The sequence below is a fragment of the Podarcis erhardii genome (genome assembly GCF_964252035.2).
Source record: "Podarcis erhardii genome assembly, chromosome: 3".
Classification (NCBI taxonomy): domain Eukaryota; kingdom Metazoa; phylum Chordata; class Lepidosauria; order Squamata; family Lacertidae; genus Podarcis; species Podarcis erhardii.
Genome location: NC_138507.1, coordinates 118226143 through 118297172, shown reverse-complemented (window position 1 = coordinate 118297172; position 71030 = coordinate 118226143). Strand labels below are relative to the sequence as shown.

The 71030-nt window shown below is 45.9% G+C and overlaps 1 protein-coding gene and 2 long non-coding RNA genes across 3 annotated transcripts; 1 reads left to right on the top strand and 2 right to left on the bottom strand.

Moving 5' to 3' along the window:
• Positions 1–52214: 52214 nt before the first annotated feature.
• LOC309338693 (beta-defensin 1-like) lies at positions 52215–55546 on the bottom strand. Its single transcript, XM_081856001.1, has 3 exons — positions 55421–55546; positions 53700–53790; positions 52215–52471 (listed from the first exon to the last, which is right to left on the bottom strand). Exons 1-3 carry the CDS (start codon positions 55538–55540, stop codon positions 52326–52328), a joined length of 357 nt encoding a protein of 118 aa, XP_081712127.1. The 5' UTR covers positions 55541–55546; the 3' UTR covers positions 52215–52325.
• A 3072-nt stretch (positions 55547–58618) lies between these two features.
• Positions 58619–59208, top strand: LOC309338318. The gene is made up of 2 exons (XR_014154870.1): positions 58619–58824; positions 59074–59208. It is a non-coding gene; the product is annotated as an uncharacterized lncRNA (long non-coding RNA).
• Positions 59209–61133: 1925 nt separating this feature from the next.
• Positions 61134–67890, bottom strand: LOC309337547. Its single transcript, XR_014154407.1, has 2 exons — positions 67648–67890; positions 61134–61583 (listed from the first exon to the last, which is right to left on the bottom strand). It is a non-coding gene; the product is annotated as an uncharacterized lncRNA (long non-coding RNA).
• Between the last annotated feature and the right edge of the window lie 3140 nt (positions 67891–71030).

Sequence of the window (71030 nt, the reverse complement as noted above, 5' to 3'; positions counted from 1 at the left end):
AATGGCTACTAACCATCATGGTTATGCTCTGCATCCACAGTGGTGGATTCTGAATCCCAGTTGCTGCAAACCACAGGAGGGGAGAGGGCACCTGTCCTGTGTTCGAATCCTGATTTCTGGTCTCCCACTGGGGCCTCTTGTTGGCCGTTGTGAGAATAGGAGGCTGGACAAGATGGGCCATTGGGCCTGATCCACCAGGCTCTTCTTAAGTCCTTAAGCAATTGTGAAGACGGCTATCTTTTGTGTTCAAACATTTTGAGCATGTTAGATTTCTGATTCTGCCTCTCCCAAGTAAAATTTCAGAAAAATGACCTAGAAAAGAAGTGTTATTAATTTATTTATTGACCTGCCCTTCATCACAAGGTCCCAGACTGAGTCACAGCAGTGCAAAAACACAAGATTATAATCAGTTTAAACAACAGACAATCAAGAGGACAAGGTGGTTCTTAAAGACCCTTGTCTCTGGTGTCAAAGGTCAGGGCAAAGAGGTGTATTGTCAGCATATGATGTAAGCCATAAATGAAGATGCCAGACCGTGTGTGTGTGTGTGTGTGTGTGTGTGTAGCTTAGGAACTGTTACAGAGAATGTCTTTCCCCAGACTGACATATCTCTCCCCCTTCTGAATGTCCAACATGGTGGAACTGAAAATAATGCTTCAGAGCACGTGCAGAGTGCTTTCCCCCATCACATGGCACAGGTTTTGCAGAGAGGATCAGTTCTGAGCAAAGATACCTTTGAGCGTCCACAAAGTGCAATCCTTTTCTTTGGTAGCATGAAAAGAAGGGAAATGGCTAAAACAGGACCCTCGGAGATTTTTTAGTCAGACCAGTAATATTGTGGGCAATTGGCTTGAACAAAATGGATTGCCATAAACACTCCTCTGTTCTCCAAACCCCAGCGGAGATTGAGGCTGGATTAGTGTGATTAAAATGAGAAGGTATAGACCACATTACAGTTGGTACCTGAATAGGATTTACACCTGTCTACTCAGAAGTAAGAGGGACGCGGGTGGTGCTGTGGGTTAAACCACAGAGCCTAGGACTTGCCAATCAGAAGGTCGGTGGTTCGAATCCCTGTGATGGGGTGAGCTCCCGTTGCTCGGTCCCTGCTCCTGCCAACCTAGCAGTTCGAAAGCACGTCAAAGTGCAAGTAGATAAATAGGTACTGCTCCGGCGGGAAGGTAAATGGTGCTTCTGTGTGCTGCTCTGGTTCGCCAGAAGCGGCTTAGTCATGCTGGCCACATGACCACATGTGGACAAACGCCGGCTCCCTTGGCCAATAAAGCGAGATGAGCGCCGCAACCCCAGAGTCGGCCATGACTGGAACTAATGGTCAGGGGCCCCTTTACCTTTAACTTTCTCATAGAGGAGTTGCTCCACTGCTCACCCTCCCTCGCAGCCGCACAGTAAGCATTTAACCTGAGATGTTTGAAAGAAAAGCAGGAACAACCCTAAAAGTGCTGTTAACGTAGACATATTTATTGGAACACTTGTTAAAAAATAATTTGAAGACAATAGCATTCATTTCCCTTGCAGTTTAAATTTAAGAGTTTACGCCCTGGCTATGCTCAGACTCTTTGAAAGCAACATGTGAGTCAGATGTCTTTGAAGTGCAACGAAGTGAGTAACATGTTGATTGTAGCTTTTGTCAGCTCAAAATGACTGTGAGGAAAGAAAGCGTAATGGGACTACATTGAAGAAAAGAAGTGCAATGTGAAAATACTCCTTCAAGAGCCAACTTGATATTCAATCCGTATTGTATTGTCTTCACTCATTTTCCATTTTTGAACGGTCTCTGTTAAACTGCAAGGAGGGGCTGGATTTCTGAAGCCACAGCTCACATTGCTAGGTTTCTGTGACATCACAGCAGCTCAGCCAATAGCTAGGGAAGGCACAAAGGTAGCTTTTGGGCTGTGCTTTTATGTTCAGGGTTTTAGAGAAAAGTTTTGGCATGTTTGCAAAAGTTAGGTGATGGGGGGAAGATTCAGGACAGAAAAGGAACAGAAAAGAAGACAGTAAGCATGTGAGCTCATGAGAGGAAAAATGGAAATTCCTATCAGGACAAAGCCTTCACGAAGCCAAGCAAACTGTCAAAAGTTAGCGTGCAGGCTTCTCCAGAACTCTGTATTAGGATTTCCAATGAACACAGCAATTACAGTGTGAAGTGGACTTGGGGAAAATGATGTAGAAACAATGCAGAAATGGAATAATTTCTTCACAGAATGTGTAGTTAATGGGATTTTCCGCTGCAACATTAATAGCAGCAGCAACACCAACAGTTTACTAATCTCGCCTTCTATATGATTGTCGCAAGGCAATACGCAATAAAAATGGTTGAAAACGCAAAAATAATTTAAAAGCGATATTTTTAAATATTCTTTTATCTCTCTCCCTATCATTCAGTTGTCAGCATGTTGAGTAGGAATGTGTTGATGTAGTGATACTGTTGTATAACGTTTTAAATGCTGAACTTGTCTTTGCAATGCAATAATAAAAATTACTCGAACTTTCAGTAGCCCTGGTTCCCAACTCCTGCTGTTAAGTCAAAAGCCGTCATACACCCAGTAGATCGCTACAGTCTGCAAGAGAGTTTCTCCTGCAAGTTCTAAGGAACCGCTCAGAGATCAAGTATTTTTCCAAAGACCTGAACCAAAGGATAAATGACGACATAAAGAACAGCCTGAAAGCTACCTTTGTGCCCTCCCTAGCTATTGGCTGAGCTTCTGTGATGTCACAGAAACCTATACAGTGGTACCTCGGTTTAAGAACAGACCGGTTTAATTATGATTTGGTTTACAAACTCCTCAAAACCGGAAATAGTGTCTTGATTTGAGAACTTTGCCTTGGTCTAAGAACAGAATCCGAATAGTGGCAGGGCACCGGCAGCAGGAGTCCTCATTAGGGAAAGCGTGCCTCAGTTTAAGAATGGTTTTGGTTTAAGAACAGACTTCTGGAACAGATTAAGTTCATAAACCGAGGTACCACTGTACATTTAAAGCAGATGGAGTCCTCCCAAGAATCCTGGGAACTGTGGTTTGTTAAGAGTGGCGTGTGAGGGGGTAAACGACAATTCCCATAATTCTTTGAAGGAAGCCATGTGATTTAATGGTATCGTGTGCAACCTATAGAAATGGGTTATATAATCATTAGAGTTTGAGCTTAATATCCATGCATTTTAATCTGACGTTAAGATGCCCCTCCCCCCTTTTGGTAAGAAATGAGCGTTTTAAGGAATGCCATAAACTGAACTGAACTAAATTTGTCCAGTTAGCCGAATTCCATCTGCTCTTGACAGGAAGCAGCTCTTACAAGTTCTTCCCCAGCCTCAGTTCTTGAAATCCAGGGACTGAATTTAGGACCACGTCAATGCAAAGCAAAACCCTGAGTGGGGAATCTTCTTCTTTCTGAGGGCCATGTTAGCTTCTGGGGGCCGCATTCCAATGTGGATGGGCCAAAGGCAAAAACAGGGCAGAGCAATGAGTGAAAATTTTATTTGTGTGCGGTTTGTTAGTTTCTGCGTACATCTGCACTGGCTCGGTCATGTCTGCAGAATGGAAGGTGGCAGGTTCCCCTTCTTCTCTTCTTCTGTGATCGCTCGTAGCTGAGTAAGATTGTCTTCCATAAACATGGTTCTAACAATGAGTCCGTAAGTGACTGTGGAGGCCAATTCTGGATCCACACGTCCTTCCACAGTGGGGACATTGGTTTCTGGGTGGGAGTTGATAACAGTGTGGATTTGCCAAGCGTGCCTTCCTCTTAGCACATTTCTCCCTTGCGTCCTGAGTTTGAGCGTCTTCAAAGACCATGACACCTTTGGTAAAGGCTGTTCTCCAACTGGAGCGCTCGCAGGCCAGTGTTTCCCAGTTGTCAGTGTTTATACTACATTTTTTTAGATTTGCCTTGAGACAGTCTTTAAGCCTCTTTTGTTGACCACCAGCATTACGCTTTCCATTTTTAAGTTCAGAATAGAGGAGTTGCTTTGGAAGACGATCATCAGGCATCCGCACAACATGACCAGTCCAACGAAGATGATGTTCAACACTGATGATCCATGCTTCTTCCAGTACACTGATATTAGTTTGCCTGTCTTCCCAAGTGATGTGTAAGATTTTTCGGAGACACCGTTGATGGAATCTTTCGAGGTGTTGGAGATGGCGTTTATAAGTGGTCCATGTTTCACAAGCATATAGTAAGGTTGGTAGTACAATAGCTTTGTAAACAAGCATTTTGGTTTGTCTGCGAATGTCAAACACTCTTTACTTCAGTCAGGAGAAAGCCGCACTCGCAGAGCTCAGGTGATGCTGGATTTCGGCATCAGTGTTCGCCCTTGTGGAAAGATAACTGCCTAGGTAGGAGAAGTGATTGACATTTTCCAATGTTACACCACTGAGTTGGATTTGTGGTGCTGCAGACAGATCGTGAAGCTGAGGCTCCAAGACTTTGGCCACCTCATGAGAAGAGAAGACTCCCTGGAAAAGACCCTGATGTTGGGAAAGATGGAGGGCACAAGGAGAAGGGGACGACAGAGGACAAGATGGTGGGACAGTGTTCTTGAAGCTACCAGCATGAGTTTGACCAAACTGTGGGAGGCAGTGGAAGACAGGAGTGCCTGGCGTGCTCTGGTCCAGGGGGTCACAAAGAGTCGGACACGACTAAACGACTAAACAACAACAACAACAAGAGGGGATCCCCAAGGCTGTGCTCTACAGGGAGCTGGATTATGGCACCCAGCCAGTTGGCAGACCAACTCTGTTACAAAGATGTCTGCAAACATGTCACGAAGGCTGGCAACATCAGCCCCGCTGTGTGGGAATGACTTTCAGGCGACCACAGTGCCTGGAGACAGACAGGTCATGTATCCACAGCAGTGACGAGAGGAGGAATGACCGCTGGGAGGCGAACAGAGAGAAGAAACTCTGTGGTGCATCTGCCTTCCTGTGCCCCAGCTGCAACAAAACATGTCTCTCTTGCATCGGTCTAACTCTCCAATGGTTTGACTTCACCCCCAAAAGCAGACTCCTTCCTTGTCTCCCGAGAGAGATGGATGCTAACCGTGCACTCACAAACACACTGAAGAGTCTCCTCTAGCACCAGAATTCAAAAGCATCTATTCTTTGGCGATCAGCCTTCTTTAGGGTCCAGCTCTCACTTCCATACATCACTACTGGGAAAACCATAGCTTTTACTATACGGACCTTTGTTGGCAAGGTGATGTCTCTGCTTTTTAAGATGCTGTCTAGGTTTGTCTTTTACTACATCTCCATCCCATCTTTCCTCTAAGAAGCGCAAGATGACATAGACTGTTCTGCTCCCTATTTTATCCTCACAACAACCCTGATAGGTAGGATTGCCAGAGACCGGCCTGAGGTCACCAAGTGAGCTTCATTCATTGTAGTGGCTGTGGAAACACAGCCAGATGGGCAGGGTATAAATAATAAATTATTATTATTATAGTCTGGGGATTTGAACCCGTGTCTCCCAGGTCCTAGTCCAGGACTCTAACCTCTACACCACACTAGTCCACATTTCCATCTTGTCTCTCCGTGTTCATCTGTCTATATTTGCTAAACTGGTAAAGAGAGGGATCCTCCATCCTCTATTGAAATGGAAAAGAGAGAATTCTAATGCTCAACTGCCCTGGGCTATGGCAATACTCTTGGGCATACAATGCGGCAATACTTGGCTACTTATTAAACTATCAATGCCAAACAGTCCTGGGGAGTTTTATTGTCAACTAGCACCAAGCACGCCCATCCAGAGACTTTATTTTTATCCCTTTTCCAGATAAACCGGGGGGGGGGGAGTATTCAGGCAGAAGCACTGAAGGTCAGTATTTTCCAAGAGATATTCCGGGGCCCTGTGGGATATTTCTGTTTGGGGAATGAAAGTGGCAGTACAGTGGTCTGTTACCCCAGGGCAACAAAGCTGCTAAAAGCAACCCCCAGCGGTTAGGATATGTCCTAGGGAAATGTCCTGAGATGTGTAAAATCAACCGGTGATTAATGACAAGACTATGAGGAAGCAAATGAAGATGAATGCAGGGCTCATTGCCATATAGCTTTGTGGTTCCCTCACTGCAAGAAGTGAGGTTACAGGGAACCAGGCAGAGGGCCCTCTCAGTAGTGGTGCCCGCCTTGCAGAACGCCCTCCCACCAGATGTCAAGGAGATAAAGAACTGTCCAACTTTTAGAAGAAATCTAAAGGCAGCCCTGTATTGGAAAGTTTTTAATGTTTGTTGTGTTTTTATATGTGTTGGAAGCCTCCCAAAGTGGCTGGGGCAACCCAGCCAGATGAGGAGGGTACTATTATTGGGGGACAGGGGGCGGGCTGGTGTGGAGGACTCCCTGGTCCTGAATGGGGGAACTGTGCCCCTGAAGGACCAGGTGCGCAGCCTGGGAGTCATTTTGGACTCACAGCTGTCCATGGAGGCGCAGGTTAATTCTGTGTCCAGGGCAGCTGTCTACCAGCTCCATCTGGTATGCAGGATGAGACCCTCCCTGTCTGCAGACTGTCTCGCCAGAGTGGTGCATGCTCTAGTTATCTCCTGCTCAGTGGCGTAGCGTGGGTTGTCAGCACCCGGGGCAAGGCAAGTAATTTGCGCCCCCTAACCCGCACGCCTGGCACCCCCCCCTCCACAATGGGCGGCGACCCGGTGGCTCGGATCAGATTCGCACAGCAGTCAGAGAGAGTGAGTGAGCCAGGTAGGGGCAGAGAGCTGCGAGTGTGAGTGCGAGCGCCCCCCAGATGTTGCGCCCGGTGCGGCCGGCCCCCCCTGCACCCCCACGCTACGCCACTGCTCCTGCTTGGACTACTGCAATGCGCTCTACGTGGGGCTACCTTTGAAAGTGACCCGGAAATTACAACTAATCCAGAATGCGGCAGCCAGACTGGTGACTGGGAGCGGCCACCGAGACCACATAACGCCGGTCTTGAAAGACCTACATTGGCTCCCAGGACGTTTCCGAGCACAATTCAAAGGGTTGGTGCTGACCTTTAAAGCCCTAAACGGCCTCGGCCCAGTATACCTGAAGGAGCGTCTCCACCCCCATCATTCTTCTGGCAGTTCCCTCCCTGTGAGAAGCCAAGTTTCAGGGAACCAAGCAGAGGGCCTTCTCGGTGGTGGCACCTGCCCTGTGGAACGCCCTCCTATCAGATGTCAAAGAGAAAAACAACTACCTGACATTTAGAAGACATCTGAAGGCAGCCCTGATTAGGGACGTTTTTAATGTGTGCCATTTTAATGTATTTTTAATCTTTGTTGGAAGCCGCCCAGAGTGGCTGGGGAAACCCAGCCAGATGGGCGGGGTACAAAGAATAAATTATTATTATTATTACTCAAAAAAGACTTAGGGACATAAGAAGAGTTTGCAGGATCAGGCCCTGGCACCTGCAATCCAGCATCCTGTTCTCACAGTGGCCAACCCGAACCTGAACGGGAAACTGGAAAGCAGGATTCGAGCACAAGAGCAACTCGCCCCGCCTGTGGTTTCTAGCAAGTGGTATTCAGAATCAAATGTCATTTTCAAATGTCATGACCGCATCCTGCACCTGTGAGTTCCACAGAAGAGCTTCCGTCTGTCTGTCCTGAATCGATCACTGTTTAGCTTCAGTAGATGGCCCTGAGTGACGGCTAGATTGTAGCTTAACAATATTGTAGCATAAGTTAAAAAAAAAACAGCTCTGTGACGCTTGGTAGAGTTTGCCTCCTAAGCCTCCTTTCTCTTCCCCCCCTATTTTGCTTGCGCGTTCCTTAAAACTGCAAAGTCACTGTTAACAGCTAAGAATTCTTCTTCTTCTTCTTCTGCCACAACCATAATTAAAAGCTGCAAACATGACTCCCACTTGTGACTGAGATGACAGTCAGGAAATGTCACTAAAGTGTGTATTTAACCAAAGGACACGCAAGCTAAGAATCAAAACTGCAGAGCAATCAGTGAAGGACATTTTTTAAAAAAACATATCTTTATTTATTTATTATTTATTTTTATTGCTTGTCCTCCTAAGATAGAAAGCAGACAGTCCCAGTGTCCTTATTTTCCAGGGACAGTCTTGGATTTTTAGAAGCCAAGCTGGTTTCTGATTTGATGCCAGAATGTCCCGTTTTTTCCTTAGGATGTCCCTATTTTCAGCGGAAGGTATGGAGTTATGTGACCCCCGAGCCAAGGAGATTAAGTAACTATACAACTTTTAGAAGACATCTGAAGGCAGCCCTGTTTAAAAGGTAAAGAGACCCCTGACCGTTAGGTCCAGTTGTGGCCGACTCTGGGGTTGCGGCACTCATCTCGCTTTACTGGCCAAAGGAGCTGGCGTTTGTCCGCAGACAGTTTTTCCGGGTCATGTGGCCAGCATGACTAAGCCGCTTCTGGCAAACCAGAACAGCACACAGAAACGCTGTTTACCTTCCCGCCGGAGCGGTACCTATTTATCTACTTGCACTTTGTGCTTTCGAACTGCTAGGTTGTCAGGAGAAGGGACCAAGCAACGGGAACTCACCCCGTTGCAGGGATTCGAACTGCCGACCTTCTGGTCAGAAAGCCCTAGGCTCTGTGGTTTAACCCATAGCGCCACCCGCATCCTGTTTAGGGAAGGTTTTTTTTATATAATCCATGTTCTATTATGGTTTTATATTTGTTTGAAGCTGCCCAGAGGCAAACCAGTCAGATGAGTGGGATATAGATAATAAAATTATTTTATTACAGTATTATTTCTTTATTTATTTAATAGGACGTCCCTATTTTCATCAGAGAAATGTTGGAGGGTATGTTAAAGGCTTAAGAAGTCGCCCAACTCCTTAGCCAAAGGCCACCACAAATCATCATATAAAGGTCACAGAAAGGGGTTGGACTTGTCTCCTGTTTGCACTCACTGATTGCCTTTTTAATGGCCGGTCTGAGCCATCCTTTTGAAATGGCAAATACCTTGACTCCAGAATCCATTGCCACAGACCTCTTTCATCCCTGCAACTATTTCTGCTCTTTTGGCAAGTCTGCTGGGATAGTTATCACTACTTGTTAAACCAGTTTCACAGAGGGGAGACTCAGGAAGAATTTCCAGCTCTGTGATAGAGGCATCACCAGTTTGCTTTCTCTACTATTTCAGCTCAGGTTTTACTGGTAGCAGTGATAAGTCAGCAAGAAATTGGTGAATTCATTGAGAAAAACAGGGTTAAGTCAAAGCATTCCCTGAAATAGGTGCATCTGGCAAATAGAAGGGGAAGAAATGGAGGCAGTGAGAGATTTTACTTTCTTGGGTTCCATGATCACTGCAGATGGTGACATCAGTCAGAGAATTAAAAGACGCCTGCTTCTTGGGAGAAAGGAGATGGCAAACCTAGACAGCATCTTAAAAAGCAGAGACATCACCTTGCCAACAAAAGTCCGTATAGTTAAAGCTATGGTTTTCCCAGGAGTGATGTATGGAAGTGAGAGCTGGACCATAAAGAAGGCTGATCGCTGAAGAATGGATGCAGGAGGCAGTGGAAGACAGGAGTGCCTGGCGTGCTCTGGTCCATGGGGTCACGAAAAGTCAGACACGACTAAATGACTAAACAACAACAAATAAATAAATGAAATGAAAGGAATCTCTGTTTGATCCTTGGAGACTCTCCCACCCCAGCCCTGCTTTGAACTCTCCTTATTCTTGCCTTGCTAGGATGACCAAACTGCGGGAGGCAGTGGAAGACAGGAGTGCCTGACGTGCTCTGGTCCAGGGGGTCACGAAGAGGCGGACACGACTGAACAACTAAACAACAACAGCCAAGTTGTGTTGCAAAGGCCGTTTGCAGAAGGGCTCCTATAGTTTTCCTTGGAGTTACTTGTATGTGTAAATGCACGTATTCCCTTGCATTTAATATCAATCATTTCAATAACCAAGCTGCTACTAAGGACTTGTCCACCCTTACTTTTTGCCCTGCTCTTTCGTCCCCACGAAAACCCGCTCTATAAAGCTAAATAGGAGAAAATGGCAATCTGCAGAAAGCCTGTATAGACATTTGCTCCCGTTGAGTTTTACATGTACTAGCAGTACATGTGAAAAGGATCTAGGGGTCTTGGTGGACCACAAGCTTAACATGACCCAACTGTGTGATGCAGCAGCAAAAAGAGCTAACGCTGTTCTAGGCTGAATCAACAGAACTCTATTGTCCAGATCAAGGGAAGTAATAGGACCACTCTATTCTGCCTTGGTCAGACCCCACCTGGAATACTGTGTCCAATTCTGGACACCACAATTTAAGAAGGACGTTGACAAGCTGGAAGGTGTGCAGAGGAGGGCAGCTAGGATGATCAAGGGTCTAGAAGCCAAGACTTATGAGGAACGGTTGAAGGAGCTGAGGATGTTTAGCCTGGAAAAGAGAAGGCTCAGAGGAGATATGAGAGCCATCTTCAAATATCTTAAGCGCTGTCATATGGAAGAGGGAGCAATCTTGTTTTCTCCTGCTCCGGAGGGTAGGACTCGAACCCATGGCTTCAAGTTACAAGAAAGAAGATTCCAACTAAACATCAGGAAGAACATTCTGAGGGTAAGAGCTGTTGAACAGTGGAATGGGCTTCCTCGGGATGTCTCTCCTTCCTTGGAGGTTTTTAGGCAGAGATTGGATGGCTATCTGCCAGGGTCCTGCATCGCAGCGGGTTAGACTAGATGACTCTTGGGGTCCCAATTCCACGCTTCTGTGATTCTAGAGCAGGTTTTTGAGGGGAAAGCTCCGGAGCAAAACGTTTGGACATGGAGATTAAATCATGGGGCGTGTCTAGAAAGAGCAGAGGAACGTTAAGTGTTGAATAAGCCCTAAGTTTTGTTTACTGATTCTGAGTCCTAAGAAGCATTTGTAGCCTTGACATTTTAAACTCGCCTCGCTTCCTACCTTTCTGCAAAGAAGGCAATTTTTCATTCTTCCTGGGGAGGAACTCTGTGTGCCTTCAAAGCTTGCACACACACACATATGGAAGTGGGATTTGGCGTTGAAAAATATAACCAGGCACCCATTTTTGGGCACTGAGGAAGTCACTGTTTTCTCTTGAATTAATTTGCAGCGCCATCTAGCGGCCAACATTGGAATTCGATAACTGTGATTCCATTTTCTCTCCATCCGACAGTTTTCTTAAAGGTTAAACCATCAAAGATAAAGGGTGGATGGAGACCCCTGACCATTAGGTCCAGTCGTGACCGACTCTGGGGTTGTGGCGCTCATCTCGCTTTATTGGCCAAGGGAGCCGATGTACAGCATGACTAAGCTGCTTCTGGCGAACCAGAGCAGCGCACGGAAACGCCGTTTACCTTCCTGCTGGAGCGGTCCCTATTTATCTACTTGCATTTTGATGTGCTTTTGAACTGCTAGGCTGGCAGGAGCAGGGACCGAGCAACGGGAGCTCACCCCGTCGCGGTGATTCGAACTGCCGACCTTCTGATCGGCAAGTCCTAGGCTCTGTGGTTTAACCCACACGTCCCTTAATTAGGCAAACCCAAATGTCCTAAAAATACTGAGCAACCTTTTAACTGTAAGGAGCACAAGGTGGCATGCACAGTTCTCCCACTGCTCATTTTATCCCTGCAACGACTCACACAATTTTATTTAATTTTACTTATTAGAGTTATATATTGCCCTTCATTATGAGATCTCAGGTCACGGAGTGAAATATAGGATAAAAACGTTAAAAAAGGAAAACAAAGCAGCAAGAACAATAACCACCACCCCTCGCACAGACACTTTTAAAAGGCTGTAGTTCTCGAAGCAACCAGCATGAGTCTGACCAAACTGGGGGAGGCAGTGGAAGACAGGAGTGCCTGGCGTGCTCTGGTCCAGGGGGTCACGAAGAGTCGGACACGACTAAACGACTAAACAACAAAAGAATATTAATCATCCAAAGATGAATGCCATATAGATAGTTAAAAGCCAAAGGCCTGATGAAAATGAATGTTCTCGCCTGGCACCTAAATAAATGTAATGATGGCGCCGTCTAGGGGGCCACCACTGAAAAGACCTAGATAACCAGCCCAATACTATCATGAGCAGAAACAATCCTGAATGCAGAGCAAAAGGACATTTGGAGGGACCCACGAAACATCCCATAACTTCTGTTCGAAGTCCTCTGGATTCAGTCCCCTTTCCTTGCCCTGGGTACCTGCAGACAAATACAACCAGCTCAGCATAATCTGGTCAGAAAAAAATACCAGGACAAGCTGAGAAATAATTTAAAAAGGACCTCCGTGAAGCCCAGAGACGAACAAACAGACACTAACCCCCTCTAACCTCTCCCAAAGAGCATTGTTTGTCTCCTCCTGTTACTTATCTCCCCTCTATATTTTTATGCGCTGTTTGCGGGGCTATTCCCAGCTTCCAAATCCTTTGACCTCATCTGTTTGGCTTTCCAGGGCTGTGTCCGTGGCCAATGGCCAACAGGATGTGGCCGAAGGAATCCCTGGAAATCTGTCCTCAGACTGCCTGTCTGTGGCTGTGTCAGAGAGCTCATTCATCCCTGGAGGAAATGTGTCGAGAAAGAGGGAGCCATTGGGAGCCCCACGTGCATGAACAGAAGGGTGCCCGTTTAAGGAGGAAAACAGGAAAGTGGAAGGAGATAAGGAAACAAGGGCCCGGAAGGGAAGGTTGACAAACGAAGGGGACAACCCAAAATTGCTGCTTTTTGCAGAACGTGGTGCACTGAGCCGAGATCAAGTTGGATGTTTGAGCCATCTTCTCCCAAAGTAATGGGAGCCCAGGCTTCGCAATCGACTAGGACAATTTCGCAAGCGCTCTGTTCTGCAGGCTAATATCGTTAATTCGCATCGCAGGTGCGGGAACTTAGGCTGAGAAATCAGGAAGTCATAGAATTGTAAAGTTGGAAGGGAACCTGAAGGTCACTGGTACTTAATTTATTGCAGAACTAGACACAACAGCAGCCCCTAGGTTGTAAACTGCCTTGAGCATTTCAGAAGGAGAGAATATATGTTTTACATCTTGTTTTTTAATTTTTAAAATACATTTGATTTTTATTCTTTTTTTGCTTTTAAATTGTTTTAAACTTTATAACACTCTTATCAAACAGTTTTTTTCCTGTTTTTAACATTGCAAACCACTTTGATGTCTTTCTTTTGTGATTGAGTGGCTAATAATAATAATAATAATAATAATAATAATAATACATTTATTATTTATACCCCACCCATCTGGCTGGGTTTCCCCAGCCACTCTGGGTGGCTCCTAACAGAATATTAAAACAGGATAAAACATCAAACATGAACAACTTCCCTAAACAGGGTTGCTGTCAGATGTCTACTAAAAGTCAGATCTGGTGGTACCTCGGGTTACATACACTTCAATTTACATACGCTTCAGGTTACAGACTCCGCTAACCCAGAAATATTACCTAGGGTTAGGAACCTTGCTTCAGGATGAGAACAGAAATCGTGCAGTGGCGGTGCAGTGGCAGCAGGAGGCCTCATTAGCTAAAGTGGTGCTTCAGGTTAAGAACAGTTTCAGGTTAAGAACAGAATGAATTAAGTTCTTAACCCGGATTAAGTTCCAGAACGAATTAAGTTCTTAACCCGAGGTACCACTGTAGTTGTTTATTTCCTTGACATCTGGTGGGAGGGCGTTCCACAGGGCGGGTGCTACCACCGAGAAGGCCCTCTCCCTGGTTCCTTGTAACCTTGCTTCTTGCAGGGAGGGAACCGCCAGAAGGCCCTCGGCGCTGGACCTCAGTTAAGCATTTAAGTCAGTAAATAAAGAGCACAACAAATTTAATTGACTCAAAAGCTGCATGATAAATGGAAGAAAATACAGTATCTTTAAGCCACTAGCACCCCAACTTTCCCCCTTTCCTTTTTTTGAATAAGAGACTCTGAACGGGTTCCTGCAGCATCAGCGGTGGTCCTGATGGCTGGTCCCTTTGGCCTAGCTCTGGGGGCCTCTCCCTGCCCCCCCCGAACATCCTAGCCATGCCAAAAAGAGACCGTGGGAGTTTGGTTGCTGTTTCCCCCTCCTTATCTCTACTTAAGTGCAACTTTTTGCCGATCCTGCTCGACTCAGTGGCCGAGGTGCGACCTACGGGGTCAAACCCGTCTCCAGAGATTCGGCCCTATCTCCCTGGCCCTCCAGGATGCTGGCAGCAATCCCAGTTTTCTGACGACAGAGAGCTCTTCCCCCTCCCCTAGTCTTTCCCCACTCCCAGTCTCGTCCTCGGTGTCTGGCGCAGGTTCAGGAGAAGGCTCCGCTCCTAGCCGACCGAAATAGTAAACCTGATAGCTAAAGTGCCCCAAACAGAAAGCACAGATAACTTTCCATTCAGAAACACCTCCTCTGCCTCCCACCTTCCCATCCCCACCTCTTGGGGACCACGCAGGGCCATCCATCAAATTCACAATCCCTTGGAACCAGGAATGGTGATCGTGGTGGGGCCTGAAGGAAGGAAGGGGGGGGGTCGAGAAGCTCCCTTACGAGGAAAGGTTACAGCATTTGGAAGTGTCTACTTTTAGAGAAGGGACGCGGGTGGCGCTGTGGGTTAAACCACAGAGCCTAGGACTTGCCGATCAGAAGGTTGGCAGTTCGAATTCCCGTGACGGGGTGAGCTCCCATTGCTCAGTCCCTGCTCCTGCCAACCTAGCAGTTCGAAAGCACATCAAAGTGCAAGTAGATAAATAGGTACTGCTCCGGTGGGAAGGTAAACGGTGTTTCCGTGCGCTGCTCTGGTTCACCAGAAGCGGCTTAGTCACGCTGGCCACATGACCCGGAAGCTGTCCGCCGGCTCCCTTGGCCAATAAAGCGAGATGAGCACCGCAACCCCAGAGTCGGCCACGACTGGACCTAATGGTCAGGGGTCCCTTTACCGTTACCTTACTTTTAGAGAGGGGTGTATAGGGTATTGTGGGAGGGGTAGTAGCTGTCATGGGGGAGATGCCATGCTCCCTCTGGAGCCCGAGAGTCGGAGTCCGGGGCGCTGCGTCGGGCTCTTATGCTGTGGGCGGCTCTGTGCCGTGAGTTGGGGGACGAGTGAGCCAGTGAGGTGCTGAGGTGGCCGGCCAGCTTCGCCCTCATGCCCACCTGGGATTAGCGTAGGGCGGCGAGGTGCCCAGCTTCTCTCAGTCATCGATGCCTTGGGCTGGTTTGTTGTGTTGGGCTCCTTATGTTTCCTGTTTTCTTTTCCTGAGTAGAGATCTTCTTCTTCTTCCCCTTCTTCTTCTTCTTCTTTGGCGATCCCTTGTAGCTGAGTAAGATTGTCTTCCATAAACATGGTTTTAACAATGAGTCCGTGGGTGACTGTGGAGGCCAATTCTGGATCCACACGTCCTTCCACAGTGGGGACATTGGTTTCTGGATGGGAGTTGATCACGGTGTGGATTTGCCAAGCGTGCCTTCCTCTTAGCACGTTTCTCCCTTGCGTCCTGAGTTCGAGTGTCTTCAAAGTCCATAGAGATAAGCATAGTGTCAGCTCAATAAAAAAAGGTTGGCAACTTTGGGGAACCTGGGGGGAGAGAGGCGCCAGACGGATCTTTGCACCCCGGCACCACATATGCTTAAGACAGCCCTGGGTGGTTTGTCCACCTTTGATCCCCATCCAGCACTCAGATCTCACCTGCGACTCTTAGAAGCTGTCAGCATGCGACAGTGACTACACCCTGGGAAACGGTTTCGGCTGACCAGCTAAACCAGGTGGGGGTAGCTGATGGGTCTCAAAGCCTCAGTGAGTTAGGAACTTCCCATGCATGCGAAGATGGGCTCTAGTGGATTGAGCAGATGAGATCAAGAGTGGTTCCAACGGTCAAGAAGATGGTTTCTGCACATGCTGCAGAGGGAAGTGAGGTCCAGATGGACTTGTCCACCTGAGAAGGTAGCCCATCTAGGAGAAGGAAAGCTCTGATCCCTAAAACTTCACTGCCTTGTGGGATATCTTCAGGAGGAGAAAAGGCTAAGGAGCAAACTGTACACAAATCCTGAGTGGAGTCCCTAAGATGGTTGGATGGTGCCTTGTATGTCTCCTTGTATTCCTATCGTGTTTTATGATTTTCCTGATATTGTAAGTGGTCTGTGACCGTAATAATAAATTCAATCATCCTTTTTCTAAAGAGGGATATCAGGGATGCAGGTTTATGAGTCAACATGGCAAGTCTAGCAGTCCCACGTAGACAAACTTCGTGCAAGCGGAAAGCAATAGAGAAACAGGGCGGGTGGCTGCCTGTCTTCCTATTCTTGTTTTTAGCAATTCCTCCCAGTTTGAATTCTTTCTTAAAATTGCCATCATTAAAACTGTGCAGGCCTCAGGACACAATATAATGTTGGAAGATTGGGAAAGGTTGTGGAAGAAACGGCTTAAGTTCATGGCATGTACGGTACTAAAAGAAAACATTAAGGAAATGATGTATAGGTGGTACTTAACCCTGGTAAAATTAGCAAAGATTTACCATACGTATGATAATTCATGCTGGAATTGTAAAGAAAAGGAAGGCACCTTTTACCATATGTGGTGGACGTGTCCTAAGGTTAAGGACTTCTGGGAAAAGATTAATAATGAGTTTTAAAAAATGTTGAAATATACATTTGTAAAGAAACCAGAAGCCTTTTTACTTGGAATAATAGGATTGGAATTGCCCAAAAAGGATGCTAGGTTAATTTTGTATGCCACTACAGCGGCAAGACTGCTATTAGCAAAAAAATTGAAATCTCAAGAAATACCAACGGTAGAAGAATGGCAGATGAAGCTGTTGGAGTTTCTGGAGTTGGCTGACCTGACTGGAAGAATCTGCGAACAGAAAGAAGAGGAATACCAAGAAGACTGGATGAAATTTAAAGACTATTTAGCTAAATATTGTAATATAAGACAATTGAGAAGGTTCTTGAAAGTACTAAACAGGCCTAGGATAACAATAAGAATGTGGTATAGTAATATGGATTTAAGACAAATAAGAAAACAGTTGAATATAGTTAATTGAAGGAACTAATTATTTAGAAGGATGTTTGGGAGAACTGTTACAAGGTGATAGAATGAAATTCAGTTAGGGGGGATTGGAGGAAGTCAATTAACAATGGAATTTAAAATGAATATAAGAAGGAATATGTGTTTCTATTTTTATTTTATTTTATTTTTTAGTATTGTAATGTGTTTTGTTCTGTGTGTTTTATATGTTATATTTGTTATAAATGTGGAAAACTAATAAAAAAAGAAAAACAACTGTGCAGGCATCGTTGATTTCTAGCAAAGCATTTTCCAAGGCTCTTTTCCTTTGGTGAGGGTGAGGGATGACGTATATCGCGCATTAAACCTCCTTCGGAGGGAGCCTGAACGGCTTCGCTTGGCCATGTGGGATGAATTTGCAAGGAAACAACACCAAAATAAATAACCTTGCCCTCGGGAAAGCGGGGTGACGCCCGGGCTTGGGGAGCTGGGGACAGAGCCGGGATGCTCCCGCTTGATGGAATGTTAATAGATTTATCTCCCCGTGAGGAGGACAGTTACAAATAGGCCTCTCTCTTGAGCCAACACTTCTTGGAGGTGGCCGGAGACAGAATGAAGAAGATGCATGTACTCCTATCCTTCATTGCGCGAGAAGCACTTCTTTCAAATGTTGCGTTGGCCGCCAAAGCAGACGCAGAGATATCACTTTTTCTGTAAGAGTGTGGGAGTTTGAAACACTCCTTTGGGGTTCCACTTCTCCTTTTTTGGAAGGCAAAAATGGGTTATTCTTAGCAGCTGACACGGGGTTGCCGTCCGACAGGGAAAAGATGGCAGGGTGAGGCCCTCGGCTGTGAGATTAATGGAGGGGTTGATTAATGCCTCGCTCCTCGAGTATCTCGGCCGCATCCTTACAGAGCCTGGTCAAAGACCTACACAGCCCCTTCTCCTCTTCTAAAAAGGTCTTATCTGGCTGTGGCTGAGGAGCCTCAGAAACAGTTCATTTGTATTGTGTCACGGAGAGAGTGATTTGCCCTCCTGGGGAAGATGAGGACCTGCCCTCATGGAGGCTGCGATGCTTGAAATCTCATTCTTTCTCATGTTCTGCTGGGGACATCTGCTGGGGATTTATCCTGCTCTGCGGCTGCGTGCGCCCCATACATTGAAAGCACATTCCTCCCTCCTGTGTATGGTGAGTGCGGACCCTGTTGCCACAGTTCCTTGAATAAAGATCAGGCTTACTAGCCTCTTTCCTTCTCAATATACTCTGGTTGGCCTTTGTTATTTATCCTACCGATAGGGAACCCACTTAAGGACTTTATACGGGCTCTAGAATACCCCATAAGGGAAAAGGAGCAGGGTATTTTTTTCTTATAACAATACCATTCACGTGGGATTATGGAAAAGGGACGGGAAAGCAGGGCTTTCTGCCATGTTTAAAATCCTGCTGTAATAAATGAAAATCTGCCCTTATTCCCTTACGGGGGACACAAGAGCCCTTATAGAGTCCTTTGTAGGTTCTCCATCGGTCGGAGAAAATAACAGAATCCAACCAGAGAATATTGAGAAGCAAAGCAGCTCGTAAGCCTGATCTTTATTGAACTGTTGCAACAGGGTGCTCCCCTCACACGCAGGAAAGGAGGAGGACACAGAACAAAGGTGTGCTCGCCCTTATATAGACATTTTAAATAGCCTGCCCTGGAGTCCAAGACCACCCCCAGAAACATCATACCTACATCACAGAAGAGGCAGTCTACAACAGAAATCTGAGTGCGTTGTTTACCTCCTGTGTGGCAGGTTATCTGTTAATGCTTACTTGATTGGATACCCTTGGGGAGCCTGGCCAGTCTTTTGTAGTGACAAATACTTAGTTCCTGAGCCAGGTCACAGGCTCATCCTATTCATAGACAGATATACCCTTAAGACAGGATTTGGGAAGGAAAAGACAATGGGGAGGCTTTTCCATTTTCCTTTGACTTTGGCCAGTTTGGGAGCCAAAATGGCTACATGGCTGTCTTCCTGTGCTGCTTCAGACATGTGGTTTATATATTTATGTATGTGTTTGCTTGGTACATTTATGAACATTTATTATATATATAAGGCCTTAATTTTTTTATTTCACTCCTCTGCAGGAACAAAGCGCTCAATTCCACATGGACATCTAAAGGTATTGGAAAGGGAATTGGCATTTCAGGAAGTGCTCCTGTTAACTTGCCATGTTGCCCCCGCCATCTCCTCTTGTCATTTGCCAGGGTGCCTATGCCATGCGCTCATTGAGAAAAGCACATGTCTGTGTATGACAAAGTCCGAGGAATCAATCTTAGGGGCAGGACATGGCAAAGGAGTGGGGCGTACGTCCAGGCCACGAATCCCCCTTCAAATAGTCCATGGGGTGGGAAAATGTTGTCTCAAATGATCTCATTTCCCACATGCAAGAGTCCCTGATAAGGACAGGCAGATCTGGACAATGAGAAGGAGTCCAGACAACTTTCCTATCAGCCCCGAGAGATGGAGATCAGCAGCAAGGAAGGGGCCAGAGTGCAAAAATGAGTAAGAAAAAGAGAAGGATGCTGTCTCCTCAAAGCGGGCTGTTAAAACATCTAACACCCGAGAGAGCATGTGTGTAATTGGCAGCAGTTGTCTCAGGGCACAATCTGCAAGGCATATCTCGTGTGCAGGCCATCAAGATGTTTTATCAATGGTGCTCTGCAACTTGGGCAGGCATGCCTTCAAATGAATTAAAAGGCACTTTTCCAAGCACAATTCAAAGTGTTGGTGCTGACCTTGAAAGCCCTAAACGGCCTCGGCCCAGTAGACCTGAAGGAGCATCTCCACCCCCATCGTTCAGCCCGGACACTGAGGTCCAGCACCGAGGGCCTTCTGGAGGCTCCCTCGCTGCGAGAAGCGAAGTTAGAGGGAACCAGGCAGAGGGAACGCCCTCCCATCAGATGTCAAGGAAATAGACACCTATCTGACTTTTAGAAGACATCTGAAGGCAGCCCTGTTTAGGGAAGTTTTTAATGTTTGATGTTTTATTCTGTTTTAATATTCTGTTGGGAGCCACCCAGAGTGGCTGGGGAAACCCAGACAGATGGGCGTTGTATAAATAATAATAATAATAATAATAATAATAATAATAATGTGTGCATGCACATGAAAGCTTATACCCAGAACAAACTTAGTTGGTCTCTAAGGTGCTACTGGACATTAATTTTTTATTTTATTTTATTTCAACTGCGTCAGACCAACACGGCTACCTACCTGAATCTATTATTATTACATTTATTTATTTATTTATTTATTTATTTATTTATTTATTTACAACTGAATTTCTCCAATCTGCAGGAGGGGGCTTCTCTCCAAGCCACAGTCTGATAACTTTTGAGCATAAGAGGCGGTCAATAGCCTATCTAGTCTAACATCTTGTTCTCACTGTGGCCATTCAATTATCTCGGTGGGAAACCGGTAAGCAGGATTTGAACACAAGAGCCCTCTCTCCCCTCCTGGGCTTTCCAGCAACTGGCATTCGGGCGCATTACTGCCTCTGTCAGTACTGGAGTACTGTGTCCAGTTCTGGGCACCACAGTTCAAGAAGGACACGGACAAACTGGAACGTGTCCGTAGGAGGGCAACCCAAATGGTCAAAGGCCTGGAAACGATGCCTTATGAGGAACGGCTAAGGGAGCTGGGCATGTTTAGCCTGGAGAAGAGGAGGTTAAGGGGTGATATGATAGCCATGTTCAAATATATAAAAGGATGTCACATAGAGGAGGGAGAAAGGTTGTTTTCTGCTGCTCCAGAGAAGCAGACACGGAGCAATGGTTCCAAACTACAAGAAAGAAGATTCCACCTAAACATTAGGAAGAACTTCCTGACAGTAAGAGCTGTTCGACAGTGGAATTTGCTGCCAAGGAGTGTGGTGGAGTCTCCTTCTTTGGAGGTCTTTAAGCAGAGGCTTGACAACCATAAGTCAGGAGTGCTCTGATGGTGTTTCCTGCTTGGCAGGGGGTTGGACTCGATGGCCCTTGTGGTCTCTTCCAACTCTATGATTCTATGATTCTATGATTCTATGTCTGTGGAGGCTGAGCATAGCAGCCGTTGATCGCCTTGCTTTCCATGAATCTGCCCAATCCTCTTTCAAAACCATCCAAGGAGAGCTTATCTATGTGCCATGTGGGCAGCAGCAGGAGGAAGCATGGGAAGGATGGCAATTCAAGGCAGCTTTGGGATTCATTTCCAAAAACCAAGGCCACGCTCTGTGCTGCATTTCACGGCTGAATTTCCTCGGTTTGTTTTGCAGGTGCCGCTTAATCTGCCTGGAAAATTTGCCTTGTTTCTGTTTCATGCCAGAAACGAGCCTCAGATTTTCCTCCGTTTGGGTTTCCTGCCATGCTACACATTTACAGATCCCCGGTTTTCTTGATCTTTCTCTCCCTCTCCCTCCCTCTTTCTTCTCCATTCTCTGGCTGACTTTTCACACCCCTACTCCCATCCTCCATCGCATGGGCAATCTGAAGATGTCAGGCCCGCATGATAAGGCCTCAGAGGGTCTGCGTGAGAGTAACGCTTGCATGTGCTTTGTGGCGCCAGGCTGCGTCTCGCCCCTCCAGTCTCATGCAGCAACTTTTAATCCGCCAAAGCCACACATGACGTCATCCATCTCCCCCCCCCCCCTCTCTCTCTCTCTCTCTCTCTCTCTCTCTCTGCACCTCAAAAGTCGGCACGTGCTCAGAGGTGCAAACCCTGCAGGAAAATTAAAACAGCAAAATGGGAAGAAGCAAGCCAGAGGTTTGGTTGCTTTGGCAAAGACGCCCGGTCCTGCAGAACATCACCGACCCAGACTTCACAAAGGTGGAAGAGCCTCACAAACTGCTAGCTCTGCAACCCCAGCAGTTTCTACAGGTTTGAGGGGAGCTTATCTCTCTGGCTGATGGCCTTGGGGAGATGAGTGTGCGTGTCATAATGGCAGCTGGCTCCATCGCCCGGTTCTCTCGCCTTCCTTCCATTTCCCCGCTGATCTCCAGAGGGAAATTGTTGGCCAATGCAAAGAGAAGGCCATGGCGTCATCTGTGCGAGGGAAACGGGCCTCTCGGATGAGGTTTCGAGCTGAACGTTAGCCAAGACAACCAAGGGGCGATTTCAAGGCCGGCTTGTCGGGAAAGCTGGCTGTGTGACTGTATCAAACAGGCAGCTTGTCAAAGTGGTATACGTGGTCCTCGTCACTCTTTGTAGTATATTCACAACAACCCTGTGAGGTAGGTAGGCCTGAGAGTTTGCGACTGGTCCAAGGTCACCCACTGAGCTTCATGGCGGAGAGGAGATTCGAACTCGTGTCTCCCAGGTCCTAGTCTGAGACTCTAACCACTACACCACAATTTTGGCTGGGAGATCGCCTGCCAAGTTGGTGTAGACTGTACTGAGCTAGGTGGACCTATGGTCTTATATATCATATAATTGTTGGAAGGGACCCTGGGGTCATCTAATCCAACCCACTGCAAAGCAGAAATCAATCATTTGCCCAACGTTGGGCTCGAACCCCCACAGGGAAGTTTTTAATGTTTGATGTTTTATCATGTTCTTAATTTCATTGTGTTTTTAACAGTCTGTTGGGAGCCGCCCACAGTGGCTGGGAAAACCCAGCTGGATGGGCGGGGTATAAATTAATAATAATAATAATAATAATAATAATAATAATAATAATATACCCTCCAAATACAGTGGTACCTCGGGTTACAAACTTAATTCGTTCATTAACCTGAAACTGTTTTTAACCTGAGGTACCACTTTAGATATGGGACGCGGGTGGCGCTGTGGGTTAAACCACAGAGCCTAGGACTTGCCAATCAGATGGTCGGCGGTTCGAATCCCTGCGATGGGGTGAGCTCCTGTTGCTCTGTCCCTGCTCCTTAGTCATGCTGGCCACATGACCCGGAAGCTGTACGCCGGGTCCCTCGGCCAATAAAGTGAGATGAGTGCTGCAACCCCAGAGTCGGTCACGACTGGACCTTTACCTTTACCACTTTAGATAATGGGGCCTCCTGCTGCCGCCACGCCACCACCGCACGATTTCTGTTCTTATCCTGAAGCAAAGTTCTTAACCCGATGTACTATTTCTGGGTTAGTGGAGTCTGTAAACTGAAACGTCTGTAACCTGAGGTACCACCGTAGAGGACCGGCCTCTGCAAAAACCTAGTCCCTTGGAATCAGCTGAGTAAAGTAAACTGGTTGTACACTGCCATCTGCTGGCACAAAACTGTATCATATTTGATGTATATCAGGGATGCAGAATCAGCTGCCCTCCAGATCTCCCACCATGCATAAGAAGAGCCTGCTGGATCAGGCCAATGACCCATCTTAGCCCAGGATCCTGTTCTCACTGTGGCCAGCCAGATGCTTGTGGGAAGCATGCATTCAGGATTTGAACACAAGACCACTTTCCCTTCCTGTGGTTTCCAGCAACAGCTATTCAGATGCAATTAGTGACCACTGGGCCAGCTTGTTGGGGACAACATAATCGGGAGGGTCACAGGTTCACAACCCCTGATCTTTAAAGGGAGCGGGAGAACAGTTTTGGGACAGAGATCTCCATCAGTCCTGGCCAGGAAGAAAAGTTGGGTTCTGCTAACACGATTGGATGGGAGCTGTAGCCCCCCAAACCCAGAGGGTGCCAGGACCTCAAATACTGGTTTGCCAGATGCTATGGGGAGAGATGTATGGAAGTGAGAGCTGGACCATAAAGAAGGCTGATTGCCGAAGAATTGATGCTTTTGAATTATGGTGCTGGAGGAGACTCTTGAGAGTCCCATGGACTGCAAGAAGATCAAACCTCTCCATTCTGAAGGAAATCAGCCCTGAGTGCTTACTGGAAGGACAGATCCTGAATACTTTGGCCACCTCATGAGAAGAGAAGACTCCCTGGAAAAGACCCTGATGGTGGGAAAGATGGAGGGCACAAGGAGAAGGGGACGACAGAGGATGAGATGGTTGGACAGTGTTCTCGAAGCTACCAGCATGAGTTTGACCCAACTGCGGGAGGCAGTGGAAGACAGGAGGGCCTGGTGTGCTCTGGTCCATGGGGTCACGAAGAGTTGGACACGACTAAACAACTAAACAACAACATGGGGAGAGACTTCTTGTTGGCATGTGTCTCGAGAGGCAATGGAGTGTACCTCCGGGGGTGAAGCCAAACCACTGTGTTAGCAGCACCAAAGTGACCTCCGTGGGATGCAAGCCTGGGCAGTGTGTCTGGAGGCCCTGGGCTACCCAGACGACAAGACTCCCCCCCCCCCCATCTCACTGATGTGGTCCAAAGGAAAACAGAACAAGACATTTGGCACCAGCTTGGTTGCAGGAGTTGTAGGAAGGAGGCATAAAAGGCGCCATCCAACTGTTCTAGGGACTCCACTCTGGATCTGTGTAGGGATTATTCCTTAGCCTATCCTGAAGATACCCCTCAAAGCAACAGAAGTTGAGGGTCAGAGTTCTCCTTTTCCTAGAAGGGCTGTGTTCCCGGGTTAACAAGTCCAGGTAGTCCTGCTTGGACTACTGCAATGCGCTCTATGTGGGGCTGCCTTTGAAGGCGACCCGGAAACTACAACTAATCCAGAATGCAGCAGCTAGACTGGTGACTGGGAGCGGCCGCCAAGACCACATAACACTGGTCTTGAAAGACCTACATTGGCTCCCAGTACGTTTCTGAGCACAATTCAAAGTGTTGGTTGACCTTTAAAGCCCTAAACGGCCCTGGCCCAGTATACCTGAAGGAGCGTCTCCACCCCCATTGTTCAGCCCGGACACTGAGGTCCAGCACCGAGGGCCTTCTGGCGGTTCCCTCATTGAGAGAAGCAAAGCTACAGGGAACCAGGCAGAGGGCCTTCACGGTGGTGGCGCCCGCCCTGTAAAACGCCCTCCCATCAGATGTCAAAGAGATAAACAACTACCTGACATTTAGAAGACATCTGAAGGCAGCCCTTTTCAGGGGAGTTTTTAATGTGTGATGTTTTAATGTATCTTTAATCTTTGTTGGAAGCTGCCCAGAGTGGCTGGGGAAACCCAGGCAAACGAGCGGGGTACAAATAATAAATTGTTGTTGTTGTTGTTTTGTTATTATTATTTGCCCCTCGTTAGAGGGATATATTAAGGACTGCTAAATCATGTTTGTTTTGTTTATTATCACATATACCTCCCACATTTCCCCCAAGGAGTTCAAGGTAACATACCCGGTTCTTCCCCTCTTTATTTTGTCTTCACAACAACCCTGTGAGGTAGGTCAGGCTGAGAGAGTGTGATTGTCCCAAGGTCACCCAATGAACTTCCTGGCTGGCTGAGGATTCAAACCCTGCTCTTCCAGCTCCTAGCTTAATGCTCTAACCGCTACACCACACTGACTCTTTCTATGGTGAATATAAACAGAACTTTGCAAGGAAACATATTTGGAATTGGGAAGAGTAAAAAACATTGAAAGGCTGGTTTTCTTTCATACACAGTTTATTTAATGACAACAAAACCACTTATTATTTCCAGATGAAAGTCCACTTTGAGTGCCGTTACGCATAGTTCTCTTGTTGCTTCTCAGGAGGACTTCCTCCAATTTCCTGCGGCTTCTGGATCCTTCTGGGCCATCATCTGCAGCAACGCTGGCGCCCATTGGTGCAGGTGCCAATGGGCCTTTCGTTGTGGAAGCAAAGTCTCCGGCAATGTCCATGGCTGTAGTGGCACTGAAGGCTGTCATAGAGGTCTCCTGGTGCTGTTCAGAGAACCACAGGTTGGAGTAAAACTGAGACCCACCAAGGCAGAAACTCTGCAAAAACCCACTTACAGTGAGACCAGCGTCACTACATAAGATTCAGCCTGACCGTGGTACTGGCAAGAACCAGTGATCTAAACCACTGAGCCTCTTGGGCTTGCCAGTCGGAAGGTCAGTGGTTCGAATCCCCGCAACGGGCTGAGCTCCCATTGCTCTGTCCCTGCTCCTGCCAACCTAGTAGTTTGAAAGCACACCAGTGCAAATAGATAAATAGGCACCACTGCGGCGGGAAGGTAAATGGCATTTCCGTGCACTCTGGCTTCCGTCACGGTGTCCCGTTGCACCAGAAGCGGTTTAGTCCTGCTGGCCACATGACCCAGAAAGCTGTCTGTGGACAAACGCCAACTCCCTCAGCCTGAAAGCAAGGTCACCTTTGACTGGACTTAACCATCCAGGGGTCCTTTACCTTTACCTTACCTTTACCTGGGGACGTGGGTGGAGCTGTGGTCTTAACCACAGAGCCTAGGGCTTGCCGATCAGAAGGTCGGCGGTTCGAATCCCCGCGACGGGGTGAGCTCCCGTTGTTCGGTCTCAGCTCCTGCCAACCTAGCAGTTCGAAAGCACGTCAAGTGCAAATAGATAACTAGGTACCGCTCTGGCAGGAAGGTAAACAGTGTTTCTGTGCACTGCTCTGCTTCGCCAGAAGCGACTTAGTCATGCTGGCCACATGACCTGGAAGCTGTATGCCGGCTCCTTTGGCCAATAAAGCGAGATGAGCACCGCAACCCTAGAGTTGGTATTGACTGGACCTAAAGGTCAGCAGTCCCTTTACCTTTTACCTTATAAAGTGAAAAACAACTCCAGATAAGGTGCAAGAAGGGTTCTGCATGTGCAGTAAAAAGAAAAGGGGGAAAAAAAAAGGGGTGGGGGCTGAGTATGAGTTTCCAAGGGCTGTATGAAGAGATGGTGAGGTGAAGGGATGGCAGAAGGTGGCCTCTGCTGCACCCCTACCTAGCTCAGTCCTGTCTACACTGACGGCAGCGGCTGTCCAGGTATTCAGACCAGGGGCGCCGACTTATAAAAAATATTGGGGGGGGCGGGGGCCCATACCGACTTATAAAAAATATTGGGGGGGCCCAAGACCTCCAAACCGCTGCTGCTGGGGGAACGAAAGGGGCGAGCCCCGGGCTGCCCCGACCTTAAGTGAACCTGTGAGGGCCCGCCCTTTGCGGCAGCCGATTGGCTGCCGCCGTGGGCGGTGAATATTAATGAGCTAGGGGGAATCCCCGCTTCTCACAGGGCTGACGCCAGCCCTGCGAGATTGTTGATGGGTCGAGAGCCCGCAACCCCACCCCCTCTCTAGATCGGGAGTGGCTTTCTTTTAACTCATTACTGAATGTATTTTAAAAGGTAACTAACGTCAAACAAGGAAAATAAAAAATACCAACATAATTTTGTGATTTTACAAAGCATAATATAACTAATAATTTTCTTAAATTATTGGGGTGGCAGAGCCCCCCCAAATGAATTTTTGAGGGGGCTCGGGCCCCCTCAGGCCCCATGGAGTCGGCACCTATGATTCAGACAGGTGTCTCTCCTAGTCCTACCTGGAAATGCCATTGGAAATTGAACCTGGGCTTTCTCCCCCCAGAGCCGATGCTCCACCCCTGATCCACAGCCCTTCCTTTTGTCTCTTTTGTCCCTGGAAGTCAAAAGCGGCTGACCAGCGCTTCTGATCTGTTTCGCCCTGTTGCCTCCTCTGTGCCTCAGTTTCTCACCTGCAGCAGACTGGCAGAGGAAGAGGAGAAGGACACATAGCAAGTAAAGCATGCTCATGACGCCTTTGGGTCCGTGAGCGGAGGCTTCGGAGGAGAGGAGTCTCATGCAGCGAAGCTTTCCTGGCTCAGGAAAAGAGTGAGCCGAACAATCTGTGTGTTTACAGAGGGTTAGCAGGCTTGGGAAACATTCCCAAGGGTGGGCCAGGAAGCAGGCCAATGCGGTAGCCCAACCCAACTGAGACTGGCACAAATGTAACCTTTTGGGATGCGATATCACCATTAGATAACGATCTATAAGGCTGGCTGGAGACCAAGGGAGGTGTGTTCTTAGCAACCTGGAGCAGATCCATCCTTTTGATGCAAGACTTTCCTCTTCTTCTGGCCAAGTTGTTCCCTCAAGCGGAATTCTGTCGGGATTCTGCAGCTGAGCAATGATGCAACATGAACATTGGCAACGATACTTTTTTTTTAAAAAAAAAAGTGGATCAGGAAATTAAAAAAAAAAGGAAAATTTAAATCAGGAAATTTAAAAAAAAAAGTGGATCAGAAAAAAGAAGAGGTGAGGGGGCCAGGAGTGCAAGTGAAATAATACAAACAAATTATAACAACAACAACAACAACAACAACAATAATAAATTTTATTTACCATATTTTTTTGCTCTATAAGACTCACTTTTTCCCTCCTAAAAAATAAGGGGAAAGGTGTGTGCGTCTTATGGAGCGAATGCAGGCTGCACAGCTATCACAGAAGCCAGAACAGCAAGAGGGATTGCGGCTTTCACTGCGCAGCGATCCCTCTTGCTGTTCTGGCTTCTGAGATTCAGAATATTTTTTCCCTTGATTTCCTCCTCCAAAAACTAGGTGCGTCTTGTGGTCCGGTGCGTCTTATAGAGCAAAAAATACAGTATATCCCGCCCTCCCCAGCTGAAGCCGGGCTCAGAGCGGCTAACAACAGTAAAATGATAAAACATTCTAAAATCATTTCATTATAAAATTAATTCCAATCAAATTAATGGCAACCATTGGGCTAGAGGTTCTGTGAGGATTGCCAAAGGAGGGCAAGATAGTGTTGTAAACAAAATCTGCCCTTTCCCCCTTATGCGGTATTCAAGAGCCCATATAGAGTCCTTACGTAGGTTCCCTATTGGTAGGAGAAAAATACAGAGGCCAACCAGAGAATATTGAGAAGCAAAGCAGCTAGGAAGCCTGATCTTTATTGATCTGTTGCAACAGGGTGCTCCCCTCACACTCAGGAAAGGAGGAGGAACCCAGAACAAAGGTGTGCCTGTCCTTATATAGACATTTTAAATTCCCTGCCCTGGAGCTCCAGACCACCCCTCCATACATCATGCATACATCGCAGAAGAGGCGGTCTACAGCAGAAATCTGAGTGCATTGTTTATCTCGTCTGACAGGTTACCTGTTAATGCTCACTTGATTGGATACCCTGGGGAGCCTGGGCAGGCTTTTGTAATGAAAAATACTTAGTTCCTGAGCTAGGTCACAGGCTCACCCTATTCAAACACAGACATACCCTTAAGACAGGATTTGTGAAGGAAAAGACAATGGGGAGGCTTTTCCATTTTCCTTTGGCCTTGCAGAGAAAACATTTGGTCATTTTTGGAATAAAAAATGGTTTCAGGTCTGTCTTCCTGTGCTGATCTATGTACGTGCTTGGTTGGTACATTTATGAACATTTATTATATATCTAAGACCTTAAAATTCTTATCACAACAGGAGAATTCTTTTTTAAAAAATAGTTTTTACTGGTTTTTTTGATATACACATCTTTTATGAAATTTTCTAGCAATTTTCCATTTTTTCCTGCCCCCCTCCCCTGGACCTCCCTCATACTTCCACTTTGTTTTACTTTCAGTTTATTCATCCTGCGTATTATTTCCCCAATTAATCCCTAATACCTTTACAGCTATTTTTATTATTATTATATACATTTGTGAATGTTTACTCAAACCCTGCCGATGAGTCCAACTCTTCATGTTGTCTCTTCATATATATTGCAAATGGTTCCCATTCTCTTTTAAAGTCTTTGCTGTCCCTTTCATGTAGTTTATCCATTAATTTTGCTAATTCTGCATATTCTACAAGATAACAGAATTCTGTTCTATGGGCAGAATGGTGTTTCTGGAGAGGTTCCCTGCTTGATGCCACAAACACCGTGTGCCGTTAGTTTTTGATAACAGGCACAAGGAGTTCTTTTCTCCCCGTCTCTCTACCGTCTATTTGAAATGGCAGCCAGTGAGGTCCTCACTCACATTGTTGCAGGAATTTATGTATAGGTTGGTGGGGGGGGGGGTTGCCCCTCCAGCAGATATCATGCACATGCACAATCAGCACAATCACTTTTGTGACTTTTGTGATTCGTCCCCACAAAACACTTCATCAGTTTCTTCCCATCTGTTCAAAGGGCCTCTGCTGCGCAATACCAAATGTAAGAATTCACCGATAAATGTATCTATGTACTGGCTCACTGGGGAAACTTCAGAAATTCATATAGACATGTGATACAGTGGTACCTCTGGATGCGAACTGGATCCATTCTGGAGCCCCGTTCGCATCCTGAAGCGAACGCAATCTGCGTCTCTGCGTGCGCGGGTCGCGATTCGCCGCTTCCGCGTATGCGTGTAACGTCATTTTGAGTGTCTGTGCATGCACGAGCAGCGAAACCTGGAAGTAACGGAGCATGTTACCGTGGAGCGTCACCTGAAAACGCTCAACCTGAAGCACATTTAACCCAAGGTATGACTGTATAGACAAATTCATATAGACACTCTGCCTGAGTGATAATTTCATAGCGGACACAATGGCTTGCTCCATATTTCATAATTCCTCATAGCAATCCCACCTGACCCCCACACTCTGGATATCTGCACCCCTACAGGTTTTTTTTTTGGGGGGGCAGACCCTTCTAAGTTCCTGAGTCCACAAATAAGCAATGGCCCACACTGGAGTTTCCCACACCCCACATGGAAATCCCCCCCATGAAAAAGCATCTCAGTTCAGCTTGCTCCCTGGGGAAACCTGGCTCCCTTGACCTCCCTATTATGACCTAATAGAACTCACCATTGCTGAGAAGCAGCCGGCCACCCAGGAAGGAGCCCTGAAACTTTTCCTACAGGCAAGGAGTTGCTTCCCTTCTTTACGCTGCCCCCCGCCCAGTACAAATGCCTTTCGCTCTGCCCCTTCTCCCTTCCTGCCCCTTAGGCCCAGGCTTCCTGCCCCCAAACACTTTTGCGACGTCCCCTCTTTCTCTTCTCATCCCACTTCCTTCAAACTTCTCCTGGAAACCATTGTGTCTGGGAATATTTCAGCCTAGGGAGCCAAAATGGAGTCCTCTATCTGTTCTTGGGCTCCAGATACCTTTACTCCAACAGCCAAAGAGCGATAGAGTACACTATCTGGGCTGCCCCTGTTTAGACCTTGTTCTTGGCAGACATAAGGCTTGAGCTCAAGTATCGCCGCTTGGTCCAGCCCATCCATCGCTACTTTTCCTCACTTCTCTCTTTCCTTCCATACCTCAGCTCCTGTTGTTGCTGACTTGATTTATTGCCCACCCTCTCTTGAAATACCAACATTAGTGGAGCGGCAGACAAAAATGGCTGAATATGTGGAATTAGCAAAACTGACCCACAGAATCCGTAACCAAGAAGAAACAAAGCTCAGACATGGGTGGAGTAAATTTGTGGGTATATACGTCATAATTGCAGAAGTTTAAAGACTGTAGTAGGATTAAAATCTTATGGTGTGAATAGGATGTTATTAAGAATCTGATAATGAAAGGTAAATATGAAAACCCGTTGAAGGGAGGGATGGAAGTCAGTGCTTGATAGAGCTTTGAGAAAATACATTAGTGTATTTATTTTGTTTTGTTTGTGTTAAAATTCAATAAAAAGCCTTTAAAAAAAAAAAGATTTATTGCCTCCCCTCGACCCCTAAGATCAGGGTGGATCACAACAATTTGAAATGCAACGTTAAAAAGTATTAGTATTACTAATTCTAATTCTAATTCTAATTCTTTTATTATTTTTATGCCACTCATCTGACCGGGTTTCTCCCAGCCGCTTTGGAAGGCTTCCAACATACAGTGGTGCCCCGCAAGACGAATGCCTCGCAAGACGAAAAACCCGCTAGACGAAAGGGTTTTCCGTTTTGGAGGCGCTTCGCAAAACGAATTTCCCTATGGGCTTGCTTCGCAAGACGAAATGTCTTGCGAGTTTTTCTGACTTTCCCCCCCTTCCCCCCCCTTTTGCTAAGGCGCTAAGCTGCTTATCCGCTTATCCGCTAAGCTGCTTATCCGCTAAAAGCCGCTAAGCCGCTAATAGCGCTAATCCGCTAAGCTGTCAATGGGCTTGCTTCGCAAGACGAAAAAACCGCTAGACGAAGAGAATCGTGGAACGGATTCTTTTCATCTTGCGAGGCACCACTGTATATAAAAGCATAACAAAACATTGAACATTAAAAAACTTTCCCATATGGTGGAACCTCAGTTGTTGAACGCAATCCGTTCTGGAAGACCGTTTGACTTCCAAAACATTCGACAACCAAGGCGCAACTGCCGGTCAGCAAAATCCATTGAAAAACTAGAGAAATGCACCTCAGAAGCCGTTCAACTTCTGAGGCGCGTTCAAAAACGGAAGCATTCACTTCAGGATTGCCAGCGCTCGAAAGCCGAAACGTTTAACTTCTGAAGCGTTCGCCAACCGAGGTTCCACTGTACACGCCAGCTTTCAGATGTTGTATAGTTGTATAGTTACCGTACTTATCTCCTTGGCTTGGGTGGTTGCGTAACTCCCTGCCCTCCAACATTTCTCTAATGAAAATAGGGACGTCCTAAGGACGCGGGTTAAACCACAGAGCCAAGGACTTGCCGATCAGAAGGTTCGCGGTTCAAATCCCCGCTACGGGGTGAGCTCCCGTTGCTCGGTCCCTGCTCCTGCCCACCTAGCAGTTCGAAAGCACGTCAAAGTGCAAGTTGATAAATAGGTACCACTCTGGCGGGAAGGTAAACTGCGTTTCCGTGCGCTGCTCTGGTTCACCAGAAGCGGCTTAGCCATGCTGGCCACATGACCTGGAATCTGTACGCCGGCTCCCACGGCCAATAAAGCAAGATGAGCATCGCAACCCCAGAGTCGGCCACGACTGGACCTAATGGTCAGGGGTCCCTTTACCTTTAAGGAAAAGCAGGACATTCCGGGATCTAATCAGAAACCAGGGCGGCTTCTGTAAATCTGGGACTGTCCCTGGAAAACAGGGACACTTGGAGGGTCTGCTGTTCTTATGTAGTTTCCATTAGAGTTACAGCTTATACTGTTTGTATAAAATGCCCTTCAGCTGGATAGCTCAGTTGCTTAGAGCGTGGTGCTGATGATGCCAAGGTTGCAGGTTTGATCCCCGTATGGGACAGCTGCGTATTTCTGCATTGCTGGTGGTCGGACTAGATGATCCTCAGGGTCCCTTCCAGATAGTTTTATGATCCTGTGATTATTCTACAAAATTGAAACAGTTTGTTGGCTTTTCCCCTGCAAAACTGCCTCATAATTTGCCATCTGTCTGCATAATAAAGGCACTCAGGGGCAAATATTTTTGCAGTGGAAGAGACCATGGAGAGGTTGCTTATTTCTAGACAGACTCCTCTGCACAAGCCTAGTTTTCTCAAAGAGCTATTCACATACCTATAGGACCGCCTCTCCTGGTATGCCCCGCGGAGGACCGTAAGGTCCACAAATGACAACACTTTGGAAGTCCCAGGTCGCAAGGTGGTTAGATTGGTCTCAACTAGGGTCAGGGCCTTTTCTAGTACTGGCCCCGACTTGGTGGAACGCTCTGTCACAAGAGACCAGGGCCCTGCGGGACTTGACATCTTTCTGCAGGGCCTGCAAGACAGAGCAGTTCTGCCTGGCCTTTGGTTTGGACTCAGTCTGACCCTTATGTTTCCCTCCCCTTACGGTTTTGATCTATGGACTACTTTTAAAATGCGGCTGCATTTTAAATTGCATTTTAACCTGTATTTTAAATTGGTCCCCCCCCTTATGTTTTTATTGTAATTTTATTGGTGCTAGCTGCCCTGAGCCCAGCTCTGGCCGGGGAGGGCAGGGTATTATTATTATTATTATTATTATTAATAATAATAATAATAATAATAATAATTACTATTAATGCTGCAGAATAAGCAGCCCTGTCAAATAAGAAGCATCGGCAAATTGTGCTCTTTTTCAGCTCCAGACCTTAGTGCTCTGAATTTCTCTTTCGCTTCTTGTCTTTTTCAGATTACATCCCAGCCAACTGCCATGAAGATTTTTTGCCTTCTCTTTGCTGGACTTTTCTTGGTCTTCCTGCCTAATTCAGGTAAAAACGCCCACTGGCTAACGACCAACCTGATCATTGCACTATGAGGGAAGAAATTCAACCCTGTTTTTGCATGGAAAGGCAAAATTATCTGCTTCACACTTTCCCAAGCAACATGCAGACTGAAACACAGCTATCCTTTGAAATTATCTGGATTTTGCAATGCAGTTCCCCAGCCAAAATGCATCTCACAGGGTTGTGTGTGCGTATAAATGCAAACTTTAGTAGAAATAACATGCAAAAAATATTTATATTTGTGGAAATCGCTTTGCAGGGCATGTGTATGTTAGAGGAAATTGCATACCAAAAAAATGTACACTGGGATAAATTTCCACTTAGATCCTGGCAAATTTTAATGAGGACCTTAAAAAACAACAACTTGTACCTTGGGTTACGAACTTAATGCATTCCGGAGGTCCGTTCTTAACCTGAAACCGTTCTTAACCTGAGGTACCACTTTAGCTAATGGGGCCTCCCGCTGCCGCTGTGCCCATTCTCATCCTGGGGCAAAGTTCTTAACCCGAGGTACTACTTCCGGGTTAGCGGAGTTCGTAACCCGAAGTGTTTGTAACCCAAGGGACCACTGTACTTTGTCTTTCTAACTACCAGCAAGTTGAGGGTCTAGCACAGAGCTACTTCCTTTGTTAGCTTAAGCATGTTCTCATTAAAGGAGAGCACCTGTTGCGGCTGGGGCCGAGCAAAGCACCCCGTAGTTGCCAGGCAGGAACGAAGGAAGGGGCCTGGCATGGATTGGCGGTGGTGTTGCTGGGGCAATTTGTATGTTGCCCATTTGGGGGTGGGATCAGAGGATATTTAAGTAAGGCCCACAGCAAGCTGCTTTCTCTTTTGCTGTGGGCATTGGATCACCCGCCCGCCCTCCCTTGTTTTGGGCTTGCGCGTGACCTTGCTATTGCCTTTCATGGGGTCGTCCGCCTTGGTGCGGGGGCCCAGTAGGAATTTTCCCATTTGGCTGATTAGTGTGTGCCATTTGGTTTTTGCCTACTGCATAGCAAATCGTCACAACTTGTAAGGTTGGCAGTTAGGCATTGGTTTAAATTGGTTGGTGGAGGGGTACGGGTTGGCTGTGCCTGCCCCTCCAATGCTGCTGCTGCACGGGAATTCCGTTAAAGGAATTCTGGAGCTTACCATCCCCTCGTCCAAACCCCTGGAATCGGGTTTGGGCCGTGTAAGCCCCTGGGAGCATGCGGGGAGAAGCTGAGGGTCTGTGCAGCAGCTCCAGTTATCCCTGATCTTGTTCCTCCACACTGGCTCTCGCTGGAATCCGGGAGTCAGTGCTGTCCCCAAGGCGGGGGGGACAGATAGTCTTAACCAATGCCTAAGCAACCACTCACATTATGTATGTTTAATAAAGTTGTGGCCAAATTTATGCCAAAAACCTTAAACAAAAATTATGTGTGATGTGTGAGTTATTGGGGTAGGGGTGTTTTGGGGGGACCTCAGCACGCAAATGGCCCACACTTTTAGAGGGTCATTACATCACCAGGAAGCTAGCCTGGCTGTTCCAGGAATCAAATCCAAGCTGGATCCAGGAATTAAAAGGGACTCAGGCATATAGCTTAGCCCCCATGTTGTTGTTGTTGTTGTTGTTGTTGTTGTTTAGTTGTTTAGTCGTGTCTGACTCTTCGTGACCCCCTGGACCAGAGCACGCCAGGCACTTCTGTCTTCCAATGCCTCCTGCAGTTTGGTCAAACTCATGCTAGTAGCTTCAAGAACACTGTCCCACCATCTCGTCCTCTGTCGTCCCCTTCTCCTTGTGCCCTCCATCTTTCCCAGCATCAGGGTCTTTTCCAGGGAGTCTTCTCTTCTCATGAGGTGGCCAAAGTCTTGGAGCCTCAGCTTCAGGATCTGTCCTTCCAGTGAGCACTCAGGGCTGATTTCCTTCAGAATGGATAGGTTTGATCTTCTTGCAGTCCACGGGACTCTCAAGAGTCTCCTCCAGCACCATAATTCAAAAGCATCAATTCTTCGGCGATCAGCCTCCTTTATGGTCCAGCTCTCACTTCCATACATCACTACTGGGACAACCATAGCTTTAATTATACAGACTCCCCAACTCATAACAGTATTTTATTCTGTTTTTGTTTGTGTGTGTGTGTGTTTTAAATAATTGCTTCAGCTACACACACAAATAATATCCGCAAATAATATGTGTATATCTCTATTGGAACTGACCTCAGCAAAGCCGCTGCACAACACAGTGCAAGGAATCTTGCCATATCCCTTAAAACTCAGCTTAGTTGGGACACTCCAGCCCAGGCTCCATGCATGGGATAAGAAAGACAGTAGTCCATTGTTCTCTTAGCTTGGGCAGTTTAACTATGGGCTCATGAGATCCACTGCTGGAATCAAGACGCAAAACGTCTAAATTATATTGAGGAGTCATGGTGCTAAGGGACGCGGGTGGCGCTGTGGGTTAAACCACAGAGCCTGGGACGTGCCGATCAGAAGGTCAGCGGTTCGAATCCCTGCAACAGGGTGAGCTCCTGTTGCTCGGTCCCTGTTCCCGCCAACCTAGCTGTTTGAAAGCACATCAAAGTGCAAGTAGATAAATAGGTACCGCTCCGGCGGGAAGGTAAACGGCATTTCCGTGCGCTGCTCTGGTTCGCCAGAAGCGGCTTAGTCATGCTGGCCACATGACCCGGAAGCTGTATGCCGGCTCCCTGGGCCAATAAAGCGAGACGAGCGCCGCAACCCCAGAGTCGTCCGCGACTGGACCTAATGGTCTGGGGTCCCCCTTTTATACTGCTCAGGCCAATGACCTCCACCTTTTGGTAGCAGATTGCCAGGGCTCTGAGCACATTCTGAGCTGAGGAATCTCACAGCTCACATCGAAATAATACGTTTAAAGGACGTTTAAAGCACGTCTTCCCCCACAGAAGGCTGCACACACACTATAAAGGACATGGCTTCCCACAAAGACTTCTGAGAATCATGGCTGATTACAGATCCTAGAATTCTTTGGCAGAAGCTGTGTGCTTTAAATCTTTGGCGTGACCACAGTTTTTTTAATCCAGTGGTCTACTACTCCTTAGCTTTTCTCATTTCATCAGCTGGGAAACGTCATTTTGCCATTAAGCAACTTTGGAGTCAGAAACCCCTGGCAATCTCCCATTTCCCCACCACTGGTGTAGAAGACACACTCCTCCTCCCTCCACACACCCCTTTCCTTGCATGACATGTCTTAGAATGCAAACCTACAGGCAGGAACTGGTTTTTGTAAGCCAGCCTGGGAGCCTTTTTGTTATGTACTGAGTTGAATAGGATCCAAAATGCAGCAGTCTGATTGGTCCTAGAACAATAGGATTCAGAATGCAGCAGTCTGTTTGGTCCTAGAACAATAGGACCCGGAATGCAGCAGTCTGATTGGTCCACAGGAGCCACCCAATCCAGCTCCAGATGGAAGTGAATCCGCAACCTGATTGGCCTACAGGAGAATCCCAGAATTAGCCAACCACAGGGGGCCCATTGTGTAAATAATGTATATAAAGCAGACATTTCGGGGGAACTGGAATTCCTCCTCACCACTATGAGCTGAATAAAGAGCATGAAATCCACTCTTGACTCCACATATATTTCACTTTTTGGCTGCAGAGCAGGGTAAAAATTCTGCAAGAAAAGAAAGCAAACACAACCAACATCTTTAATAGTTGTGTGTAGATTTCGTGCAAGCCTCGGCGGCTGAAAGCCCTTCTCCTACACAGCTAAATTGAAGGTGCAGGATCCTTTCCCTCTCTTGCCACCCTAGTGACGCTCCTCTTCTCTCCACTTGTAGGCATAGCGGACTTTGTCACCCTGGGCTGCTTCGTCCGAGGCGGGAAATGCGAAACAGACATTTGCAAAGAAAATGAAGAACAGATCGGAAACTGCTCCAGAACTGAAAAATTGTGCTGTAAGAAACCCAAATAAACGGCGTCTCCTGGATCCCAGGGGACTTCCTTTACCTGGAGATTTGGGCATCAGATCCGCACACTGAAAGATCAATGAGGAGGAGGAGGAGGAAGCCTTGGTTGAGCTGACTGCCTTGGTGGGTGGCTGGAAAACCGACACGGAGTCACAATGTTCTCCTGATTGCTGAAGATCTCTCTCCAGCATCTGGAATGCTACCCCCACCACAGTTCCGCTTGTGAAAATTTGTCGAACGAAAATCGGGCAGGCCTCCATCGGATTATACCTTACGGATTAATTGCGTAAATTATACCTTAGGCAAAGTGCTGGTGGAGCGGGGAGGGTGATGAGGCTTTACTCTGCTAGCCAGGGTGTTACGGAAAAATCTAGGTGTGAGGCTGCTCAGTCACCCAGCTGGTTGGGCAGAGCCCGCGGGTCCCTGCGGAATAAAGGAAGGAGTCCAGCCACCAACTGGAGCAAATAGCAGTAGGCCAAAGTTTATTGCTCAATAGGTTCAAAGAGGAATTTTGAACCACAAGGATGGGGTGACAATGACTTTTAAAACTTTCCCACCATATCCCAGAATACAGTTCGTACAGCATCAGTGCTACATCACTGACATGTCACAAAAGGGGAGGGGTAGACAGGGTTTACACTAGTTCAACCTTGGCAAACATGTCCAGACAAGTCCTTGGTACAAGATTAGCATAAGCAGACATGGCAGAGCAAGACTCATGTATAGGATTAGCATAGGCAAACACCTCTGAAGTCCCACCACCCAAAGTACAATAGAACTTCCTTTGCATGTCTGGCCCCTGGGCAAGTCTGGCGATGGGATTAAGCTTTCCTTGGCCAACAACCAGCTCAGCAATTGTCACCTCTGGGAACTTCCTGGAGTCTTTTTTTCAAGGGGAAAATAGCTTTGGAATGGAGGAAACTGGCAAAGGAGTTGATTTTCTATTATTTTTAAAGCTAGGTAACTTCCCTGAGCTGTCAAGTTGAAAGGATACATTCAGGCATAATATTTGTAACATTTAACTTTAAAGATGTGCCCCCCCCCTAATTTCCGTAACACAGGGATTCCCTCTAACCAATGAATTCACTGCTCCAGTTTTCTGGAATTTCCAGATAAGAGATCACAGCTGCACCATGCATGTAAAACACAGGGCTTCCCCAATGAATCCTGGGAACCGTAGACCAAAGCTGCAATTCCCAACACCCTTAACAAACTACAGTTCCCAGGGAGCGGTGTTTTGGAGTGTACAGTGTAGCTGTGACTAGACTCTTCTCCCAGTCTTCTGTCTGGCAGGAGATGGTAACTGAGGACACCGGTCGGTCGCATCTGACCCTAGATGTGTGTTTGTTGCATAAGCTGTTTGTTTGTAGCTGTTGGTCTCCAGCTACTAAAGTCTGTATTTGCCTTACAAAGGTATAGTTCCTACCCAAACATAACCTCCACCCCACCCACTCCTGCTTCCCCTATCAGCAGCCCACTGGCAGGCCAGGTGGCAACAGTTTAAAGCAACAAAACAGATAAAGGGGAGGTGAAGGGGCAGGGAGAGAAGGCAGAACTCCAGCAAACCACATGCCAAATCTGCAATGGGGCAGTTCTTCTTCCAAGAGCCCATTGGTCATTCTGTCCTTGATGCTTTAGTTGAGATTCCCACTCGCCCCCAGGTGAGCTATTTTGCCTGACATAGCAGGATGAGCTAAGGGCTTCAGAGCACGCTTGTGTTGACATACAGTGGTACCTCGGGTTACATACGCTTCAGGTTACAGACTCCGCTAACCCAGAAGTAGTGCTTCAGGTTAAGAACTTTGCTTCAGGATGAGAACAGAAATCGTGCTCCGGTGGTGCGGCAGCAGCAGGAGGCCCCATTAGCTAAAGTGGTGCTTCAGGTTAAGAACAGTTTCAGGTTAAGTACGGACCTCCGGAATGAATTAAGTACTTAACCCGAGGTACCACTGTATATTGCCTCCCTGCTCTCCTTCTTTCATTGGACAGTGTGCTGGTACAGTACAGTGAAGCCAGGCCGCTGGTCCTTGCCTGCGACACCTCACCTTTTGGCATCGGCGCTGTCCTTAGTCACCGTTTTCCAGACGGAAGAGAAGCACCGCTCGCCTACTTTTCCAGGACGCTATCTCCGACGGAACGGAATTACAGCCAGCTCGACAAGGAGTCACTGGCACTTGTGGCTGGAGTGAAGAGGTTCCACGAATACCTCTATGGAAGGACTTTTGACCTCATCACTGACCACAAGCCGCTCCTGGGCCTTCTCGCCGGTGATGTTGACCCAAAAGTGAAAATCTGGAGACAAAGTTGTGGAGTTTTTCGTTTTCTCTTTGGCAAAGTAGTTGACTTTTTTTTATTTCTTCTTCTTCTTCTTCTTCTTCTTCCTCCTCCTCCTCCTCCTCCTCTTCTTCTTCTTCTTCTTCTTCTTCTTCTTCTTCTTCTTCCCCTACTTGCCATAAGTCTGGGTATTCCAATTCAGCAAAGGTCCACCATTTTTGCAGCCCGATTCCCGGAATTGTCCGGACTTATGGCAGCCCTATGTCCACTGTGAAATTGCTTTCAATGATATCTGATTGTCACCTGCATTTCATCAAGAGACAGTTGGGGAGTGTTGGGACTAGGACCCAGGAGGCCAAGGTTTAATAATAATAATAATAATAATAATAATAATAATAATAATAATTTTATTCAATTTATAATATTGCCCTTTATCAAAATATCCCAGGGTGGTGTATAACAAATATGGAATGAGCCACGAAGCTCGCTGGGTTAGCTTGAGCTACTCACTGTCTCTCAGCTGACCCTACCTCACAGGGTTATCGTTCGCCACCTTGAGCTCCTTGGAGGAAAGGTGGAAGATAAATATAATAATGAATAACATTGTTTGCAGTCCACCCTCCAAAACCTTCAATCCAGAGGCCTTCTTTGACGGGCTGTCGTCTCCTCTAGGGTGCAGTTTGTAGATTACTAATTGTCAGGGAACTGCCATCAGTGCCGGAGGGAGAGAGCAAAAGCCAGAGGGATTCCAGAGAGCGTCCAAGGATTGGGAGAAGCAGCCCATCTTCTGGGGAAGAGAATCAGCGTAGCACCAGTGGAGAAGGGGGGCAGATGGGGGAAGTGGCGAGGCGGTCCCATGACTTCTTGCCTGGGACAAGCGGGGAGAGTAGGGGTCCTCCGTTGCCCACGCCCTCCTTGCGCAGAAGGCTTTCGCGCAGAGAGGGTAGGAGGAGACTAGGCGTCAAGGAGCTTCTTTGCTGGAAGAAGTTCAAGAAACGCCCACTGACGGATTTTGCCAGCGACTGAGTCAGCCACGGGTGAGTGGCGTCCGGACAGATAAAGTTTACTTAGGCAGCCAGGCCAGGTGTTCGCACCCAGCCAGGGAGATAGTTGCCTGCTTACGCACGAGCAACCCCTTAGAAACCTTTACACTAATGTACCCAGTGGAAGTTCTCTCTATGATCTGACCCTTCGTGTTGAAGATAAATTCTTATCCCCCCCCCAAAATAAGTTTTAAAGGTTACTTGCAGAAACTAGGTTTAAGTGTTATGGAAAAAATAATAATCAATACGTTGTCTCAGTTATACATTTCTATTCTTACATGTGCTGATACATAAGGCTCAAGAACACGTATTTGCCCCAAAACAGACTTTTCAGCTACAAAACCAAGAGTCTCTTTCTTTTTCCACCTTGCTGCATCTTGACCAAAGCCCAGGGAGATCTGTGTGCATTTGCAAAACTTAACTGGTGATTCTGAGTTGTGTGGGCTACTTCATTAACATAAGTAAACACTCCAAAACACACACACTGTGGCTCAGTCATAAAACTTACCCCTCCCCAATTTTGCAATGGAAAAATACAAGTCTTTAGCCATTTGCTCACACATTCTTTGCAGTAACTTAAATACAGTACAATTACAGTTGCACACCATTCTATGTAACTGCTAAATAATTGCAATGCAATTCCAATCTTCAGTTCATCCCCATTATCAACTCCTGAGATGCTGCCTGCACTCTGTCTCAACACACTGTGTTATAGGCATAGCTGTCAACTTACAGATTTGAAAATAAGGGACCAGCAGCCTTGAAAATAAGGGACCAGCAGCCAAAATAAGGGACCTGCAGCCTCACTTGTTCCAGGCACTCCAGTCTTCCTGTCCTCCTGCAGTCTGGTCAAACTCATGCTGGTAGCTTCGAGAACACTGTCCAACTTTGTAACCAGAGGTTCAACTGAATAGAATCTGAATCACATGCACCACAAGGCTTACGCAGCCTCAACTTAAGATGGCTCCCCGGCCTGGCTTTGCACTGCAAAGTTTGCAGCAGCATGTGCAACAAAATGGCGTCCAGCATTCAAAAACCCCCTCAGCTTGCATTAACTAGCCACACACAAAGCATGCAAGCTCCACCCTCTAGTAATCATTCTTAGACTTCTTATTGGGTGAGCAACACAGCCAAGCAACACAGTTGGAGCCTCCCTCCTCCCTGGCCGGCAGGGAGGGAGGGAGAGGAGCTGCCTCCTTTGAAATTTAAGGGACATCATTTAAGGGACATTTAAGGGACATCCATCAATAAGGGACAGCAGCGGGACATGGCGCTGGAATAAGGGACTGTCCCTTCAAATAAGGGACACTTGACTGCTATGGTTATAGGTTTGTGGTAAACCCTAGAAATCAATAAATGCTAGGATTTGGGTTATTTGTGATATGAAGGGAGAGAATGCAATTTGCAAAGGAATTCCTGCACTAGCTCATGCTATGGCTATCAAAAGAACAATGGAAGGACATTAACAATACAGGAGAACTCCTTCCCTCTTACCCCAGGTGTGAACAGAGACTGGGGATTTGGAAGGTTGCCAGGGGAACTCCTGTGGGGTGGGGGCAAGGGTTGCTGGAGGGAAGAAGGAGGAAGAAGAGCTAAGATCCATCTTGGGCAGGCAGGCAGAAGGATGCCTGTGCTGTTGCCTCTTAAACCGGCCATGCCGTAAGATCTGGACTCCCTCCATGCAGATTGAAGGTGCAAATAAGTGAATAAACCATATTTCTTCAAGCATTACAGTCTCTGCCTTGCCTTCCATTCTCCAAAGGGAAACAGACCCTTTGTGGGTGCCTGGGACTCCCTGGGCTCTTGTGAGACTGTCTCACCAGAGTGGTGCATGCTCTGGTTATCTCTTGCTTGGACTGCTGCAATGCGCTCTACTTGGGGCTACCTTTGAAGGTGACCCAGAAACTGCAATTAATCCAGAATGCAGCAGCTAGACTGGTGACTGGGAGTGGCCGCCAAGACCACATAACACCGGTCTTGAAAGACCTACACTGGCTCCCAGTATGTTTCCGAGCACAATTCAAAGTGTTGGTGCTGACCTTTAAAGCCGTAAACGGCCTCGGTCCAGTATACCTGAAGGAGTGTCTCCACCTCCATCGTTCTGCCCAGACACTGAGGTCCAGCGCCGAGGGCCTTTTGGCAGTTCCCTCGCTATGAGAAGCCAAGTTACAGGGAACCAGGCAGAGGGCCTTCTCGGTAGTGGCACCCGCCCTGTGGAACGCCCTCCCAGCAGATGTCAAAGATAAAAATAACTACCAAAACTTTAAAAGACATCTGAAGGCAGCCCTGTTTAGGGAAGCTTTTAATATTTAATAGGTTATTGTATTTTAGTGTTCTGTTGGAAGCTGCCCAGAGTGGCTGGGGAAACCCAGCCAGATGGGCGGGGTATAAATAATAAATATAATAATAAACATAATAATAAATATAATAATAATAATAATAATAATAATAATAATAATAATAATAATAATAATTGCCACCACTCGGCAGAGAGAGGGGCAGACACCCAACTTTTGTAACAATACTCTTTGCTGCCCACCTAATAAATCACATCACATCAGGTGTACCTGCAGATGGTGAATGGATCGCCAGAGCCAGAGCCTGGAGCAGGTCAGCAACAACTCGCAAGGCGTCAGTGAAATTAACTCTTTATTCAAAGAAACCAAAACAGTGCAGGCCTAGTGGTCACAGCAACTCTTCCCAGTCATGTCTTGCTTGTGGGTTTCCCCTAGGTTTGCCTGATCCAGCAGGGCTCAGCTTTAAATTCCGATGACTGGTCCAAAGGAACACTCATCAAAGGAAACAATTTCTCATGCTTTCCCATCCTTAACATCTTGTGCAATTTGGAGATATAATTTGGGGAATGCAGCTTGCTACCAATTAGAGGAGATTGCGCAGAACATCTCCAAAAGGAGCCACTTCCTGTGTTTCCTCAGAGCTCTTGTATTTCTTGGGCAAAATTCTGCAGCATATAATTACCGGTTCGAAACAAAACCCGCCGCTTGGGATTTCGTCCTCAGAGCAGTATCCGACTCTGCAGTTATGGTGCAGAGAGTCGCAGCCTGGCTTTTCGTCTTGAATTATCCCTGCAGGGAAGAAAAAAGAGGCTTTCCAGTTTAGGAAACAATAGCCCATGCCGGTGGCTCAGAATGACTCACGAGCAGGGCGAAAGGAATTCCAGAAAAGCAGCTGTATTGGTCTGTTGCAGAAAAAGCGATGGAAATTCTTCAAGGTTTGCGTGGGGTGGGTTGGGTCGTTAATGTAGACAATAGCCTACTTTTCAAGATGCATGGAGAACTTTATCATAATCCATTCATTAAGACCATTCGTGGGGTCCAGGCACACAACGGAAATTGCATTCTTCAACTGATCTAGGAGACTGTATCGCAAATCAGAGAGCCAGTCCTGGACCAATAGCCTGACACGGAATAAGGCATATGCTAGCTCTGCAATGGGGATGCGGGTGGCGCTGTGGGTTAAACCACAGAGCCTAGGACTTGCTGATCGGAAGGTCGGCGGTTCGAATCCCCGCGACGGGGTGAGCTCCTGTTGCTCGGTCCCTGCTCCTGCCAACCTAGCAGTTCGAAAGCACATCAAAGTGCAAGTAGATAAATAGGTACCACTCCGGTGGGAAGGTAAATGGCATTTCCGTGCGCTGCTCTAGTTTGCCAGAAGTGGCTTAGTCATGCTGGCCACATGACTCGGAAGCTGTACGCCGGCTCCCTCGGCCAATAAAGCCAGATGAGTGTCGCAACCCCAGAGTTGGTCACAACTGGACCTAATGGTCAGGGGTCCCTTTACCTTTACCTTAGCTCTGCAATAGAAAAAGCAGGGTTTGATGCATTAGAGGAGTGCACAGGGCTTTCCATGTGACTATGTTCCTATCCAATGTCAAAGATGGGACCTCTTTATCACCTCCCACCAACTTAAGTGTGAATGCACTCACAGAGGGATAGGCAATCCGAAGGTGCACACATGCATCATGCATGTGTCAATCACACATCCTCAGAGGATTGGTCCTAGCCTGATTTATGTCACCTCTCCAGGACATTTTGGAAGATCTCACCTGGAGCAGCCAGAGTGATGGAGATAAGATGAAGTAGCAGCAGCAGCAGCAAGAACACAGATATCTGCATAGCGATGGCAACCCAGCCGTCTGACATGGGAGAAATCCAAAGTAACAGGTGTCTGGGTTCACTAAGAAATGCTTACCAGAAGCTCAGAGAGAGAGAAAGCGTGAGAGAGAGAGAGAGAGAGAGAGAGAGAGAGAGAGAGAAGAAGCAGTAGCGATGAAAAAGTTCTCTTGTTTCTCTGCTCCTCCCACCTTCTGGGTCATTTTGACCCAGGGGGGATTCCTCAAACTCTGTAAAAGGGCTGGCAAAAGCTTGACTTCAAACAGCAGCCACCTGGCTGATGGATGCCCAGGTGTTTGGTGACACTTTCAATAGCCAGAGATCACTTTGTTCCTGTGGCTTGGAGCCCAGGAGAAATTCTTCTCCCTTGACATCAGGTTTCGATTGTATCCAGGAAATGGGGCAAACTGCGTGTCAAAACCGCAGAACCAAAAACCTGGCCTAAGGTTGCCTGCCTGCTTCTGTCTTTTCTCGGGATAATCTTTATGTTGGAAGAGAGGGTCACCGCAAGCTGGTGTTTTGTTGTAGGCATATTCTGCAACATGCTCTTGGCACGATCAGTCAGGGCTGGCCCTACGATGAGGCAGAGGGAGGCAGTTTTCTCAGGCAGCCTACACTAGCCTGCTAGTGGAATGGAAGGTCCCATCCTTTGACCTGTATTGGAGTAAGATTTAACCACCAGTCCAGTTGGCTTCTATATGCGCCTTGAGGGAGGACGGCATCTTGCCTTTGCCTCAGGCAGCAAAATGTTTTGAGCCGGCTCTGCAATCAGTGCACCTTTGCTGGATCTATTCTGTTTTCATTTCTTCTGTGATGCTTCCCCAATGCTGCCTGGTTATTAATGTCCAAAGGGGGATGAAATGAAACCAGAGCATTTGCAGTATTAAGAAGATCGGGATTTCAGCAGGAAGTTATCGGATTGTGCACTGATTAGGATTCTATGTGAAATATACTCAGAGTCGAGTGTGGATTTCATGCTCTTTATTCAGCTCATAGTAGTGAGGAATGCCAGTTCCCCTGAAATGTCTGCTTTATATACATTATTTACACAATGGGCCCCACGTGATTGGCTAATTCCAGGATTCTCCTGTAGGCCAATCAGGTTGTGGATTCACTTCCACCTGGAGTTGGATTGGGTGGCTCCTGCGGACCAATCAGATTGCTGCATTCTGAATCCTATTGTTCTAGGACCAATCAGACTGCTGCATTTTGGATCCTATTGAACTCAGTACGTAACACTATGATTCCGCGAGCAGAGCGGCTGCTCCAAAACTTTGACAGGCACACAGAGTATTGAAAGTGGGAATCACTTGCGACTGCCCCAATAGCATTGTGAGCACAAATAATCATGAATGTGGAATAAAAAGGATGTTTGGTGTTGTCCATAAACTCACCAGTGATTTCCCAACCGTTTGGGCAGGTCTTCGTCTTGTTTCACTCTGCCCTGAGCAGCAGCAAGGATGGGAGATGTTGAGTAATAATAATAATAATAATAATAATAATAATAATAATAATTTATTATTTATACCCCGCCCATTTGGCTGGGCTTCCCCAGCCACTCTGGGCGGCTTCCAACTGAATATTAAAAACAATACAGCACTAGACATTAAAAACTTCCGTAACTTCCCTCGGAGCTGGACCTCAGTGTCCGGGCTGAAGGATGAAGTGGAGATGCTCCTTCAGGTCTACTAGACCAAGGCCTTTTAGGGCTTGAAAGGTCAGCACCAACACTTCGAATTGTGCTCAGAAACATACTTTTGCAACAAAACTATATTTGACCACTTTTCTCCTCCTTTTCTGGTTGTTCTTAAGCCCTTTTACATCTAAGCTTTTTTTAAAAAAAATGTAATTATGTATTTACTCATGAGTAGGATGTAGGACCCATGTGCTCTACAGGGAGCGGGCTTGAGGCACCAGGCTCATTGGCAGACCAACTCTGTGTTACAAAGGTGTCTGCAAGCATGACATGAAGGCTGCCATCATTAATCCCGCCCTGTGGGAATCGCTTGCAGAAGACCACAGTGCCTGTAGACAGACAGTCAGGTTGTGTATCTACAGCAGTGACCAGAGGAGGAAAGACCGCTGGCAGGAGCACAGAAGAAACACATGGTGCATCTGCAGAAGCAGAACTGGACACCTTCATCTTCCCCAGCTGCAACAAAACATGTCTCTCCCATATCTGTCTCTAACAACCACAGCAGGTGCTACAACCTTCCAACAGTTTGACTTCACCCCCAAAGGTGCATTCCTCCATTGTCTCCTGAGAGTTCAGAACTTAACTGGTTAAGTGTTCTGAGCTGTGCGTCAGCTTTCTGACGTCAGCTGTAGAAGCTGGGAGGAGTCTGGGAGGAGACTGTACTGTTGTTGTTCTCTCTGTGTGTCTTGAGAGAGACGGACATGTTTTAACATGGCTGCAAGCAGTGATGGACAAATGTTTGAATAAAAGCTGTAAATAGACGGATCTGTCTGTGTATGCTTGCATGGAGCAAGGGAGAAAAAGACTGTTTTACACCGCTGTGTGCTACTCTGCTAAGCCGTGACCAAAGAGACAGCAGACTTTGGTGCGCAGCTAGAAGGAAGCGTGCCGGACGCTGCAAATGACTGATTGGGATCGTAAAGCTGTCTGAGTACACGGCTCCATCGATCAAGCTCAGAGATCGTTATCTCTGACAGGTTATGGGAAGGTCAGTAAACGCTCGTAAAACAGTCGGTGTGAGCTCCAGGAACGCTTTGAAGTCGGCACGGAAGCTAGCCGAGGTTGGAAGCTGCATTCCTTGAGTCTAGCCTAATGCCGGGAAGCAGAGGGAGTTTTTGCCTGCTTCCGAGAGACAGTGAGAGCTTCTGATACAGCAAGCTGGCTGGAGCTGGAAGCTGAGACGCAGCTGAAAAATCGTTTCTCCACGGAAGGGTGAGGCAGAGAAGCTGTACCTGATCGTAAGTAAGCTTGGGCCCCCTTGGGAGAACGGGAAGAAAATGGCAGAGAGCCAAGATATGCCGGTGGAAAAGCTCACTTTAAAAAGTTGGGCAACCTGGAGCAGAAGAGTAAGGGGCTGGTTCTTGGTCACTGGGCTTTGGGAAGGAAGCCAGTCAGAGCCAGCTGAAGCAGGCTGTGAATCTGCGGTGCCTGGAGATGGCAAGCAGAGAATGCAACAAGAGCTGAATATGCTCAGAGCATGCGTTGATGCTTCACTGAGGCCTCATTTGGAAGGTGTACAGACACCAGGGGCTGCCTGGAAGGTGCTGCGAAGTTTGTGTGAAACTGCAGCAGGAGGCCAGGGCCCTGGAGAAGAAATGGAGAGCCCCAAGATGGCTGCGGCCCCAGTTCCCGGTACTTCAGTCTCAAGGAGCACTGTTGGGCAGATCGGGGGGGCGAAGAGTTCCAAAGGCAAGTTTAAGAAACTTTCCACTGTTGCTGAAGCGAAGAGCAGCTTCAGAGGGGGCCAGGCTGGTGGGAGGCGCCGTTCCAGGAGAAGGAAGGCCAGGCCAGCTGGGAGGAGCCCCGGGCAGTGTTTTTCCACTGGAGTTCAACGTCTGCATGGCAGTTGCCCCCACCGGAGCACACAGGCACAGCAGGATGTTGTCAAGGACACTTCTCATGGGAACCAGGCGAGTTTCCATGGCAACAGGCCTGGGAAGACAGGCAGGCGTGGAACTGAGCCAGGTGGTCGTGGTAAACAACAGGAAGAGGCTTATCAAGTCTCTGCGAGTATGGCATTGTTCGAAGACGGCCGAATGGAAAATTTGAAAATGGCTTTTGTAATCGACTCTGCAGCTAACCGCAACATGGTTCCAGAGACATCTGCAGTCAAGATGGGGAATTGCACGGCAATTCCGGCCGGACAAACTGTTATGTTCGCAAATGGACAGAGAACCCAGATTAAAACTGTCACTAACGTTTTCCTTTCTGTTTTGCAGGAGACGCTGCAGTTTTGTGTTATCCCAGAGGGGGATCATTGTTTGTTATCTGTGCCTTATTTGTTAAGTAAGGGGTTCAAAGTTTGTTTTGAAAATGATGTCTGCACAATCTCCAGAGGAGGGAGGTTACTTGCCACGGTTAAGAAGGGGCAGAATGATCTTTTCATTCTTAAAACGTCTCTTGGGGGTGAGGGGAAGGTTGAGAGAGCACAGGCGCAGCGTGCTACAGTTCCCACTCATGTTCAATGTGCTTGTGCATGGCATCAGAGGACCAATCATAGTTCTCTAGAAGAACTGCAAGTGCTTCCTGAGGTTACCAGAGGGTGTAAAATTAGAGATTGTGGACGTGCCATTAGTTGCGCCACATGCAAGCAGGCGAAGGTGAGGGGGTGCAGTTACCCAAAGGTGGAACGGGTAACCACTAAACCTTTTGAGCTGGTTCACATAGATTTGGCCGGTCCTGTCAAGGAACCAAGTCTGGGAGGGGCCAGGTTTCTGCTAACTTTTTTGGATGATTTTTCGCAGAGCACCTGGACCCACGGCCTCAAATCCAGGGAGGATGCAGCACAGCTGATCAAGAGCTGGATTGAGGGGGTGGAACAGAGATTCTCCACCAGGGTTCAAGCGATCATTAGTGACAGAAATGCTAGGTACACTGGTTCTGCTTTGCAGCAGTTCTTTCACAGAAGAGGGATACGTCACACAGTTACTTCACCCAGTAAGAGGGGGGTGGCAGAGCTGAGAAGTGAAGCTCTGGTTAAGGCTGGACAGGTGATGCTGAAAGACGCCAGGTTACCTCCAAAGTTTTGGCTGGAGGGAATCCGATGTGTGTCGTTCACCTGGAATCGTGTCTACAACTCACTGGTAGGTGACACACCGTACTCGTTGTTGAATGGCCGCAAACCTCAGGTTCATTTTCTGCGCAAGTTTGGATCTCCTGCGGTTGTCCCTGTGCCTAAGGCTTTGCAAGGGCCAGATGGAGCCAAAGTCCAGAAAATGATCTTCTGTGGGTATGAGCCAGACGCTCGTGCATGGAGATTTGCTTATCCGTCAGGTGATCAGAGTAAGGTGCTGATCAGTAAACACGCTGAATTCTTTGAGCAGGATGAAAGGCCAAAGATTTCTGCACAGCGTGATGTTCTTTCAGAATGTCTCTCTGATCCAGAGGACAGTTCTGGTGAGGAGGAAGAAGAGGCTGAGTCTGCTGATGACGACCAGGTCACTGACCAGGGTCAGGAGCAGGGTGGGGCGTCTCCACAAGTTGTTAGGAAAGGACAGCCCAAGAGTGAGCCTAGTTCTCCTGTAAGTGTAATGGAAAGGATTCGAAGACGCTTTAAGTCAGAGGGGGAATCCCGTGATGCAGAGGACACACCTGCTGGTGACAGTGAGCCAGAGGAAACACCAGAGTTTGTGCCTAGGCGATCCAGTCGCACAACCAAGGGTATTCCACCTGAGAGGTACCAGGCCACAGGTACGTGGGTAAGTTTCGCACAGTGCGATTCTGAGAGTTGTGAGGTGATTCCACAGATGCCAAACAGGTACGCCAAGGTAGGGCGCAAGGCATTGGGGAAGGGATTGATCTCACAAGGTGTTGCTGAAGATGTTACACAGGTTTTGTCAGAAAGCAACGCAAGGGGGTGTGTGGGAGTTCAAAACTTAACTGGTTAAGTGTTCTGAGCTGTGCGTCAGCTTTCTGACGTCAGCTGTAGAAGCTGGGAGGAGTCTGGGAGGAGACTGTACTGTTGTTGTTCTCTCTGTGTGTCTTGAGAGAGACGGACATGTTTTAACATGGCTGCAAGCAGTGATGGACAAATGTTTGAATAAAAGCTGTAAATAGACGGATCTGTCTGTGTATGCTTGCATGGAGCAAGGGAGAAAAAGACTGTTTTACACCGCTGTGTGCTACTCTGCTAAGCCGTGACCAAAGAGACAGCAGACTTTGGTGCGCAGCTAGAAGGAAGCGTGCCGGACGCTGCAAATGACTGATTGGGATCGTAAAGCTGTCTGAGTACACGGCTCCATCGATCAAGCTCAGAGATCGTTATCTCTGACACCATTGCCAACCTTTAAAGCTCTAAACGGCCTCGGCCCAGTAAACCTGAAGGAGCGTCTCTACCCCCATCGTTCTGCCTGGACGCTGAGGTCTGGTGCCAAGGGCCTTCTGGCGGTTCCCTCATTGTGAGAAGCAAAGCTACAGGGAACCAGGCAGAGGGCCTTCTCGGTGGTGGCACCCGCCCTGTGGAACGCCCTCCCATCTGATGTCAAAGAGATAAAGAACTACCTGACATTTAGAAGACATGTGAAGGCAGCCCTGTTCAGGGAAGTTTTTAATGTGTGACATTTTAATGTATTTTTCATCTTTGTTGGAAGCCGCCCAGATGGGTGGGGTACAATTCTTATTCCTATTCTTATTCTTATTCTTATTCTTATTCTTATTCTTATTCTTATTATTGCATTGCAATGCTGAAACTGTGCTGGGAACTGTAGCGGAAGATCAGGTGATGAATAATAGCTTGCCCTTCTTGAAAAGGTACCTCACAAACCAAAAGTATCTAAAGGGCAGAGCTCGAGTGACCATTTTTTGAATATATGGCATTTAAAAAATATTATACAGATTTTGAGGCATGTGGTCACTTATATACAAGCACCACCAGTACTGTATATATAAATGTCTGGCTCATTTAAGACAATATAGAAGTTTTATTCTCAATGATGCTGGGACTCACAGGTGGAGAATCGTTATATAAATCTTCCTTGTTTGTAAAGGGAATCCTTGATTGAACTAATACTTTATTATTCCTTTGGAGCTGTGCTTAATTCTTGTACTTTTGTCCTCCTAGGCTGTGACTCTTTATGGCTTCATATATTTATTTTTTTGCCTTCTTTCTTCTCATAACATATGCAATATTGTTGGTTAACAAACCAAAAAGCAAGCAACAACAAACTCACCGGCCATCTCCAAAACACAATTTTTTTTATGATTTTGGGGATAGGGGTGGTAGAAAGGTTTATTCCAAGGTGGTTGTTTTTTCTACTTCTCAAGCAGCCAGCTCACTGCTGGTCCTTGAACATTTTAGAAACAAGGGGGATTGAAGCGCCAGCCACTGTCGAAGTGTAGCAGACAGAAATGCAAGAGAGGGAAAAATACATTTTTATTAGGAGGGTGTGTGTGTAACGTTTGGCAAGGTTAATTCATAAATGGAAAAAGGGAACAGAGGAACAGAGGAACACTCTCTCCTTTGGGGGGTTATCTTCATTTTGCCTCTCCCTACTAAACCACTTCATCCCGGCAACAAATCATGGTGTGGTGGTAGCAGGTCCCGATCTGCTCCTCGCCCTCACTGCAGTCATCGTACCGACAGATCCCTCCTCGCCGGAGGCAGTGGCTCACATACCGGGGCTCACGCTCCCCATTTCCTGCGTAAGAAGGAAGCAGAGAACATAACGTCTTGAAGACAGCCTTGCTGGGTCAGGCAGGCTAGGCCTTGTTATTCATCCTCAACATCTGGCTTTTGGAGACAGATTGCTTCTATCAACGGGAGACCCACTGACCTTCTCAACTGTTAAAATCCACAGATGGGGCTTTTTTTTTGCTAGTTTTGCCACCCTCAGAAGCATAGCTGTCAACATTTCCCTTTCTTTAATGGGAAATTCCCTTATTCCGAATAGGATTCCTCGCAAGAAAAGGGAAAAGTTGACAGCTATGCTCAGAAGAGTGGGACCCTCCTCAAAGAGGTCTTCTACCATCTTCTGTGACTGGCTCAAGATTGCCTTGTGAGTAGAGATTTGAACCCAGGTTTCCCAGGTCTTAGCCTGACACTCTAACTGCTAGCCCACACTGCCTCTCTTTCGCCCTGGGATGACCATGCATTGCTTTCTTCTTTGGCAGTCATGGCTTCTCTTTTCGTGTGACCCACTGCTTTTGCCAAATTCGTATTGTTCTTGTTACAATGATGATATATGCCAAACCATCCCAGGCGGAACGGTTTTATGTGTATGTACTGTTGCTTTAACTCACCCTGGGACCTTAGGGCAAAGGGTAAGAAATCAAATAAGCAGATAAGTAATAAAAACTCCATATGCCATTTACCGAATCAGAAAAAACAACAACACACAGTCAGGTGTATCAGGTGCATTCATGACTGTACCCAAGAATGATTTGCAGAGATGTCTCCTCTCCACTTACTCTCTTGCAATACAGGTGTTGTTGCTAGGCTCAAATCTAAGAATCTGGAAGGATCAAGCACCTCTGCCTAATTTGCTGTACCAGGAAGGCAGTTGATCAAAGGAAGGAGGTGCAGGGACCACACAGAATAGCTAGTCCTTAACCCATCACTCTTAAGTTTGAGCAAGCAAGTGTAAAAGAGAATCTTGATAGATTTCTCCACCAATATTTGCCAGGACCATGCCAGGATCATGAACCCTGAAGTGCCAATCTAAGGAAGGACTCCCTGCTGCATAGATTTATTAAGCCTCATGAACAATGCAACCCATTCTGTTTTGGAATTTGAAATCAAAGCTTCATATCTGAAAGCACTTATTACCTGTAGCCTGTTGCATTAAATTGTGGTTTCCAAGTCTACCCTAGGAAACCTATAAGCTAGAGAAGCGTTTTGCTAGTGACTTCCATTTCTGTGCACCTTACCTGGGCTCACCAGGAGCACTGCAAGGATTAGGGCAACCAGGAGGTGGAAACTCCTCATGGCTGGGTCAGGCTGGGTCACTCTCCAGGGTAACTAGGAAGGTGAAATAAAAGGAGAAGGGACAGTGGTAAACCTTTTCTGTGCCATAAAATGAACCGCTAGCCGTAGCAACTATGCAAAACGGGAAGGGGGTCAGTAAATAAATAACTAGGTAGTGTCAAATAAATGCCAGATGAATCTTCCTCTCTCCATCACCTGCCTTTTCCCAGTCAATATCAAGCACCCTCTTATAAATCCAGAAATCGCAACAGGAGAAAGTTAAGCATATATGTAGGGAAAGAAATGGAACCTTTTTTGGGGGTGGATTGTGCCCTTTCTCCCCCCTTTCCATTCCTTTCTCCCTCTCTCCCCACATCCAGTCAACCTCTGTCTCTAATGAACAATCCAAATCCATCAGTGGTGGACAGAGATATATGTTCACTATGATAGGATACGGGTTTAGCTCTGTCGAAAAGCATCTAGTGGCTTTGGTTTGGAAAGCAATGCATAACTTTCAGCAGGGTTTCAGAGCACTCTTGCAGAGGTGGTGTGCCTTAGAGGGCAGATGTCACCTTCAGAAGACATTTATCCATCCTCATTGTTTAAAAACAGCTCCTTCTCCTCCCTGTCTTATACACTTCAAATTGCTGGTGAAAGCAGAAGCCCAAAGGTTTCTATAATGGGATATCTTATTTTATGACTATTTTGGTTTGCTACTCCAATATGCAAGTCTAAATTGCTGCAAACTTTCTGAGAATTCAAAGCCACATCCAATGTAGCTAGATATTATTTACACCATGCTTTATAGCTATAAACTGGATGCACCTTATTCTTTTGATTGTAAACTGGTTTAACTGATTTTCATGTTTTCTTTTTTTGCATTGCGGTGACCCACAATGGGACCTTATGGTAAAGGCCGGGCATAGCCGGATTTAGAGGAATGTGACCAGGTCGGTCGCATTGGGCGCAGAGGCTTGGGTGTGCCACAATTATGATGTAGAATGGAAGGTGAGAGGCGAGTGGGAGGCAAATTTTGGTGTTACACAGGGCACCACTGAAATGTGAGAACCCAAGGCCTGCCACTCAGGTGGTTAAGAAATTTTAATAACAGCAGAAGCAACCATGAAAACAACAGTATAAAAGAAGAGCGAATAAATCCAATACATTCTTCGTTCATCGAGAGTTTTACAGAAAGATAACCAAGGACCATCAGCAGTGGCAGACACTGGGCTGTCAAATTCCAGCAGTGCTCCATTCTCCATTGTTGTGGCACCCCCTATGGCCCTCAGTGCGGCTGAACCCTTTGCACTACCCTAAAACTGCCTCTGACCACCGGTGGTGTTGGTCTGGTTGTTATTTTGTCTGTCTCCACAGATAAAAGGGGAAAACACACACCCTGGGGTGCAGTTCTTCCAAAATCCACAACGTAATTACTGGTTCTTGTTCAGGGATCATCATGGAAAGCCAATGACTAGAGTAACTGTAATTTGTTAATGCCACTTAACACACCCTCAAGAACAGGCAACACAACCCAAAGCTTTGGCCCTCTCTAGTTTTTATGGTTGATGAATGGGCCAGTGTTGGGGGAAGACCCACACAGATCATTTCTACATTTCAACACACAGGTTCTATCGCAAATACTATTAACTACCAGACAGCAAAACAGCCATCAGACAGTTCTTACCCTCGACGCCCTGTGGTGCTTTGCTCCCACTGCGGTTCTAACCATCTCATGCTTGGAACACCTAGTATGACATAAGAGAATGAAATTCTCTTTCCCCATAGGCTGGCAAGGAAAGTCCATTGTTTGTCTAGCAGCCTCTTGTTTCAAGACCGCTTCATTCTAGAGTTATATTAGCCAATCAGGTTGCATATGTATGTGACTCCTTTCCAATTGGCTGAAAAGGAGACCTGACTTTTCAATGGGTCTTTAGTTTTTTTTTTAAAAAAAATCAATTTGGTTTGTATCTGTCACTTTGGGAAACAGCATAATTTCTTCCAAGTCGCTCTGTTGTCTATCTGCTTCAACTCATGTTTTGGGTCTGTTAAAAACAAAGCTCTGTTTGCCGCCATTTACTATTATGGGGGACTTTTTGACAGAAGTGGATAGAATTTTCAGGCATCTCTTTTTATTTTGTATTTGTATTTGGTGAGAATGGATGGAATTTGCTGCCATGGTCTGAGGACATGAATCCTGACAAATTTCAGAAGGAAGACAGTCTTTACAGAATTGGGATGGAAAAACAGGAATCACTTAACCTCTCTGAGTTTCTTATGGGAAATCAATCAGAAAATTGCTGGGATGACATTTCCTCGTAAAGAAACCTTCAGACTGAAGACAAATAGGTTATAGCGCCAGGAGTCTATTTAAGGTTGCTCTTGGGGTAGGGAGAAAGTTAAAGATATTACAAAACCAAGAATTAAAAGCAACTTTTCACAGCCACAGAAGGAAGGAATGATGAGTGACGACACTGTGCTCTAAACATTGTAAGTTCTCTAGAACTAAAACCCAGCACAAATGCAAACTGAAAAAGAACAAGAAGCCCACCCCCAGCATAAAATTAAAACAATTAAAGTAGTTGCTCTGCTTGTTGTGACTTGGAATGTTTTTTAAAGGGTGGGAGGTACCCTGATTCTTCTGATCCACTCTTCTAAGCACCCTGCTCTGGAGAGGCAGAACTTGCAAAAATAGCAATAGGCAAGCTTGTGAAACAAATAATTTTCCTCAGTATTCTACCTTCCCCAGAGCACCGTGACTGAAGAAACTGGTAAAACAATTCCTTCTGTTTAAAAGCTAAACACGTCCATTAAAATGTGTCAGCTTGGTTTCTCTTTTAACAACACAAAGGAGTCTGCAGGATTTTTTGTGCATCTGTGACTGAGTCAACAGAGCAACACAAGGCTTTTGGGGAGTGAGAGTGCTCCTCTGATGCAATGTGCCTTGTTAACATTGCCACCCAACTCAGGCAAATATAAAAACGCTGTGAAGCATCCCAGTTTGGATTTCAAACAGAGCCAATGCACACTTCTAACAGGTGTACATCTCAGTAAATTAAAATTGGGCAACATGACTCATGCCCCTGAATGTGAGAGTATCAGCACATGTGCCTTATTTTTAAAGCACCTATGGCTGCTGGATTTGGTAGTCTAATGTAAAATCAAAAGTACTGTACTTGCTCTAGAACAGGCATGGCCAAACTTGGCCCTCCAGCTGTTTCTGGACTACAACTCCCATCATCCCTAGCTAACAGGACCAATGGTCAGGGATGATGGGAATGGTAGTCCCAAAACAGCTGGAGGGCCATGTTTGGCCATGCCTTCTCTAGAAGAACGTAGGTGCCTTCACATAATATTTACTCAGTCCAATATCAACCATGATATCTATGGCTGGGATATCACTGCCTCCCAAACATATGAATCATAGAATCATAGAATCATAGAATTATAGAGTTGGAAGAGACCACAAGGGCCATCGAGTCCAACCCCCTGCCAAGCAGGAAACACCATCAAAGCACTCCTGACATATGGTTGTCAAGCCTCTGCTTAAAGACCTCCAAAGAAGGAGACTCCACCACACTCCTTGGCAGCAAATTCCACTGTCGAACAGCTCTTACTGTCAGCAAGTTCTTCCTAATGTTTAGGTGGAATCTTCTTTCTTGTAGTTTGGATCCATTGCTCCGTGTCCGCTTCTCTGGAGCAGCAGAAAACAACTTTTCTCCCTCCTCTATGTGACATCCTTTTATATATTTGAACATGGCTATCATATCACCCCTTAACCTCCTATGAGATCATTTCACACCACCACAAGCTTCCCTATTCATGTTTCAGTGCAGTAAGACAATGTTATTTGCTTTTTAAGGTTTGCTTATTGATATTACCTGTTTTGTTCGTTTGCTGGCATTTTGTGTCTCTCTGTGTGTGGGCTTTGTTTTCTTTTTTTGGAGGGGGTATAAGTATTTTGCTTGCTGGAGGCAGTTGGCATTCTGAGTGTTGCCAGTTTCCTTCTGTGAACTGGGTACTCTGTGGTACCCACGGCAGTTTATGAGATTTCCAAATGTGCAAGAACATGGATGGAACCTATCCATTCTGAAGGAAATCAGCCCTGAGTGCTCACTGGAAGGACAGATCCTAAAGCTGAGGCTCCAGTACTTTGGCCTCTTCATGAGAAGAGAAAAGACCCTGATGTTGGGAAAGATGGAAGGCACAAGGAGAAGGGACAACAGAGAATGAGATGGTTGGATAGTGTTCTCGAAGCTACCAGCATGAGATTGACCAAACTGCGGGAGGCAGTGGAAGACAGGAGTGCCTGGCGTTCTCTGGTCCAGGGGGTCACGAAGAGTCGGACACGACTAAACGACTAAACAACAAGAACATAAGAATGTGTTGGAACATAAGAGCCTGCTAAATCAGGCCAATGGCTCATCTGGTTCTCAGATGTCTGTGGGAGACCAGCAAGGAAATCCAAGCACAAGGTCATTCTTTTTCTCCTGTGGTTCCCAACAACTGGTATTCAGAAGCATTGCTCCCCCTCCATGAATCTTCTTTTTAAAGCCATCCAAGTTGGTGGCCATCACTCTCTCCTGTGGCAGGGAGTTCCATAGTTGAACTATGTGCTGCGTGGAAGAAGTACTTTCTTCTACCTGTCCTGCATCTTCCAGCCTATGCACTACAGTGGTACCTTGGGTTACAAACGCTTTGGGTTACAAACACTTCAGGTTACAAACTCCGCTAACCCGGAAGTAGTACCTCGGGTTGAGAACTTTGCCCCAGGATGAGAACGGAAATCGCATGGCAGCGGCAGGGAGACAGTGGGAGGCCCCATTAGCAAAAGCACACCTCAGGTTAAGAAGGGTTAAGAAGGGACCTCCCCCCCCCCAAAAAAAGGGAGGAAAAAATTGGACTGGACATTTGAAGAGACCATGGAGACAGCAATAACCTGCCTCTCTACTGTTTTGTCCATTGACTTCAAACCTTCTGAAATAGAAGTAGGAGTTATCACACTTGATAATCCTAAATTCAGCATCGTTACAGAAGCAGAGATTGATACACACCTTGTCGCTTTAGCAGAGAGAGATTAGCTCTACAGTGGTACCTCTAGATACGAATGGGATCTGTTCAAGAGCCCCGTTTGCATCTAGAGGTAAACGTAATTAGTCTGCGCATGCGCACGTCGCTTTCGCCACTTCTGCGCATGCATGTGATGTCATTTTGAGCATCTGTATGTGCAAGCAGCGAAACCCGGAAGTAACGCGCTCCATTACTTCCCGGTTGCTGCGGAGCGCAACTCGAACATGCTCAACTTGAAGCGTATTCAACCCGAGGTATGAATGTATTTAGAATTCCTAATTCTGTGACTTTGGGCCAGAATGTCTGGTGAAAACCAACTTGTTAATGGCTCTGGATTATGGGCTGAAAGTGGAATGCTCACTATCTGATGTATTTTACTCTGGACGAATAAAACGGTGGTTTGGGGGGGGGGACCCTCCCAAAAATACCCGACCTCTGGAATGATTTAAGTTCATAACCTGAGGTTCCACTGTATTACTAGCCCTCTCTGCTCCGGTGAGAACAATGAACTTATTTTCTAGTCTGGCCTTAGATGGCATTTCTTCATGTTCTGATGTCATATCCGACTGTGCACTATGGATCTAAAATAGCAAGTTGCCACCTGACTCTTTCTTTTGTTGTGAAACGTTTTGATTACTTAAAGTAACAAAGTAACAAAAAGGTGCAAAAATGTTGCTTTCCAGACAGTGGAAAAAACCCAAAAAACCAAAACAAAAACCCCTATGCACTGCTTGAAGAAGTGCTTTCTTCAGTTGAGCTTTAGAATTCAATGCACAGAGCCTTTGAGGCACCAAACCTTCTTCCTACTGACTGTGAGATCTTGCATAAGCATCGCTAGCTTTCCAGAGCTGGTGAGTTGCGTGTACCTTAATGCCCAAGCAAGGCAGAGAGCATAAAAATCTCTGTTTGCACCTTATCCACTTGAGTTATCTAGTGCCTAAAGAGGTTTTAAGATCTCCTCCTTGCTTAGGGGACAAGGTCTGCTCAACACTCTGGCTTTAGGGATACAGTGCATAGCTGTCAACCTTCCCTTTTTTGCGGGAAATTCCCTTATTCCAGCACTGTTTCCCGCTGCTATCCTGGATTGTTAGATATCCCGTAGACTCTCCCCGGGACAGGTGAGGCTGCTGATGCCTTATTTTCGAGGCTGCTGATCCCTTATTTTCAAATCTGAAAGTTGACAGCTATGATACAGTGGAACCTTGGTTTTCGAACGTACTCTGTTCCAGAAGACCATTCGACTTCTGGAACGTTTGAAAACCGAGGACCAATAGGCGGTTGGCAAAATCCATTGGAAAAAAAAACAGAGTAATGGCTTATAGGGATGTGATCAAGACCTTGGCAGAGCCCTCTGAGATATGTCTGGCAAGCCTGGGAAAATCAATGGGCAGACCGAGGGAAAGTCTCTTTACGGAGGTGTGGAAATGGCGGCTGTCCTTATGTGATATGATTTTTGGAGAGTGTAAAACCCACACAGAGGATGTTTGTTTCCAACCTGCTTGTGAAGATTATCAGAGATCGCAAAGAAAGGAATATATGATAACAAGAAGATGAGGAAAGTAATAAAGAGACTATCTGGACAGAACTGGATAGAATTGTCTAATTAAAGCAGCAAGATAAGTGATGTTTGGACACCTTTTCGGGTACCCCCAACAAAAATTTAAAAATTTGGCTGTATAATTTGGAACTAATGTGATTTGGAAATAATGTGATTTGATTGGCCTGTTAATAAAAATTATATTTTTTAAAAAAGAAAAAAACAGAGTAATGTGCCCCGGAAGCATAGCTGTCAACGTTTGCCTTTTTAAAGGGAAATTCCCTTATTCTGAATAGGATTCCTTGCAAGAAAAGGGAAAAGTTGACAGCTATGCCCGGAAGCTGATTGACTTCTGATGTGCATTCAAATATGGAAGCAATTACTTCTGGGTTTTTGGCGTTTGGGTTCCAAATCATTTGGCTTCCAAGACGCTCAAAAACTTAGGCTCCACTGTCCTAGGGATTCTCTCTGTCTCTCTCTCCCCCACTGACCATGGGTGTGGCTCCAAGGATTTGGGTATATGTGACTTTTGTGCATATGTGGAATTCTCAGAGCTGAACCCCCGCATAAGATGCAACCATGCTGTAAAACCCAAGGACTGCAAGAAAAGAGCTCAAATTTCCAGTGACCTTTCTTTCCAAAGCAAGCCAAACTGGGCTAAGTCTTGCTGACTCTGAAATGTCTTTGTCCTCAGAGAAGTGGGGAGTCCAGAACAACGTTCTGAGTCAGCCTAGCCAGGTGCCTGCACAGAATTCTTGGCCACCTATAACAACACAGGTCTCATTTTTAAAAATTATTATAAAAAAGAATCATGTATTTATTGTATAAATCTATGATTTGTTTTTGCGATTGGTGCTACAGTTTGACAGCAGGGGTTGGAAAGGCTGCGAGTGCTTTAAAAGGAAGAAGAGGAAAGAAAGACAATGGCAGAGGATACGTAAATGCACATAGCGGTCCTGATTTCCTCTCAGTTTCACAGTGGAATTGTTGAGCTGGGAGAAACCGCTTTCCTAAAAACAGCATGCAGACTCAGAGATGTGGGTTCTCTCGGAACACTCTCGCCCAGGTTCTCAGGTCATCCGTAACAGTCTCGGTGCTGGCGCCTCTCAATCCTTCTCCCGGCAACATTTTATTTTCGTGTGGTAGCACGTGCTGATCTCGATTTCATTGTATAAGCAGCGATTGCCTCGACATTTTCCTGCTCTCCGCCGGCAGCGCCTGGCGAATAAGTTCAAACCGGCTCCTTAGCAAAGGAAAATGATGATTCGTGATCACTCGCGCTCCATTATAAGACAAGGGGAAGGGTGGGGTGACAATGATCTGGGGGGCGGGATACATTTGCAGTTAAGACGGGGGGGGGGTCTGTATCATAGTGGCAGAACACCTGCTTTTCATGTCAGAGCAGGGGACATCTCCAGGTAGGGTTCAGAAAGACCCCCATCTGAAATGATGGCTGGCCATTGCAGACTGGGTATCTTCAACCGTTCAGACCCAGAACACACCTTTAACCAAAACCTGCATTGGGGGACCCATTTCTTGAACATTCACCAGAGATATCTCCATGGTAGTGTTCCTGTTGCTACCCACCTTGGATCAGGCTATGGGTCTGACTAGTGAACCTTAAACGGCTCAGGACCGCAATACCTCAAGGACCACCTCTTCCCATATGAACCTACCCGGACCCTGAGATCATCACCTGAGACCCTCCTTCGTGTGCCTTCTCCTCAAGAGATTCAGAGGGTGGCAACACAAGAACAGGGCCTTCTCTGTGGTTGCTCCCCGTATGTGGAATGCTATCCCAGGGAAGTCCTAATAATAATAATAATAATAATAATAATAATAATAATAATAATAATAATAATAATTTATTATTTGTACCCCGCCCATCTGCCTGGGTTTCCCCAGCCACTCTGGGCGGCTTCCAACAAAGCTGAAAAATACACTAAAATGTCACATATTAAAAACTTCCCTGAACAGGGCTGCCTTCAGATGTCTTCTGAATGTCAGGTAGTTGTTTATCGCTTTGACATCTGATGGGAGGGCGTTCCACAGGGCGGGCGCCACTACCGAGAAGACCCTCTGCCTGGTTCCCTGTAACTTGGCCTCTTGCAGTGAGGGAACCGCCAGAAGGCCCTTGGAGCTGGACCTCAGTGTCTGGGCAGAACGATGGGGGAGGAGACGCTCCTTCAGATACACTGGACCAAGGCCGTTTAGGGCTTTAAAGGTCAGCACCAACACTTTGAATTGTGCTGGCATCTTCATTATATATCTTTAGGCACCAGGCAAAAACGTTCCTTTTTAACCAGGCCTTTGGTTGATCTGTTTGACATTGTTGCTCAGTCCCACCTCCTGCCAACCTAGCAGTTCAAAAGCACGTCAAAGGAGCCCAGGGCAACAAACCAGCCCGAAGCGCCTGTGGTTAAGATGGCCCTGTTGTGTTGGGAAACCCCTCTCCTGAAAGATCAGGCTTTTTTTGATAAGGAAAGTGAAGTGAAAATGTGCTTGGAGGTACAGTGGTACCTTGGTTCTCAAACGCCTTTGGTTCTCAAACTTTGGAACCCAAACACTGCAAACCTGGAAGTAAGTGTTCCAGTTTGCGAACGTTTTTCGGAAGCCGAATGTACTCCATTTTGTGTGTTATGCTGAGGTCTGTCTGTTTTTACTATTTATTTTGCATTTTTGTTTTTGCCGCTTTTTTGTTTTGTTTTTGTGATTGTGTGGAACCCAGTTCAGCTACTGATTGATTGATTGAGTGACTGCAGTAAATTGTTTACTGCTTTCATTTTATGGATCAGTGGTCTTGTTAGATAGTAAAATCCATGTCAAATTGCTGTTTTAGGCGTTTTTAAAAGCCTGGAATGGATTAATCAGTATTGCATTACTTTCTATGCAAAAGCATGCCTTGGTTTTGGAACGGACTTCCGGAATGGATTAAGTTTGAGAACCAAGGTACCACTGTGGGGATAACACAGGTTTTTGATGCAGGCCCTTCTAACCTCCTTGCAAGTAAATCAGAATGAATGCTCATGAAATAGCTGGTGTCGCCTGGCTTCCCACAAGTAGGCTGGACGAATGCTCAAGAAACAGGGCACATGGAAGCATTATGTGGAGCATGAGAGTTGCATGATTAACAAAAGACTGGGCCAAGAGTTTATTGCATCGGACAAGGTTAAAAAGAGAGGAGTGGTCATCTATGCAAAAGAAAGCCTATCACCAAAATTTCTTTTTAAAGATGAGCAAGGAAGAATCCTGGCAATTGAAATCCAAGCCCAAGGAGAAAAAATTTTGATTTTAGGAATTTATGCACCCAATGATGGGAAAGCAGAGTTTTACAAGAAGTTGCATGAGACAATGCTGGACTATTTGGACTATAATAACATCATTATGATGGGAGATATGAATGGAGTGGTATCTATGAACATGGACAAGGCACAGAAACAGACTGTAACTAAAGAAGGCAGACTACCAAAAACTTTTTTTGAATTGACTGACAATATGGATTTAATTGACATATGGAGAACCAAAAATCCCCTAGAAAGAGAAGGTACATTCTTTTCTGAAGCCAAATTGACATGGACTAGAATTGACCAAATATGGACAACTAGAGCACTGGCACCTAAGATAAAAAAAGGTGGAAATCTGCCCAAGAACTTGCTCTGACCATAACGCAGTAAAGATGGAAATGAAACTAACACCAACCGGTTCCTTTAGATGGAAGATGAATGACACCTTATTAAGGGACCAAGAGATTATCAAGAAGGCCCAAAAGACATTGAGAGACTATTTTGAAGTAAACTTGAGAACTACGGTGGAAAAAAGATTAATCTGGGACGCAAGTAAAGTGGTCATGAGAGGGTTTCTAATTCAACAGAATGCAATATAAAAGAGAACTCAAAATGAAAAAAAAGATAAAATTTTGGAAAAAATAAAAGAAGGAGAGAAGAAATTAAGGTCGAAACCAAATTCACAGGAGATTCTGAGAGAAATTAAGTTATATCAAGTACAATACATGAAATTGATAAATCAAGAAGTAGAATGGAAAATTAAACAGATGAGGCAAAAGACATTTGAATCGGCTAACAAATGTGGGAAACTGCTAGCTTGGCAGTTGAAAAAAAGACAGAAGTTAAATACTATCACAAATCTCGAGATAGAAGGGAAAGATATTCAGAATCCAGTGGAGATTAGAAGGTGTTTCCAGAGATACTTTAAACAACTTTATACACAAGGGCCACAGAAAGAGACTGATATAGACCAATTTTTAAGATCTAATGGACTACAAAAAATATCTCAAGAAAACAAGATAATGCTGAATCATACAATTACAGAACAGGAGATTGAAGGTGCCATTCAGAATATGCAACTGGGCAAGTCTCCAGGGCTGGACGGGCTAACCTCCAAGTATTATAGAACTTTGAAAGACTATTTAATTCAACCACTAAAGGAGGTTTGTAACGAAATCATGGAGGGGAAGAAGGCGCCAGAGTCGTGGAAAGAAGCTTTTATTACACTTATACCGAAATCTGAGTCTGAAAAGACACAATTCAAGAACTACCGTCCCATATCCCTCTTAAATGTGGATTATAAAATTTTTGCTGACATTTTAGCTAACAGATTAAAAAAAGTATTAGTTGAAGAGATTCATAAGGATCAGGCAGGCTTTCTCCCAGGTAGACACTTGTCTGACAATACAAGGAATATAATTGATATTTTGGAGATACTACAAGTGAATATTAACACAAAAGCAGCCTTAATTTTTATTGATGCGGAGAAGGCCTTTGATAATATTTCTTGGAATTTTATGAAGAAAAATCTTAAGGGAATGGGGGTGGGACAAGGGTTTGAAAATGGTATAAGTGCAATTTATTCAGAACAAAAAGCTAAACTGATAGTTAACAACGTGGTGACTGAAGAATTTAAGATAGAAAAAGGAACACGACAGGGTTGCCCTATCTCTCCATTATTATTTATTTCGGTCCTGGAGGTGTTGCTGAATATGATTAGAAGGGACCGTCTGATTAAAGGAATTCAGGTCGGAGCTAAACAATATAAATTGAAGGCTTTTGCAGATGACTTAGTTTTGACATTACAGGAGCCAGAATCTAGTACAAAAAGGGTATTAGAACTGATTCAAGAATTTGGTCATGTGGCAGGATTTAAATTGAACAAGTCAAAAACTAAGGTTTTAGAGAAAAATTTAACACAGATTGAAAAAGAAAGGTTTCAAAATGAGACTGGTTTGACCCTAGTTAAGGAAGTGAAATATTTGGGGATCAACATGACAGCTAAAAACTTGAATCTATTTAAGGATAATTACGAGAAATGTTGGTCAGAAGTTAAAAAAGATTTAGAAATATGGTCTAAATTGAAGCTTTCCTTGTTGGGTCGAATTGCAGTTATAAAGATGAATGTATTGCCAAAAATGTTATTTTTGTTTCAAACTTTGCAGATTGTGGACAAGATGGATTGTTTCAAGAAGTGGCAGAGAGATATCTCTAGATTTGTCTGGCAGGGCAAAAAGCCCAGAATAAAATTTAAAATATTAACTGATGCGAAGGAAAGAGGGGGGTTTGCCCTGCCAGACTTTAAACTTTATTATGAATCAGCAGCATTCTGCTGGTTGAAAGACTGGCTGCTTCTTGAGAACACTGACATTTTGGATTTGGAAGGTTTTAACAATGCCTTTGGATGACATGCATATTTGTGGTACGACAAGGTTAAAGCACATAAAACTTTCAAACACCATATTGTCAGAAAAGCATTATTTAATGTCTGGATAAGATACAAAGATTTACTGGAAAATAAGACCCCAAGGTGGTTGTCACCCATGGAAGCTAAGGCTCTGAAAAGACTCAATATGGAGGCCAAATGGCCGAAATATTGGGAGATATTAGAACAAGAAGGAGACAAATTGAAACTGCAGAGTTTTGAGAAATTAAAAGATAAAGTGCGAGATTGGCTTCATTATTATCAAATAAGAGAGGCCTATAATTTGGATAAAAAAATAGGCTTCCGGGTGGAAAAATCGAAATTGGAAACAGAACTGTTAGAACCTAAAACTAAGATTCTATCAAGAATGTATAACTTGCTGTTAAAATGGAATACACAGGATGAAACAGTTAAATCAGCTATGATTAAATGGGCACAGGACATTGGTCATAACATTATGTTTGCGGACTGGGAAAAGTTGTGGACCACCGGTATGAAATTTACGGCATGTAATGCCCTAAGAGAGAATATTATGAAAATGATTTATAGGTGGTACATGACCCCAGTCAAGCTTGCTAAAATCTATCACCTGCCTGATAACAAATGTTGGAAATGTAAAGAAACTGAGGGTACATTCTTTCACCTTTGGTGGACGTGCCCAAAGATTAAGGCTTTCTGGGAGATGATATATAATGAACTGAAAAAGGTATTTAAATATACCTTCCTTAAGAAACCAGAGGCCTTTCTCCTGGGCATAGTCGGCCAATTGGTGCCAAAGAAAGACATAACATTTTTTATGTATGCAACAACAGCAGCAAGAATACTTATCGCAAAACATTGGAAGACACAAGGTTTGCCCACCTTGGAAGAATGGCTGATGCAAGTAATAGACTATATGGAGATGGCAGAAATGACTGGCAGAATCCGAGACCTGGGAGAAGAATCGGTGGAAGAGGACTGGAAGAAGTTCAAAGACTATCTGCAGAAACACTGTAAAGTTTATGAATGTTAAAATGATGTTGGAAATGATAACAATATGGCATTAGTGACATAGTTTGAAAAGTATGCAAAAATGTAATAGAAAAAGGGTGAAAGACTAAAGCTATATTATGTCAAAAGGTGTTTAAAATATAAGGAGGAAAGATCGGAGACATAATAGAATGATTCTAATAACTAGAAATGAGTTTTGAAAGAGGGTAAGGATTTGCTGTATTTGATTGGGTAAAGAGGAACACAAAAAAGGGAGGCGTGAGGAAGTCAAGAAAGAAGGTTAATTAAGTATGAATTTAAAAGTTGGAGATTTTCTTTTTCTTTTTAGATTGGTGTAAATTTATTCTTTTGTATTTTTCTTTTTTATGTGTATTTTTGATGTTCGTTTTTCTTCATTTTTGTTGTCGTTATGTGTTTTCTTTTCTGTAAAATCTTAATAAATATCTTTTTTTAAAAAAAAGAGAGTTGCATGGATGTCTCCTTTGGGTGAGCTGCTGAGAATCCCCCTCCCCATTATTATTTTCAGAGGGAAGGGCATGGAACCCACCAAACATGGTCTGGCCATCAAGGGATCCCATGTGATAAGCAACCCAGCTTGTTCCTCTTACCTAAAGAGACTAGAAAGGCACCCAAAATGGCAATGATCAACAGATTACGGAACCTCATGGCTAGAGGGTCACCTGTGATCTCCAAGGAACTGGAACAAATGTATAAACATAGATGAGGTCAACAGCTTGGCCAACAAGACGAGAGTAGCGGTGGGTGAAATAATAATCAGCAGACATAACCTACAAAGTCCATTGTTCTCCCGGCGGAAAGGAGCCAACACGCCAGTGAACCCAAGAATTAAAGTCCTGTGTCCCTATTGGCTGAAGCAGGTCGTGTGAGAGATCTGGAATGTTCCATTGTTTTCTTCTCCAAGGATGGTTCACTTCGAATCAGCCGCTTGTTGACCACACAAGCCATCTCCAGGTACTCGCTGATTTGAATAAATGTAACAGATTGAGGTTGAATCCTGACAAGACAGAAGTACTGTTTATGGGGGACAGGGGGTGGGCGGGTGTGGGGGACTCCCTGGTCCTGAATGGGGTAACCGTGCCCCTGAAGGACCAGGTGAGCAGCCTGGGAGTCATTCTGGACTCACAGCTGTCCATGGAGGTGCAGGTCAATTCTGTGTCCAGGGCGGCTGTCTACCAGCTCTTCCTGGTACGCAGGCTGAGACCCTACCTGCCTGAGGACTGTCTTGCCGGAGTGGTGCATGCTCTGGTTATCTCCCGCTTGGACTACTGCAATGTCCTCTACGTGGGGCTACCTTTGAAGGTGACCCGGAAACTGCAAATAATCCAGAATGTGGCAGCTAGACTGGGAGTGGCCGCCAAGACCACATAACACCGATCCTGAGAGATCTGCATTGCCTCCCAGTACGTTTCCGAGCGCAATTCAAAGTGTTGCTGCTGACCTTTAAAGCTCTAATGGCCTTGGTCCTGTAGAAGAAGAAGAAGAAGAAGAGTTTGGATTTGATATCCCGCCTTTCACTCCCTTTAAGGAGTCTCAAAGCGGCTAACATTCTCCTTTTCCCTTCCTCCCCCACAACAAACACTCTGTGAGGTGAGTGGGGCTGAGAGACTTCACAGAAGTGTGACTGGCCCAAGGTCACCCAGCAGCTGCATGTGGAGGAGCGGAGACGCGAACCCGGTTCCCCAGATTAGGAGACTACCGCTCTTAACCACTACACCACACTGGCTCCCTGTATACCTGAAGGAGCGTCTCCACCCCCACTGTTCTGCCCGGACACTGAGATCCAGCGCCAAGGGCCTTCTGGCGGTTCCCTCATTGCAAGAAGTGAGGTTACAGGGAACCAGACAGAGGGCCTTCTCGGTGGTGGCACCCGCCCTGTGGAACGCCCTCCCTTCAGATGTGAAGGAAATAAGCAGCTATCCTATCTTCTATCATCATCTGAAGGCAGCCCTGTTCAGGGAAGTTTTTAATATTTAATGCTGTACTGCTTATAACACTTGATTGGGAGCTGCGCAGAGTGGCTGGGGAAACTCATCCAGATGGGTGGGCTATAAATTATTATTATTATTATTATTATTAAATGTTCATTTCATTATTTATTTATTTTTTAAATTGGGACATCTTGAGAAGATACCCCAAAGATTTCAACCACCTCCACTGCCAGCAGCAGTGGTATGGTGGTGGTGGGGGGGAGTAGAGAGCCACACAGGTGCCATGGGAGAGAGTTCCTTGGGTGTTGTTGCACCCATGGGTGCCATGCTGGGAAACATTGCCTCAATTAATTAATTAATTAACTTTAAATAATCACACTTTCATCCATGGTCATCGAATAACTTACAGAAAAATCATTCAGTCGAAAATCTAAGACTAACATGCATCAAAAGCCTCCTCCTATTCGTTATGCATAACAGTATATACTTTTGTCCCTACTCATTTATCTTAATTTCCTCCCCCTTTGTCCCTCCTCTTTAACCCCTCCCCCCAAAAATTGTTCTCTCTTCAAATCTTTAACCATGTGCACAGATTATTCATTCTAATTTGGATGCTTGGGTTGGCTTCCCCCTGGGCTATCCAGTTCCTAAAACTTGTCCATTTATTCAAAATCTTTTGATATTTGTTTTTCCATGTATTTTCCATCATTACCTGTTCAAATATATCAGATTGTATATATTCAAAAACATAGTCATTTCATTTTTCCTTTGTCCATTTATCCTTTTCTTTCTATCCTGATACAATAACTAGCATACCAGCTAAGATCATAATTTTATACCAATCTTTTCTTTCTATTTTACTTTTTCCCAGCATTCCTGAGATAAGCATTTCTCTATTGACGGAACATTGCCTTAATCATCATCATCATCATCATCGTCATCATCACAATTTATTATTTATACCCCGCCCTGAGGCATCTAATCATAAGCCTGCATTTTTATCAAAGCTTATATGTTTGATCAGGGCTTGTATTTTAAAATGAGCTTAAAGATTTTCAAATGTTTCATGCCAGGCAGAAGACCAGCTGCCTAAAGAACCTTGGCAAAATGTTTTTCCTCCTAGACAAGGGGGCCCCCTGATTTATAGCAGAAAACAATTCTCAAAGTCGTAAAAAGGGAATTACAGGCTGAGAGCAGGACACTGACCTTGCATGTTACAGAGTACAATTAAGCTGTAAGAGTGGTCAAAATTAAGAGTGGGTAAATAGTAAAATAACACCATGTGCCTCCCATTAAACTTGAGCCATATTTTCCTAAGGTTGAAAGGTCAAGAGCAGTGAAAAAGGCAACTGGCTTGGCTGGAGAAGAAGAGGCTTCTTTCTATTTTTATTTTGAGGCTGGAAACTGTTTCTTCCTTTTTTACTTTGAGAAGATTTCTTTTCCTTTTAAAAGGTTATTTATGTATTAAATATATTGGCTTAAATGTAATTATGCAAAGGATTTAAGAAATGCTAGATTCTTATTTCATATAGTTGTAAGAGTTGTAACTATCCTGAAATTAAGTCAGCCACCAGCCCAGCCCCCCTGCCAAGCAGGAAACATCATTAGATATATGGTTGTCAGGCCTTTTGTTTAGAGACCTCCAAATGAAGGAGATCTTTCAATGATGATGTGAACTCAAGATCCTTGAAGATAAAAAGTTAAGATTAACCATCTGTTTTGGAAGGCAATAGGGCAAGAAGGGCAAGAGGTGAGCTGGTAATTAAGATTCCTTGTTGAGACAAGTGTAAGATATATTACTACTTATTTGTCATTTATAGATATAAGAATATATAGCTCTTTGTGTCCCATAAAAGGGCGAAAGGAAATGGGTGTATCTTTTGTGATTGGTTCTAGCAAACAGCCAATAGGAATTTCAACCAGGCTGATTGGACAGAGGCAGCCACAGGAGGAGCAAGGGGGCTGGATTAAGGAAATATAAGTGCTGGCCAGAATGGCAGGAGGCCAGGCCAGAGCTTGGTAACCATATACCACTGTGCCTC

Excerpts from the sequence above, each read along its gene's own strand:
- LOC309338693 (XM_081856001.1), bottom strand. The coding sequence starts at position 55,540 with ATGGACTTTCCTTGCCAGCCTATGGGGAAAGAGAATTTCATTCTCTTA. Across the intron at positions 53,791-55,420 it reads AGCACCACAGGGCGTCGAGG|TTACCCTGGAGAGTGACCCA; the intron begins GTAAGAACTGTC and ends TCACCTTCCTAG. Across the intron at positions 52,472-53,699 it reads AGTGCTCCTGGTGAGCCCAG|GAAATGGGGAGCGTGAGCCC; the intron begins GTAAGGTGCACA and ends CTTCTTACGCAG.